Genomic DNA, 72,089 nt, shown 5'->3' on the forward strand with positions numbered 1-72,089 from the left:
CCTCCCAGACCAGGGCTCGAACCCGTGTCCCCTGCATTAGCAGGCAGATTCTCAACCACTGTGCCACCAGGGAAGCCCCTCTCTTCCTTTGACATGTGGCTTCCTTGACCTGCAAGCCAGCAATGGTGCATTGACTCCTTATTGTGTTTTGAATCTCTGGCTTCTCTGATCAACTGAGAAAACGCTTTGCTTTTCAAGGACCCATCTGATTAGGTCAGGCCCACCGGAATACTCTGTCTCAAGGTTGACTGTGTCCTATAACAAGACCTAATCAGGGGAGTCAACTTCATCATATTGATAATTGCTAGGATTATGCAGGGCATTTATCTCTACTTACCACAATATTATAATTTACTTAATAGTCTCCCTGTTTTAAAAAACTGAGTCATATGGCCACAATTTCATAGTTATGTCTGCCAAAGCACTGCTTCCTGGATAAAAAATGAGATACCTTGCCTCTTTGGAGCTTTGTTTGGGAATCCTGCCTTTGGTGAATCAGGTGTGAGAGTGGGGCTATTGCAGTCTTTTGCTGTACAGTTGGTGTATTAGTTTTCTAGGATCGCCGTAACAAAGTATCATGAACTGAGTGGCTTAAAACAGTAGAAGTTTATTGTTTCACAGTTCTGGAGGCTAGAAGCCTGAAGTCAAGGCGTCAGTAGAGCTATAGTCTCTCTGAAATCTGCAGAAGAATTCCTTCTTGCCTCTTCTTGGTCCCTGGTAGTTAGCCGGCAATCCTTGGGTTTCCTTGCTTTGTAGCTGCATAACTGCAGTGTCTGCCTCCCCCATCAGTGCCATTGTTTCTGTGTGTCTGTGTCTCCACGTGGACATCTTCATAGAGGGACACCAGTCACATTGGATTAGGGGCCCACCCTACCCCAGTATAATCTCATTTTAACTTAACTAATTACATCTGTAACAATCCCATTTTAAGATAAGCTCACATTCTGAGCTTTGGGTATTAGGACTTTAGTATATTTTTTGGGGGGTGGATACAATTCAACATTTAACAATTGGTATAGGATGTTAGGTGACTAGCTTAGTGGAAACTGAATGGACACCTAGAGTGGTAGGTCTTGAATCAGGTGCCACAGGTGTAGTTATTTCGGCAAAGATTGGGTAAGCTGGCTAGGCTGTGGGGTAGCATGCTAGCAGGTGGTGCTGGGCCAGGTTTGACTACTAATTCCTGCGGATAGGAATATAGTGATATCAATATCCTGGGGTTAAGGCCATGCCTGAAATTTCCTGTTGTAAAATCCTTTGCCCAAGTTTTGACTAGTGGCCCCGAGGTTCAGTGAGCTGAGCGCTGTAGACAAAGGGCAGATACAGCTAAGGCTTCTCTGAGAAGTGGTCCTGGAAGCAGTGACTATGTATAATGTTGGAAAATGTATTTCCACCTCTCTTTTGCTTCTGCTGTTGACTTAAGTTTGCACAGATCTTTTTAGTTTGGAATGTGATTTCACAGTTTATTATCTTTTGTAATTTTCACATCCACCCTGTGAAGTTGAAATGACTATTTCTTTTTAGGTATAGTGAAATTAAGTAGTATTATATGATAACTGCCAACACAATGGAAAGTAGATATTACTGTTTAATTTTTACAGATGAGAAGCTAAGAAAGGTTAAGGGACTTGTCTCGTGGCACTTGTAAGCTGTAGAACTGGGACCGGGACTCATGTCTGTGTCCTTCCTAGGCTTGTGCATTGTCCCCACACTGTGCTACCAAGCTGACCACTAACTTGGACCTGCCTAGAGAATGTCAGCACCAGCATAGCACAGGGATGCCAGAAGTCCCACTTTCAAAAGTATTCTCTAGACTCAACGCTGTGTGACCTTGGAAGCTTAGGTTAATTTTCCTTGGCTTCATTCATTCAACAATTTTTTCTTACAGTTTCTTTTTTTTTTCCAGCTTTATTGAGATAAAATTGAAATATAACATTTTGTAAGTTTAAGGCGTGCAATGTGATTATTTGACACATGTATATATTGTGAAAATGATTACTACAGAAAGATTGGTTAACACCTCCATCAACTGACATAATTAGCTTTTGTGTGTGTGTGGTGAGAAGATTTAACTTACTGTTTTAGCATCTTTCAAATATACAATACAATATTGTTAACTATAGTCACCATGCTGTGCATTAGATCCCCAGAACTTATCATAGAACTAAAGTTTGTACCTTTGACCAACATCTCCCCACTTCCCCCACCCCCAGCTCCTAACCATTCTACTCTGTTTCTACGAGTTCAGCTTTTTTAGATTCCACAAATAAGTGAGATCATATGGTATTCTTTTCTTTGTATAATTTCTTTGCTTATTTCACTTAGCGTAATGCTCTCAAGTTCCATCTACGTTTTTACAAATGGCAAGATTTCCTTTTTTTTTTCTAATTTATAAATTTGATTATTTATTTATTTTTGGCTGCGTTGGGTCTTCGTTGCTGCACGCGGGCCTTCTCCAGTTGTGGTGAGCGGGGGCTACTCTTCGTTGCGGTGTGCAGGCTTTTCATTGTGGTGGCCTCTCTTGCTGTGGAGCACGGGCTCTAGGTGCGCAGGCCTCAGCAGTCGTGGCACACGGGCTCAGTAGTTGTGGCTCACAGGCTACGGAGCGCAGGCTCAGCAGTTGTGGCACACGGGCTTAGTTGCTCCGCGGCATGTGGGATCTTCCCAGACCAGGGCTTGAATCCGTGTCCCCTGCATTGGCAGGCGGATTCCCAACCACTGCGCCACCAGGGAAGTCCCAAGATTTCCTTTTTTTAATGGCTAAATAATATTCATATATTTACATTTTAATCTATCTAATGTATGTATATATAAAGTGACATTTTATTTATCCATTCGTCCATTGATGATCACTTTGGTTGTTTCCGTATTTGATTATTGTGCATAATGTTGCAGTGAACATGGAAGTGTAGGTATCTCTTCAAGATAGTACTTTCATTTCCTTCAGATACATATCCAGAAGTGGGATTGCTGGATCATATGGTAGTTCTATTTTTAATTTTTCAAGGAAACTCCTACTGTTTTCCATAGTGGTTGTACCAATTTACATTTTCACTAACAGTGCACAAGGGTTCCCTTTTCTCCCCATCCTAACCTACAATTGTTATCTCTTGTCTTTTGATAATAGTTGTTCTAACAGGTGTGAGGTGGTGTCTCGTTGTGGTTTTGATTTGCATTTCCCTGATGATTAGTGATGTTGGGCGCCTTTCCATGAACTTGTTGACAATTTGTATGTCTTCTTTGGAAAAATGTCTATCCAGGTCCTCTGCCCGTATTTTTAATCAGACTATTTGTTTTTCTGCTATTGAGTTGTATGAGTTACTCCCCTTCATCCCTGACATTTTTTCTTTTTGATGTCACGATTTATGTCTTTTTATACCATGTGTCCATTAACAAATTATTTTAGCAATCATCTCACTCTCTCCTGACGTGCAAAGTTTCTGCTGAGAAATCCTCTGATTAGCCTTATGGGGGTTCCCTTGTATGTGAAGAATTTTTTTCTCTTGCTTCTTTTAAAATTCTTTCTTTGTCTTTGATTTTAGACAGTTTCATTATAATGTGTCTTAGAGAAGGTCTTCGGGGTTGAAGTTATTTGAAGATGTGTGAACTTCATGAACTTGGATGTCCAGACCTCTCCCCAGTGTTGGGAAGTTTCAGCCATCATTTCTTTAAATAAGCTTTTGCCCCTTTCTCCCTCTCTTCTACTTCTGGAACTCCAATAATACATGACTTTTTATCTTATAGTTCATATAGGCTTTCTTCAATCTTTTCATTCTGTTTTCTTTGTTCTCCTCTTACTGGATAATGTAAAAAAATCTGTCTTCTACCTCACAGATTCTTTCTTCTACTTGATCCACTCTGACGTTGATGCTGTCTATTACATTTTTCATTTCATTCATTGTATTCTTCAACTCCAGAATTTCTGTGTTGTTGTTGTTTTTGATAATGATTTCTGTCTCCCTGATAAACTTCTCATTTTTAATTGTTTTCCTGATTTCATTGAACTGTGTTTTCTTGTAGTCAGTGAGCTTCCTTAAAATGACTATTTCATATTTTTTATTGGGCAGATCTCAGATCTTCATTTCTTTGAGGTTGGTTACTGGAAAATTATTGTGTTTTTTTGGTGGTGTCATGTTCCCTTAATTTAAAATTTTCCTTGAGGTTTTGCATATATTTGAAGAAGCAGTCACCTCCTCCAGTCTTTACTAACTGACTTTCAGAGAGAAATACCTTCCGTTTCTCTAAATATCATCTGTGTTAGGAATTCTGAGCTTTTCTCCATCTTTTCTGATGGAACTCCTGTTCCACAGTTCTTGTTCCCTCTTGGTGGGGGAATTCTGAAGATTGCACGCCTTCTCTCAATCCTGAAAAGCCACACTTGGCGTTAGCGCGCTCCATTTTGCTTTCCATAGGACCCTACTGATTGCTCACAGTTGTGTGTTTCCTCACAGTTCTGAAGATTTGGGCTGGCTTTCTGCATGTGTGCACTGGCTTTCTGCAAGGGCTTGCTCTTGCTGCCATAGGGGGAGCTGACCACAGGGTGGGGCGAGGCTGTGGAGCATCGGGGGTGTCTGTACCAGTTGGGGGGATCTGTGGGTGAGCCCAGTGGCTCATTGGTGGGCTTCCTGATGGAATGTACAACACAGTTAGTAGGATCCATGTTATTTATTTATTTATTTTTCCCGTACATGGGCCTCTCACTGCCGTGGCCTCTTCCGTTGCGGAGCACAGGCTCCGGATGTGCAGGCCCAGCGGCCATGGCTCACAGGCCCAGCCGCTTCACGGCATGTGGGATCTTCCCGGACCGGGGCATGAACCTGTGTCCCTTGCATCGGCAGGCGGACTCTCAACCACTGCGCCACCAGGGAAGCCCAAGATCCATGTTCTCTTGATGCTGCCCAAGACCCCTAGCTGCTGTTCTCCAAGCCCACTCCCCAGTCATGCAGCACACCTCAGTATTCTGGGTGGGGTGGGAAAGAACTGGGTGTCTTTGGTGGTGTTGCGCATAGCTGGGGAAGCTGGGTGCTCACTCACATGCTCACATTTTCCCTCATCAGAAGAATCACAGGCTGAGGAGGTCTCTCTTGGCACTGAGCTGTGCTCTCTTGGGGAGGGGTGATGGAGGTAAAATGAAACTGATCCTCTTACCCTCTTGATTGCATCCAATCTTGGAATATTTTTTTCCTCCAGCCACGTGGTGGAACTTCTCTACTAGACTTCTGGACTTCCACAAGGGCACCCTCATCTGTAGGTGATGATTTAAGTAGAATTCTTTGAGAGGAAGGTGGTAGAAAACTCTTATTCCACTGTGCTGATTCTGTCACTCTTTTAACATTTACTTCTTGAGCACTTATATGCCAGGCTGTATTCTAGGCCCTGGAATTATAGCAACATAAGATAAAACGCTTGAGGAGTTTGTCTTCTAGAATTGCATCAGTTTCATTATTTGGAAAGTGGGGGTAAAAACAATTATATGCCTAATTAAGCTGTGAAGAAAATCATTCACGTAATGAGTTTATCCCAGTGCCAGGCACATCATAATTTTCAGTAAGTGTCAGCTATTTATCTAGAGATCACACACAGTGGGAGGTGGGTCTAAGTCTTGACTCTTTGGGAACTTCAGTGCACGTGGTGTGGGCACACTGAATGATCTGGGGGAAGGTGGAAGTTTGGATCCTCGGAAAGCACACCTTTTCCAGATCTAGGATTGAAACACAAAGCTGGAATACAGTGTTGTCTTGAGGGCAGTGGCAGGGCCTCCCAAAGAGCAAGGTTTGGGAGACATGCACCAAGTTCATCTACTCATTCAACATATGCTTCTCCACCCCAGTTGCTCAGAGCTGTGGCCAGAGGTGAAGGATTCCACACTGCAAAGGAAGAATCAGTGAGAACCAAAGCGGTGCAACACCAGTCACATTGTGTAGAGTGCATTGCTGGTCTTACATTTTGTTTTGCCTAAGTGGCCCACTGTATTATTAGATGCCTGTCTTAAATTCCTACACCTCAGTATGTGGTATTAACTCCAGTAGAAAACATGCGACCCGCCCAAAGCTAACACAGTTTAAGAAATGTAATATTTTATATGCATCACATCTTAAAAAGCTGTTTTTTGTTGAGGAATGGGGTAACCACTACCGGACATTTTACTTTGCCTTGGGGATACGACTCTGAGAGTTGGAGTTTATACTATAATTTAGCTAATCTGCTCAGATTCAGCATCTGTATTCCTTTAAGTAGCATTTAATATTACAGCAGGAAATCTTTACTGTTTTTCTATGATAAAGAAACATTACTAGACTATACTGTATTATGTGCTCAAACTGGCTTGCCATCTCTAGTGAACTGTAGACAAAGTGGAAACAGTTAGTGAGTGGAGAGGAGATGCTTGCATGACCAACCCACAAGGGTTGCATCGCACAAGGGTTATAGGTCTGCAGCATGCCTGTCGGGCCCACAGAGCAGGGCTCAGGTCTTTCTAGAGCCCCCTGAGAGGGAGAAAGTGACGTCTGTCTGTCAGGTTGGTTGTGATGCTTATATGAGATAGTATGTACAATAAACCTCATCCACTGTGGGCATTCAGCAAAAACAGTTTACTCTCCTTTTTTGTAATCTTCTGCTTTATGAATTCAGTTTTCTTGTGTATCGTTTCAAAGCAGTTATAAATTAACCCACATTAATTTCCTATTCCTAGCTGGAGGATTTGGCACACAGAAGGGATCAGTGGGAGTTTGTGGGGTGAGTTGTTTGTGGCATTTGGTGTAAAGGTGTTTCCTGTCCAGGTCCCTTGTTGGCAGCAATAGGGGAGGGTTTGGAGATTCGGTTCTGCCTCCCAGCTCTTGAGCAGCCCACACAGACAGGTTAGACATAGCTGGTTAGGCTCTTTCCAGGTAAAGCTCATGGGAGAGTTATTCCTGTCTCCATATTTGAGCTATGTAATACATCTGCCCTGCCTTTAAATCTGCCTTTCAAATACCTGGTCACATTCTATGCACCTGGAACAGTACCAGAGTTTGCAAATTCAGGGAAGAACTAGATAGCCCCTACCCTTAGGAAGTCAATGATTAAGTAGCAGAGAGAGTACTATACAGACAGACAGATACACACACAGACACACATTCATGCATACATATACATATGTGCTTGTGTGTGTTGTGAGTATTTTGGGAGGTAGTGTTCTAAAGTAAGGGGAAGCACTCAATGTGAGAGATTCAAAGTTGTGAGTGTGGGGACCATGTTTTATATGTCACAATTAGGATCCATCGTCTGATAAGAACATAGGTCCATAGAAAGTCAAAGGAATAAGGCTTAAAGTTGAAGTAGTCCCAGAATAAGGCTGCCTCCTTAAGAGGTAGTTCTTGTTCTCAATAAATATACAGTCTAGTTAGAGAGACAGTCACGTGCACATCCCTGGATAAAAGGGAGTGCAGCTCGGTGAGATGTGTCATAGAGGCAAGAGGAGGACCCAGAGGGACCCATGGCTCCTCAGAGCCATGGGAGATGAGGAAGGAGAGGGAGAGAGTTTAGTGTCAGTGAGCGTCAAAGGGCTCCGGGAGAAGAGGGAGTGCTAGGTCTGGAAGGATGCTGTAAAAAGGCCTGGCTGCAGTCTTATCTAAGCAGGGAGATCAAAGAGCCTTTACTAGATTTAAGGCAATGAGGCACACATCCTTGGGGAGCCAGGTGCTTCTGTGGCCAAGGACCCTGCAGCTTGTCTGGCTGGCTCTCAGTAACATGGTTGAGAACAGACATGCGGGACTGATTAGAAAACTGCTATGCTCGGGAAAAAAATGTAGACATCAGAGACATGAAAATGGAAACACACAAGCAGTTGCAAATGGAATGTGCCTATCTTTGTGGTTTACGTACCCAAAGACCTTGTGAGCAACCTGTAGATACCGCTGGGGAAAACATGTCTTCGGAGGCCCCTTCTTTCTCCCTTGTACACTGATGGCTCTCCTTGGATGGCACCTGAATGTCTTGGATGGCACCTGAATGTCTATCATAGTTTCTTTTCTGAGGTAGGACCTTCCTCTCACTGATTGTTACCAGGAAGTGAACTGATAACCCACTAAACTTGGGCTTCATCAGACTCTCAGGAGGAAATCTGTGTGTGTGTGTATGTGTGTGTGTGTAAAACAAAGGGATGAAGGACCCACTCTGGAGACCTATTGTTGACATCTGGAAAATTACCTAAGCTTTCTGAATCTTAGATTCTTCCTTAGTAAATGGAAATAATAATACCTATCTTGACGAGTTCTTGAGAGGACTAAATATAGTAACAAATCAAATAGGCTAGTACAATGCGTGGCACATATTAGGTACTCAGTAAATCTCACCTGTTGCTATTGCTATTTTGAGGGGTACACGGTGCTCTAATATGGGTACATTCTGGGTATCCTTAGAGCAGACTTAACAGTCGTTTCGGTGGGGGTGTGGGCACAGGCAGACACATTGCTGTCCATAGTGCTGAACCATCCTTGCCTAGGGCATGGCTGTGGCTCCCAACCCCAGGCCACTGTGGATGCTGCTTAGTCTCTCCCAGGAATTCTGAGCCAAGAACGCTGAATGAAGAGACCCAGATGGTAGAGAAGCAAACTAGCAGTGGCTTTTGGATAAGTCACTGAGAAATTTCTATGGAGAGAAAAAGAGACATTTTAATCCCTTTTAGGCACTTATATGACCAAAAAAAAGAAAAGCCCATCACCCTAAACTGACGTAGCTGAAAATGCTGATACTAGTAAGACATGCATGCTATGTGATGGAAAGCTGTGCACGTGTTAATGTGAACGGTGAGTTTGGGTAGTTAGCAGAATCGAGAGGGGTGGAGATTGTTTAAGGGAGGCATCATTAACAACTGGGTTAAAACAACATTTTAATAGACATTTAAACATTTTGGCTCAGCAAAATATTTGTAATTTTCACAATGTCACAGAACAAATAAAACCAATATTTTATAATGTACCTTGTCAATTTCATGTAATGTTGAATATTTAAGCACGCTTCTGGGTGTAGTACATTTTCTTGGAGAATGGGAAGTTTTGAAGGGCAGGTGTCTCCCTCACATTCCTTCCCTGGGGTACTCTGGTGATGATTCTGGGTGTATTGTTTTCTCTGGGGCCTCTTTTTCCATTTCCCTCCGCTTCTCACAACAGTCAACAGTTAACCTGCCTCCTAATGTCTACCCGCTAGTCAATTTATCCTTTCATCCATCCATCCACTTCCAGATAGTAAGATATGCAACTATTGAACATCTACTGCATGTTACATATGCTGGTGCTTTGTTGTGTATTTTGCACCAAGAAAGTAGCTCAACTAATCTGCTTGTTATCATGGCAAACCCTGACCTTGGACCCAGCCCCTCCAGAATCCACTGGTACTGCGTTTATTCTTTCATTCAACAACACTCACTAAGCACTTATTGTTAGCTAGCTACTGTTCTAGGTAGTGGGGATACAGCAAAAAATAGTGCGATCCAAGGACTGGATTACTGAAATGGGCTTTTGATTGATTCCGTTTTTGCCATCGACCTCCTGCAGTTCACTGTCAGTACAGCCAGAGGTCCTTTTAAACCTATCTTTTGTCATCATTTCTCTGCTCAGAGTCTCCCAATAGCTTCTCATCTCGTTTAGCTGGGGGGTAGTGGTAGAGGTGATGAGAAGAATTTGTATTCTCTCTCTCTGTTTTGAAGGCAGCGCCTATAGGACTCACTGACAGATCAGAAATTGGGTATGAGCTGAAGAGTGAAGTTAAGAACATCTCCATCCTTAGCAAATGGGAAGAGAGAGCTATCCGTTACTGAGCTAGAGAAGAGTGACAGGAGCAGATTTGCAAGTGAAAATTCCAAGTCATGGTTTGGACACGGGAAGTTTGATGTACCTATTTGACGTTTAAATGGAGAATGAGCATGCAGTTGGATATAGAAGTCTGGATGGAGTTCAAGGTGGAGATACATATTTCTGGAGTCATTAGCATGTAAAGGGCATTTAAAGGCATAAGTCTACGTGAGACTCACAGTATAGAGAAAAGTTCACAGGACTGAGTTCTGGAGCACTCATCATTTAGAAGGTGTGAAGGTGAGGAGAGACAGGACGGAGACTGAGTAGGGAAAGGTGAAGAATTTGGAAGGAAACTCAATTTGGAAGTGAGTTGTATCAAGGGAAAATATACTTCAATAAGGAGGGTGGGGTGAGGGCTAAACATTGACTTCTGGAAATCACAGGAGGTCTTGATAAGAGCTGTTTTGGCGGAATAGTGGAGTAAAAAGCCTGACTAAGTTGTGTTCACAAGAGAATAAGAAGAGAGGACATGAGAAAAAGTAATGACAACTCTTAAAATAACTTGAAATATGTCAAGGTATCTCATGATTTTCAAAGGTCTAAACACGAATAAATCTTGAGTAGCTTTGTCGTCGCTGTGTTGTACTAACGTTTCCAAATACTGCATTGGTCTAAAGTGAGGAGGCGTCAAGCTGTGAGTATCTCTGAAAAATAGCTGGGAAAGTGCTGAGTCAGCAAAAGGCCGCACCACCTATAGCTTCTCTAGAAGTTACTCAAGGCTTGTCATACAGAGTCACTTAAAGCAATAACAACAGCACCAGCAATAATAGCAACAGCTTGGGCTTCCCTGGTGGCGCAGTGGTTGAGAGTCCGCCAGCCGATGCAGGGGACACGGGTTCGTGCCCCGGTCCGGGAAGATCCCACATGCCGCAGAGCGGCTGAGCCATGGCCGCTGAGCCTGCGCGTCCGGAGCCTGTGCTCCGCAACGGGAGAGGCCACAACAGTGAGAGGCCCGCGTACCACAAAAAATAATAATGATAATAATAGCAACAACTTGTAATAGTACATTAGAGTTCTTACTCTGTGCTAAGCATAATACTAAGTATGTGTCATGGATTATCTTGTTTAATGCTCACAACCCAGTGAGGTCGGTATTGCTGTTATTTCTCTCTCCCAGACTTAGTGGCTTATAGGCAGAGCTGTAGTCCTTTGGAATATTTAGTAAGACCCTGATTTTTATTACTTTTTAAAATATAGGCATTATTCCAAGACTTTGCCAAAGAGCAATGATGTGAAATGATTTTTTCAGAAGCGATGTAGGGAATAAGTAAAGACGGTATTCCTCAAAGACTACTATGTGGATTCCTACTTCATTTCTTACTCACGTCTTTTGGAAATAAAGGTGCCCTTTTTAATGGATGCTGCCCGGCCATTAATAGACAAAGCGTGCCGTCTTCAGGGGCTTTGTGTGACTGTGAAAGCAGCCTGTCCTTCTTGCTCTGGTCCATCTCCTCTCTGATTCCCCCTCTTTGATGCCTGTGCCTCTTCTCGCCCCATGTAGAGTGAGGGATTTACTTCACTCAGAAGGAAGCAGAGTGCAAAGTGAGGTCACTGGTTCCCGCTAACTCCTAAGACCTTAACTTTCAGAAACATTTCAGAAATGTTTCCTAAACATTTACAAGAAACAAGAGGTATTTTGATAGGCTTATAAACTTTATTTAGTTTTAACAAATACTGAAGTTACTGGTTTACTATACCGATAGGAATTAAATGTTGTGCTATAAAATTAAAGGCCAAAATAGTTCAGATAGCTATGGCTCTAATTAAGATTTCAGTGCATGGTGGAGTGTGGGGAAAGTAACATTGCACAATCTATGGTCTATTTTTTTAAAAACAGTGTAGCTACTCAAGTTCCATTTATTTAAAAGAGCCTTTTATGAAAAACTTAGAGAACATTAGATTCATTAACAGCACTTGTAGGTTTCCATGAACAAATATGAATTGACCATGACCTCCAGAAATTAGGAGTCTGTTTGGAACCTATTAGTGTAGCAGAGTTTTGTACAGTAGCTTTAATCTTTTTCTCCTTGGATAGAATTAAGTACTCAGTTTTCCCTTTTTCTTTTTTACTACCTCTTTCTCCTTAGTTTACTTGCACACACAATTACACAATTTCATATTGTATTCCCAAAGTATAATTTTCTCTTTACTCATATTTCAATATATGTTTTTGTTTGCATGATTTTATCCTGCAATAATAATAATATATTTATATTATATTTATGTATTATAATTATATATAAATATATTATTAATACATTATTTTATATATTAATAATATATTTAGATTATATTATTATTAATGGAAATGCATTTGTAGATATTGTGCATTTTTCCCCAGCTTTACTGAGGTATAACTGACAAAGTGTATATATTTAAAGTGTACAGTGTGGTGATTTGATATACACATACATTGTGAAATGATGATCACATTCCAGCTAATTAACACATCCATTACCTCACTTAGTTACGTTTTTGTTTTTTTGCTGTAAGAACACTTAAGATCTACTCTTTTAGCAGATTTCAAGTATGCAATAACTATAGTCATGCTGTACATTAGATCTCCAGGATTTATTCATCTTATAACTGAAAGTTTGTACCCTTTGACTAACATCTCCCCATTTACCTACCCCCCAGCCTCTGGTAACCACCATTCTACCCTCTGCTTCTATGAGTTCGACTTTCTTAGATTCCATATATAAGTGAGATCAAACAGTGTTTGTCTTTCTGTGTCTGGCTTATTTCAGTATAATGTATTACAGTTTCATCCATGTTGTTGCAAATGGTAGGATTTCCTTCTTTTTATGGCTGAATAATATTCCATTGTATGTGTGCGTAGTGTGTATATATATGTGTGTATTGTGTGTATATATATGTATGTTGTCACACACATCACATTTCACACATACCACATTCTTTATCCATTCATCTGTTTATGGACACTTAGACTGTTTGCGTATCTTGGCTGTTGTGAGTAATGAATGCTACTGTGTGTTAACACTCCTCCAAATGGTCTTCTCAGACTTCACAACCCTTACTAACCCCATAGGAACAAATCGGAAGTTAAGTAAGATATTTAAGGAGGATTTTCTTTACTTTCTTTCACTTTGAAGTTTTTGGAGATTAAAACAATGAAAAGCATCAAGGAAATAAACAAGCTGTGTGTGATTCTGGTTCCCCATTATGTAATCCTTAAGGAATTTTCAGGGGTTGTTAGGTGTTTGTTATGAAAATTATGAAATACATTTTATTTTAGCACCATTATTTTCTACTCCTCATTCTTTTCTCCTCTTCTTTTCCTTTTCCTCTTCTTCCTCCTCCTCTTCATCAGCATCATCATTATTATTTAATTAACTTATTTTAGATACAGCTATGCCACTTTTTAAGATTTATTTAGCAGGCCCCTGACTTCAAAGGGTCTTGGGTGAAAGTCTCTCCAGAGTTGTGAATGTCTTTGCTCTTTCAGCACGTTAGTGTCAGAAGTCTTTTTTGGCCCTTGATATTGATCAAACACATTTTCCACTGCATTTCACAAGCTCCCTCAAGTAAGGCTTACTATTCTGTGTGTGTGTGTGTGTGTGTGTGTCTCCCTGCCCAATTCCCATTAGGAACGTGGATTTGAATCTCTTCTCTGCTACTTATTAGGTATTTGAACTTGGGTAAATCATTTAATCTTTCTGAGCATCTATTTCCTTATCTATAAAATAGGGATAATAATATCTACCTCATATATTGGTGCTGATCAAATGGGATAAATTTGACAGGAGAAAAGCTCATTGTAAACTGTGAAGTTCTATTTAATATTAATATATAAATTAGTTATAGTAATAATTTAATTGGAAAAAATTAGGGGCTAGAGTTGAAGACTAGAGGTTTGTTTTTTTTTTTACCATGACACAGACTATTTTAAGTGGTATGGTATAGGTAGACCACACTTTACATAACCATCTTCTAAATTGGGCAATTAAATTGTTTCATACTATTTGGGCCTATAAAGAACACTACATTTGCCATGCTTATGCACAAATTATTTATCTCCACTTTTGAATATTGCTTTGGAGTTCGGCTCCAGAAGGCCAGTCACTTTCTCGCAGGGCCGCCATTGCTCTGGTCTTCTGTCTTGTCAACACTGCTGCTCTGCTCTTTGGAGAGTTCCCTTTCCCTTGTGTTCTCTCTGGATCCTAGGAGCGACTCCAGAAAGGCCTGGACAAGAGTGGGGTTGCTAAAGGATGGGCTTTGTGGTGGTTTGTTGGATGCCGAGGCTGGACTAACGATGCCCCTTTACGCTGGGGGATATTGGTGCTGGGAAAGAGTAGGCTCTGCCTGGAGACAGGGTGGGCACCACAGAGAACAAGTAGAGCGAGGGCACATCAGGTCAGGCCCTGGGTGCATGTTCCTGCCTAGAGCCCCTGTTGGGTCCCCAAAGCTCTCCCAGCTGGGCTTTATAGGATTACAACTGAATTCACAGCTCAGTCTCCGCCAGAGAGAGCAATTCTGTCTGCAGCAACCCCTCACCCTCACGATGTGGTATCCAAAGTGAGGGGCGTGGGGAAAAGCCTCCAGGCTGCTAGCAGCTCTGCCTTTGAGTGAATGGCTTGTGAAATGTTAGAGAAGACCTGAAACCCTCCTCCCTGGGCGGATATCACCTTCTTCCTTTGGATTTTGTGAAGAACCTGATCCTCTTTGCCTGGATGGAGCCAAATAAACGGGCGTCTCCGAGGAGATTGATGGCTCAGCCATAGAAGTCCCCCAGCGACGTCTGGTTTTGATGTGTTGCTGATGGATATGATCATGCTCAGAAAAGGAGATCACTTGTGCCAGTTTGAGAGAAAGGCCATGTTTTTAATTTAACTTAATTTCCTACACCAAAGAGAATTTTCAATAGGATATTCGACTTTTGCACCTTTAATGAGACCAGATGCTCTGGGGCCTGCAGCCATGAAGAGAAAACACACTTTGTAGTTTACACTTCCACTCTGAGCCTTTTCTAAATTGGGCATGTACAGTTCCCTTAAGGGTGCCCCTCCTCACTGGGCTTTCTTTCTTTTCTTTCTTTCTTTCTTTCTTTTTCTTTCTTTATTTCTTTCTTTATTTTTCTTCCTTTCTTTTCTTTCTTTCTTTTCTTTCTTTCTTTCTTTCTTTCTTTCATTTTCTTTCTTTTCTTTCTTTCTTTCTCTCTTTCTTTCTTTCTTTCTTTCTTTCCTTCTTTTTTCCTTCTTTTTCTTTCTTTCTTTCTCACTTTTCCCCGTCTCCATTTCTCTCTCTCTGTCTTCTTTTTTCTCTTCCCATCCTTCCTTCCTTCCTTCCTCTCTCCCTTCTGCTCCTTCTCCTCCTCCTTAGAGTTATCTTTGATTGAACACTTAACATGGGCTAAGCAATATGCTTAGAGCTTTACAAATATATATGCAATTTCTATTTTACAGATGAAGAAACTGAGACTCAGCAAGGTTAAGTAAGGAGTCTGGAATACATGGTGTAGTAGGATGATAGGCTGAATAACATAGTCATTACAAGCTCGGATACTGAAATTAGATCCTCTGGGTTCAAGTCCAGGCTTGGCTGTTTATTTGCAGTTACTTGGGAAAATTACTTAACCTTTTAACTAAATTTACAAGTTTAAATTGTCTTAAATTTACAAGTTTAATTTTATTTTTAATGATGACAGTTAAACATACAAAAGGGCATATGTATAGTTTATAGGCTAATAAAACAAATACCTGGATACCTTTCAACTAGGTTAAGAAATAGAGCATCATCCATACTTTTGAAGTCTTACATGTGTTCCTCCCCTATGCAACCCGCATCCTCACTTAACCTCCAGAGCTAACCATGATCTTGGATTTTACTTTTGTTTTTCTCTACAGGTACTATATATATACACACACACATGCCCCAATCAATAAACAATATATTGATTAGTGTTGCTTGCTTTTGTACTTCATTAAACTGAGAAATACTGTAATGTATTTTTCTTTGACTTGCTTTTTACACTTTTAACTATATTTATGAGATTTAATCATGTTGTTATAGTTCATTTATTTTCAGTCCTAAGTGGAAAGCTGTTATACGACTTCATCTCTATTTAGTCATTCTCTTCTCAGTGGGTATTTGGGTTGTTGCACCTTTTCGGTATTACAAACAAGTCTGTTATGCACATTATTAGACTTTTTTTTCTGGAGCACATCTGCTGAAGTCTCTTTAGGGAGTAAACCTAAGAATGGGGTGACCAAAGTCATGTATGTTCAACGTTATGCTCAACTGCTTTCTACATTTGTTCTAAAGCCATTTACTGACTCTCAGAGTAGAGATTTTCCATTTCTCTACTTCTTCACCAGCTCTTGGTATTGTCAGATTTTAAATCTTTTTCCAATATGGTGAGTACAAAATATATCTTAATGTTGTTTTAACTAGCAACTTTCATTTCCAATGAAACGGAGCAACTTTACATATATTTATAATTATTTGCATTTTTTCTTAGGTAAAGTGCCTGTTTATGTTTGCTTGTTTATTTGTTTGTGCTTTTTGCCCATTTCTCCTCTTAGTCTCACCTTCCCCATTTATTTAATGGGAGGACTATTCTGGAAGCTCTTTAATAGCCCTTACAGCTCTCTGCTGTGATTCAAAGACTGAGAGTTTGTTGCTGCTAACTCTCTGTTTTCACATGTTGCACTCTCCTCTTTGAAACATGCTTGTATTGTATGTCTTAGGGATTGATACCAGCTCATGGCCCTGTCTCCTAGGTCAAGGACAGTATAGAATAAGTCTTCTGTAGAATAGCCCAGTATAGAATAAGTCTTCTGTATAATAGCCCAATAAGTCTTCTGTATAATGCATTGTGCACTTTAAATATATACAATTTTATTTGTAAAATAAAATTATTTTACCTTATAATAATTATACCTCAATAGAGCTGGGGAAAAAAACCAAGAAGGAAAAATGTGATGTAATGGGAAATCAGAAGGTTCAACGTTTGGCCACTTATTAAGTATCAGCATTCCTCTCATATTATCAGAGGCTCAACTCAGTGTAAAATTGCCAAGTGGCCGGGATGAGAACTTTCGCATCATAGGTGAATAATAGAGAATATTGCCTGATTGGGTGGCAGGTGGTGGTAGTTATAGAAGCCTCTTGAAAGCATGTTGCCTTCCTGGAGTTCCCATCCGACATCAGGTCCATGGTGTGGAGTGTCTTGCCTCTGCCTCTTGTAGGCCTTGGAACAGAGCTCAGGATCAGAGCAGAAAATTGGGCCCAATCTTCAGATGACTGGATTATTGAACTCTCTGTCCCAAGGAGGGATGTAAATGCACTGAAAATGGTGGCAGTACTTGTGAGGGTACCTGGCTTTCCTAAGGAAGTTATAAGAGATGGTTAAAATGACTTGGGAACTAGTAGCCTCTATTTTATTTCCACAGGGCTGAGCAGCATGGAGCTGGAATGGGCAGGGAGTATGTGTCAGTTGGCTGAAGACAGTGAACTAGAATGTTTGAAGAGCATGCACAGGTTTTGTTAACTTCATTGTTTAAAATCCCTGAAGGTTTTGTTGAATCCTGTCAAATCTGGAAATAGAAGGGTTTGGAGGCCTAGGGCATTTCTCAAGCAGCTTGCTTACCTGTCTACTATGCATTTTTCTTAACAAAGTTATATTAGTTTGGGTTCTCCAGAGAAGCAGAACCAATAGGATATGTGTGTGTGTGTGTGTGTGTGTGTGTGTGTGTGTGTGTGTATTTAGATATAAAAAGAGATTTATTATAGGTAATTGGCTTAAGTGATTATGGAGGCTGAGAAGTCCCAAGATTTGCAGTCTGCAAGCTGGAGACCCAGGAGAACTGATGGTTTAAGTTCTGAGTCTGAGTCTGAAAGCAGCGGAAGGCACTGATATTCTAGCTCAAAGCCGGGCAGAGAGAGAGAATTATGTCTTACTCTGCCTTTTTTTTCTGTTCAGGTCTTCAACAGATTGGACGAGACTCAGCCACATTGGGGAGGGCCATATGCTTTACTCAGCCTACCAATTCAACTGTTAATCTTCTCCAGAAATATCCAGAAATACCGTTATAGATATATCTAGAATAATGTTTAACCAAATATCTGGGTGCCCTGTAATGCAATCAAGCTGACATGTAAAATTAAACATCACGAAAACGTTCCAACATTTAAAAGCAGGAAAAAGTGAAAATCCATGGTTCACAGCATAGTCAGATGGTAGTGAAGGTTGTGTGGGTGTTGTGTAAATTGTGACCGAGGCCTTGTTGGCCAATTTTCCCAACCACACAGTGATAGTTTACCCTCTAATTGGTGAGAGGTCTTTGCATAACTTTATATATTAACAATGTCTAATGTTTTAGGAAAATATCCTCACGCATAATCTCTGTGATTTTCCAAGACTTTATATCAATTCTTCCCTTTGCTGGTTCTTAACTGCTACTCGTAAATCCTACCCCACTTCTACCACTGAATGTCATGACCCTTTGCTACACTGCACTGGCAAGTCTGTCCTTTTTGCCTTTCTTCCCTGGCCCCATGGAAAAATCAGGTTGAGTTGTTTTGGGGGATTTATTTGCCCAGAATTGGTTTTTGGTTTTGTCCATATGCTAGATCATTGCTTCTTAACGTACCACCTGGAAAGCTTTTAATACACGGACTCCTGGGCCCTATTCCCAGATGATAGATCAGGCGCAGAGGTCATAGAATTGACATTTCTAGCAAGATACCAGGTAATGCTATTGTTGCTAGTTTGAGGACCTTAATTATGGTGGTGCTCTTCCAGATGGTACTTGCAAAACCAGCAAAATTGTTTGCATTTAGTGTAATGCATGATAGCCGTTTCATCGGTGTCTTTTGGTTTCCAAATACATCATTTTTTATTATTTGAATCATTTTTAATCATTGGTTACTTCTCACTAAGTCGTTGACTCTTTGAAGACCATGTCTTACTCAGATTTTGATCCATCGTAAAGTCAGTTCATACCACGCTCAACAAGTATATGTTGATTGAATTGAAAGAGAAGGAAGAAATGATCAGTTGATGGAAGCCCACAGCACGCAGGGCTCCAGGCTCACCCCTCACACGCTTATACTGCATTTCCTCCAGACCCTGGAAGTTGTGATCTCTCTCACTTCCTGCAGCAACTCACTGGCAGCCCTGAGACCACCCTGCCTCAGGCTGAGAAGTGAGAAATTCTGAAAGCATCGAACACTGTAAATTTTCACAGCAGTTCAGCTGGAAGCTGTTGGGCACAGATGTTTCTGTAATTGTGATATGCTGGGAACATTCTCCGGGCTCCAGGCACGCGGGGCCTCAGCTTCGTTCTTCCACCTGGGTGCCTCAGTAGGCGAGTCTCACTGTATTGAGGCCGTAATGGGAACCAGGTGGCAGCATGTATCTGCCTTAAAAGAGCTGAGCAAGACTCATGTCCCAATCTTAGTCACTCGTTCCTCGGGGAGCTGGCTTTGGTGATGGCAGACCTCTCTGCTCACTGCAAAGTGGGGTGGTTCTCAGCCCCCTGTCCAAGATGGAAGTGGAATCTCACGTTTGCTGTTGGGTGGAGCCCCAGAGGCCTTCCAGCTGCTCTTTGATAGGCTGTAAGAAAAGAATCAGGAAAAGGCTTTGATGGCATGAAGGAATATGACGCTTCCAAATGATCACTTCCATCATTTTAAAATCCACAGAAGGATTTTGAAACTTGTGACATATTCCTTCCAAACTGAATTTGCTTTTAGCATATAGCGTTCCTGCTTTTAATTAGAGATAGCTCTCATTTGCTTCAGGTTCTTCCTGCTTGTGGAAACATGAAGAAGGCTATGAATAACACAGGGGAAACATCTGCCCCTGCTTGAAATGTACCCAGCAAAACTGACAAAGGTTCAATGAACTGGGAGCATTCTTCACGATTGTTTCCAGTTGGGATAACTTTAACCTCCTCATACTGTAGCCAAAGGTGTAAAGAGGACAGGGGATGAAGGATGTAGAACTGGAGACCTAGGAAGAGGAAACAGACATTTCTTGGGAAGACCACATGCAGTAGTTAGCTTCCTGCCCCGGTAACTCAGGCTAAGTGACTATCCTTGTGCTTACAGCTGTCAGTGTTGCTATGTAACAAATGTTCTTCCGTTTCTTTTTACAAGACACTTTCTTAACACAGCTGTTGAAAGATGTGTTTTTATAAACCCTCGTATAACCTTTATGTCTTAATTTATCACATTATCTATACAACTGTTAAAAAAAAAAAGTTTACCCTAAACAGTATTCTCAAATCTTCTAAGAACCAAGAGGAGTATTTACTTCCAGTTCTAACTTTTATGTAGAACATGTTCCATATTAAAATAGAGTTAGATCTTTCTTCTTGGTTCCCATTATTCACCATGTTGTTATTTCTTTAAAAAAGTAACTTGCTCGGCTTTTTAAATCTATAGTCTCCATATAGCTAAAACAAACAAACAAAAAGATTCCAAGCAGGAATATTTGCTGTAACTGTAGCTCAGTGAGGTAATTGGTAAGATAAAATTAAAAGAAGCTTCTGTAAAAAGAAAAAAACAAATTAGAAGCAATAGGAAAGTTCAACAAGTTTGCTGTCAGATCAGCTTACATATATATAACATTATTTTTCATCAGCAATAATCAACTATCAACTAAAAACATAGTAAGAAAAGAAGGTAACCTTCATAATATCAATAAAACCTATAAGAGTACACAAGATTTCTATGGGAAAATGTTAAATTTTATTGGAGTACATGGAAGATGGTTTATTTAAATGGAGAGACATTCCTTGTTCTTATATGGAATGAGTCAATCTTATCAAGCTCTTTCTACCCAAATTAATTTACAAATTCAATACAATTTCACTTAAAATTCCAGTGAGATATCTTGAAGGACTTGATAAAAATATCCTAAAAATATATGGAAGGATTAAGATCCACGAATAGCTAAGTGAATTTTAAAAAAATAAAAAGAGGGAATATTTTTCTGGCCAGCTATTAAGACATGTTACAAAGAGTGATATTTGTATAAGTCTCACGCTCTGCTGGGGTGTGTAGACTGGCGCGGGCATTCTGGAGGGCAACCTGGCAGTATTTGGCTAAATTAAGTATACTCACGCTCTATGATTCAGCACAAAAATGCTCACGTAGGTCCATAGGCAACCTGAATGAGGGTGGACATTGCAGTGCTGTTTGTGGTCGAAGGCATTGGATGCGAGCCAGTGTCCATCCCTTGGGGAGCGGATCCTTAAAATGTGGGGCAGCATCTTATGGGGTGCTGTGCTATAAGTCAGAAGCAATGGACTACATATGATGGGCCTTAAAATATAGTGCATAATTAAAAATCAGGAAATAGAATGAGATTACACAAAGCAATGCATATTTTATAGGGACAGAGAGAAACAAAAAGATGTGGATTGAACACACGAGAATGATTAGGGTTAGGGTTAGCATTAGAAGGGCAGTGAGTCAGAAATAGGCTTTAAAGGGGAAAAACAATGAAAGGAGAGGGTGTACAGAATAATGATGATAATGTGCCCTAAACTGAGAAGCGTGATTAATTTAAAAGTTTCAATCTTAAAAAATGAAGAAGGAAAAAGGAAAAAAGTTTCCATTTAAAGATGCCAACTTCTCTGCTTTTCTGTCTTTCTAGGTGATATCAAGAAAACAGTTTGGAGCAGATCTTATTCTTTTCAGAAAAAACAACACAATAAAAAACAACATTTGAGTGACGACTTTACGTAAATGTAAGGCCAACCTCGTGGCTTCACCAAGTCAGTCTCTCCCAGAACTGGTGGATAAGGCTAGGAGCTCCTTCCCTTAACCAGCCACTTCTGTCCAGGGAACAATAGCTGAGCATGTGAGGGGAAAGCAGAGACCTTGGGGAGTCAGGCTGGGGACATCCTTGGCCAAACCGAATTCTTGAGTACGTTATGTGGGGTTGTTTCTCTGGAAGAAAACGCTACTGTTAGCATAGGGGTCTGGACCAGGAAGAGTGTTACCACCTCTGTGTACCCAAATATATCTATTTCTGATGGAAATCGATGTGGCAAAGACCTGGGGTTTTAGTTTTGGACAAACCTGATTCTCTACTTCTCACTTTACTTGGAGTTTGAATGTTAGACTAGCCCCTTTGGTTTGAATAAACATTGGACTCATAGGCAATTCTAGGCCAAGGTAGAGAAACTGGATACCCTGATAATTTGGATAGAGATGTAAATGGTTAATTTGAATGTTAGGAAGAAAGGTGACAGTGTTTTGGTGAAGTGGGTAATGACAGTTTCACAACCAGGTTCTAGTACTTCAGTAAACAATTTAGGATACCCATTATGTGTGAGGCTTCATCCTAGAAAATGAGATGGATTCACTATGACTCACACATGACTTTCCTTGAGATCATAATGAAATGATTTTTTTTTCATATAGCAAGCAGTCAAGCTCCTTGGGGTTCATTGTGATGTTATTTGCCAAGTAAGGATAAGGAGTGTATTTACCTGTAGTTTATTGACCCTCAAGAGGGGTTAGCATGACCATGCATTGCGCTGTGGATATCCTATAGGCAAATCAAGAACACTTTAGAAATAGTACAGCCATTATACCGCAGCCTCTCATTTAATTGTGGCTATTGTGGAGCTCTGTGCTTGACGTTCTGAGATGCCTAGGAAGGTCATGTGGACGGGCACTGCTTAGGTCCTGTTGTAGCACTGGGTCAGGGTAGTCGTTGGAAGAGCATCTCTGACAGAATTATCTTAACCTTCTGGGAAAGAAAGGCTTCACCTCGCAGAGACCTCTGTGGTTCTTTTTCTCTCTGGTCTGTTTGTTCTCTCCTTGCCTGTCATAACCATGTTTACGTACCACCCAACCCTTCGCATTAAAAATGACAGAGATGATGGGGCCCTAATGAATCACTCTCTAAGCATCTAAGTCACGGTAATCAATTACAGCTCCCTGTCACCAGGACAATGATCTCTGTGAATCGGTGATCTTTACGTAAGCTTGTTAAGAGATCCATTAGGAGGGGGTGTGGACTCTCTCTCCTCTTTGATATATTGTTCCAACAAGAAGCCACATGCCTGTGAGGCCCTTCACTCACAGGACTTGAACCTTTGAGTCATAGATTGGCAGTGTGGGAATTAAGAGGACCTTTGGGATTCAACAAATTCTGCCTAAGAGAAGGTATCAGCCTACGTTTAAGGGTGTTGCTTTCTTGCACATTGTAGGGAAGGCTGCAGTGTTTGGGGCTTTACTTTCTTCATCTTCCTGAAGAATCTACCCTCTTATCTCATCTTGGCCCATATCTAATCAGGGATTAGATAGACTGACAGAGCTGTAGGGTGACTAAGGGAGTTGGCTAGCTATGGTGGTGGTAAATCACCCAGGGCAAAGGAAGCATTAGGATTCTGTTTAAAGAGACCCCAGTGGGGTTGAATATAGGAAGAAAGTTCTCTAGAAATTATATCTGTGAATGGGGGCAGGCAGCTATTTTGGGAAGGGATCAAAGAACTCGGGCCTTTGATGCCCAGAGCTTCCATTAATGAAGTGGTGAGCTCACGGTATATGTGTATGCAGGGCACAGGGTTGGCGTTGGCATCTCCAAGTAGCATTGCCCTGGTGTGCCCCCTTTCTGCTTGATCTGCTGTAGAGTCTGGCATGGGTGCTGCCATCTCTCCTCTACAGACTTTTGGGAGGAAAGTGAATAGGGGATGTCCGTTTGCAGAAGTCTGCATGCAGAGGAATCCCAGAAGAGCGATCACTGGGGCACAAGGGTCCTCCTTGCATTTGCCGTGTTTATAGTTAGCATCTCCTGGTCTTTGTGGCCCTCAGCCTCTACCTTCTACGGCTCTTCATTTGGGCTCTATTCTGTCCCCTGTAACAATCCCCATGGAGGCGGGAGGAACCAAGTGAGCCCCCCTTCCCTCCCTCCCCTCCCCACCTGATGAAGGCCTGCTCCTGAGACCCTCCCAGGTCTGGATCAGGTTCCCAAGACAACCACCAGGCTTCTGTGTCCCCCTCCCTCAGGTCACTCTTGCTCCATCCTCGTTCCTAGTTACTGAGTGACTAAACGGCCAGGCTTGTACACACGGCATCTCATTTAATGTTTGTAACAATCCAGTGAAAGAAAATTAGTATCCCAGTTTTATAGATAAGAACATTTAGGCTCAGAAATTTTAAATAATTTCCCCAAAGTCACACAGCTAATAACTGATACATCTGGGGTTTTGTCTTGAGCCTGTCAAACTCTACTTTTTTTTTTTTTTTTTTTTCTGCTTCTAAGCTATTTGATGCTATGGACTATAGGTAGTTTCCTTCTTGCATTCTTGGGTTGTTCACCAGTTCCCCACCAGGGGCCTCTTTGGCTTCTATGTCCACTCCACACAGAAAGAAACTTAAAACAGGCCAACCGGGCCCTGTTTCCAGTCCATGAAATCAAGGGGCCAATGTTAGTAGATGTTCTTGGCTGGGGATTTTTAAACCAACGGAATCTCACCTTTAGTGATTATGCAAATTTGAATTGTTCTTCAAGATGTTTGGGCATTTTTTTGCAAATTCCAGAATAAAGCTTTCCCTTTTTCTGCCTAATTGAAGATTATCCTGTTGCAATGCAATTATTTATCATTTCCAGCAACTTGTCTCTGTGACAGGGAATTATATTTTCCTTGGAAACTGTAGAACCAAGACAAAATACTGAAATAAATTAGATGCTGCAGGTGAAAAAAAACTGCCACTGTCATCCTCTGTTTCAAATTTTCATTCTAATAAAATTAATTCCATTGTTCTTATAGTTAGTAAATGTATTAATTTACTAACTGGTTTTTAAAAAATTGTTTATGTGTTAGGGTGGCATAGCTTTCATTTTAAAAAGAGAGTTCATCTGTTAAAAATGTTTGAAAACCACTGCATAGACAGTTGCTCTGCTAGCCCTCATTTCTACTTCACGTTCACTAAGCCCATCTTTGCAGACACCCCCTACCTGCTTGGGTGTGCTCCAGCCTTCATAGTTTAGCTTTGAGCCCTGGGTTTGGGGCTTTCTTTGATTCCCTTCTTGCCATTTTGAAACTTGCAGGAGATTTTCAACTTTGCACGTCTCAGCATCTGCCATTTCCTCAGGTCAGGATCTGCTTTTCAGTCCAGCCTTGCAGAAGCAGCGTCGTCCGAGGCTGATGCCTACACGTGGGTCCTGAGCTGGCCCCCCATTTGGAGGTGTAGACGAGTCTAGCTCTCTGCTCATTACTATCAGAGGGGCCGTCTGGGAGTCCCAGAGATGAGAGCCTGAAGTTTACATTGTCCCTGCCCACACGGCAAGTCTGCACATGGGATGAGAAGCAGGATTCTTGGCAATGGGACCTACCACTCACTGCCCAATCATTTTGGGGGCCATTTAAAACCCAAAAGTTTGCACTCTTCCAATTAAGCAGTATTGGAGGAAACACAGAGTTCCTGAGTCCATGCCATGCGATATGCTAGGCGGTTCCTTGTGCATTTTCTCTTGTTTGCTTCTGGCTTGAACTAGGTGGAATAAACAAAACAAAGAACCCATTAGAGAGCACTCGTGAGATTGGGTTGGAGAAGTTTGGTTTTATAGGGGAAGAAGTAAAGGGAAGTATTTGCCATCAGGGCAGGGATTTATTTATTCTGCTGGTGGTTCTCAGATTATACCTAAGGGCTCCGATGCCTTTGGAGAGCACTGAAGGATCCTGTGTTACGTGGGTGGGAGCATTGGCACTTTGAACAGAGCCAGAGGATGATTCCTGAAAATGTTCAGGACACCCTCATTTGCCAAAGGGCAAACAGCATGGGAAGGCATGAGCTCATAAGCTGGCTGGGAAGAAAAGGCATGATATGTACAAAGTCATTAAAGATATTAACAGCATGTAGTCATGCATGACACAAACCTTCAGGGCCCAGGAGGATGAGTGATTCGGACAACCCAGGGGTCTAGGCAGCCACTTGGGACTAGGCTGATCTGGGCCACGTTTGATGGGATGCTTCTTCATGTCCTCTCCTTTTCCATGTCTCATGTGCAGCCTTTGTCTCCACAGTATTTTCTGCTCCTGTACTTACACAGAGAGGAGATCTACCCGTGTTACTTCAAGTAATGGGCGGTGGGCATAGGGGTTAGAGTGAGGGTTTCTTATAAGGGATTGAGGAGCCAAGAGGCAATGGGAGATTATAGCATTTAACCATTCTGTGACTCAGTTTCTTCTAATGGGACTAATAATATTGACCACTTATTGGGTTTTTGTAAAAAAATAAATTAGATAATCCATGTATTGCTTAGCTCAGTGGGTGGCACTTAGTAAATCTTCAATATATGTAATTTTTATGATCACTGATAATTTCTGGCTTCTCAGAACTTTTACGTGCTGTGGGCTCCCGTGCTCCAATTCTATATTCCCTTCAATCACTCTGTCTTGATTTCAGGACTTTCAAACTCCTTTCAATTTCACCTCTTATTGGCCTTGCTGGATTTTCTTGTTTCTAACAATGTTCTTAACAGAGACTCTGACTGTCTTAGCTCCTGTTTTTGGTTGGGCTATGTCATGTGTGCCTGGCCATTTTATTAGCAGGCTTGCATTAAGTCTGTGTCCTCTTCTGGTCCAATCATCAGGGACTACTGGCAGGAAGAAAACATACTTAGAAGGGAGTATGGACATGGCACGTTGGGTGGGTGGGTCTTGGCGTTGTGCTGTTTACCCTGCAGAGCCTAACTCTGTACAGATATCTGTCCCGTTCAGATCTATACACAATCTCATATGCCCAGTGCCGAGAGGACACACAGATGTGGAATATATAGTCCTTGTGAGATCTCTCCACTGGGGCATGGTTTGGGGTGAAGAAAACTAAAGTGCTCAGAAGACTGTAATGTATGTCAGCTTCTGAGAGCAGAGTGAGGGGAGAGGCTGTAGAGGTCAGTGGTGAGAAAAGTGATCCTGGGTGAGGACTTCGGGAGTCGTGCAGGCAAATGGTAGCAAATATGCCAGGTCTGGTGCTAAATGCTTTAGTTAGTCTTTACGGTGTTCCTACAAGTACTATCACTATTTAAATTATACATATTAAGAACAGATGTGAAGACAGTTTAAGTAATCTGCTGTAGGTCATACAGTGCTCGTAAAAGCATTGGAAAAGGAGTGATTCAGACCCAGGCATGGAGGTTCCCACAACAAGAACAAGGGCACAAGGGGAAGAAATAGTTTAAGCTCATTCTGTCAGGAAAGGCCCTTCAGTCTGTTTGGCTGGAGTTCAGCGTGCCTGCTGGGGAGTGTTGGGGAAAGACTGGAAAGGTGTGTTGGGAAAAGACTGTGGCGGGTCCTGAATACTGAGTAGATGGGGGTCGGGAGCAGAGTCTCAGTTGGCCTGGGGCTTGCATGTTGTGGAAGTTCAGCAGATGCTCTTTGAAGTGGAAAGGGACTTAAGTGCCAGGCAGAATGGTTTTTGGGTCATTTTCTTGTCTTCCATCTTGGATACCCAAGCCTTGTTCCTTGGTCCTGCTTTCCTTTTCTCTTTAGTTCCTGCTTCACATGGACACCAGAGTGATCTTCCTAAAATCTAGGCCTCTTCACATCACTTTTTTGCTCTACATCCTCCAATGGCTCCATGGAGCTCTCAGAACAAAGTTCAACTCCTTAGTCCCTCATTCAATAAACTCCCAGTCCGGACTCATCCCACATCCTTGTCCTCTTCCTGATGTTCCTGAAGCTGCTACATTGAACTGCTCACCCTTCTCTAAACAGCCCATCTGTTTTGAAGACTCTGTGTGATTGACAGGCTCTCAGCCCTGTTCTGCCTGGAATGCCATCTCTTACTAGCTAGCATTGTCTGCTAAGCTCCTTAACAGGAGCTCATTTGTTAGCCTCCACGGCAACCCTGCCAAGTAGACTCTTAATTCCATTCTATAGATGAGTAAACAGATTCAGAGAGGTTAAAATCCTTGTCCAGGGTCATAGAACTAGTAGGATCAGAAGCAGGATTTCAATCTGGCAGCTTGTACTCTTCCCACCATCTTATATGGTCTCCCTCCTCTATTTTTTCACTGGGTGGGTTATTTCTTATTCTACCTGGATCAGATCAGATGCCTCTTCTATGGCATTTTCCTTTATTACTCCCTCACCCCAAACCCCCTCTGTCAGATGAGTCACTCCACAGTTCTATAACAGCATTTATCACCTCTTATTAGAGTTATATTTTAGAGCTCTGTGATGGACTGAATGTTTGTGTCCCTCCCAAAATTCATACATTGAAGCCCCAACCCTCAATGTGACTGTATTTGGAGATAGGGCCTTTATGGAGGTAATTAAGCTTAAATGAGATCATAAGAATGGGGCCCTGATCCAATAGGATTAGTGTCCTTATAAGAAGAGACACCAGAGAGCTCACTCTCTTTCTCTCTGCCATGTGAGGATACAATGAGAAGGCAGCCATCTGCAAGCCAGGATGAGAATTGTTATGACTTTGTTAAATTAACTTTTGTTAAGTGGAGCACAGAGTCCTGGATGGTGAGCCACAGTTCAACAGTCATCCACAAGGGAAAGTGAAATGGAGAAATTTATTCCTTATCGGTCCTGGAGGAATTACCCAGCACGTCTCAAGTGGCCATATGGGGAGGTGAAGCAGAATGCAGACAGAGGGTGGGAGGAGGACCACCTTGGGCAAATCCTTTATTAGGGACTGTGGGGTACAGGGCTTTGGGATTCCCAAGCTAGGGCTGGATTGGCTGATTCAAATGGAAAGAGCAAGGTTTGGGTGAGCCCCACGGGGGGTGCAATAAGGCAAACAGGCACTGGAAGGCAGGGGGACTGTAGATCACAAGGGTTGCTGGGGAAGTCCTACTGGGAACTTACATTTGCTTGTGACTCTGGGCTCCTATCTAGGGCATGTGCTTGCATGAGAGGGCTAGTGTCAGTTTAAGGTCCCCGAGGTCTGTTTGGCCAAGCAAAACGGATGCCGAGGCAGCAATTCCATGGAGTAGCTTAGTTCAGTTCTCCACAAGAGCCCTTATAAGAAAGGGCCCCTGTGGGATCTTGATCTGAGCCTTCCAGCCTCCAGAACTGTGGGGAAATTCATTTCTGTTGTTTAAGCCTCCAGTGTATGGTAGGTATTTTGTTATGGTACCTCGAGCAAACTAATAGAAGCTTTCTTTCCTGATTGGGTCTCCCTCCTGGAAAGCAAGCTACTAATTGGCAGGGGTCCTCTCTGTCAGTGTCCCTGTATTCCCAGCATCCGGTCTGGTGCTTATTGAGGGAAAGCGCGGCCCGCTGGAGGCTCTGGGAAGTTGGTGGAATCCTGCTTCACTGCACCTCGTTACCTTGGTCCTCAGGATCCCACAGCTACAAGCGACTAAGAGCCCTCCCTCCTCTCCCGCCCGGTTCACCTGTGCTCCTGAGACTCTGGGGGGCGGGGCAGTCCCTTGTGCGCGGAGCCTCCCCTGGCTGCTGATTTACTAGCTTCTTGCAGAGGGCTTGGCGGCCTGCTGTCTCCTCTGGTCCTCGTAAAGCAGCCCCCTCCCCTTCGCCCCGTGCCAGCGGCCGCCCTGCCGACGGCCTGGGCAGAATTTATGACAAGTATTCATCAGATTAGGAGGGACGGGGACACGGGACTTCTCCCACTGCGTGCAGAATGCGGTTGGACGGCATTGCAGGCCCCTCTGCCTGCCGAGCAAACCCACGCGGTAATGCTTGGCATTTTCCGACCTGAGGAGTCATTTGGAAACGTTTTGATTTGACAAGAAATAACTTTAAAAATGTTCGGGAGCTGAAGAGAAATTTAACTCTTTGGGGCCCCACTGGTGCAACCTCCTGCCAGGCTCTGGGACCTCCCAGGGGTCCGCTCACCGCGGTTTGCTCTTTACCAGGACCCTGCGGCAGCCCCCAGCTTGAGCCCAAACTCCACTTTCTCTTCCAAGAATGGAACATTCTCCCCAAGTCCTGAAAGCCGCTCATCTGCCCTCTTGCTAGTAGAGTGTCTGTGAGGCAGGGGGCCCCACAGCTGCCTCCTGTCACCCCTATCATAGTTTGACCACTTTGCTTCATAGAAAGATCTTCAAAACTTAAAAAACGTTTCACCTAACCTCTTATTTTTTTGCATCCATTGATCTGCCATTTGGGGCAACAACTAAATTAGTAAAAAGATCAGCTTCGTCTTTTAGACAGCAGTTTTTCGCCAAAAAATGCTACTTCTGTAGATAGCAATGGGTCTCATTCACCAAACATTTATCAAGAGGCTGCTCTTCTGGGCACCGTGGAGGAGAGATGAGCACAGGGCTTCCATGTGCGATTGTGCAGCCGTGACCCGCGCAGCTCCAGGGAGCTCCATGCACGCAGTCCACCATCACCTGCACGGCCATAGGGGGCTGTCCCGCATGGACACTGCATGCTTCTTGCCCTTGAGACCCTCACAGGGATCTGCCAAGTCCTCTTTGCCCAGATGACCCTCCTTGGCTTTCTTTCAATGATTCCCTCTTAATCATGGCTTTGAGTTTATCTGCCACCTTGTTCTTCGTCTCCTGAATACGTTCTCATCTGTCAGGGCCCTTCTGCTAGTGCGGGGCCTCCAAGTATAGCCTGATCGTTTCAGAGTGATTTAGGACTATCACCTGCAGTTTGGACTTTGAACTCAGGAAGAGCTATTTGTTTAAGGTTTTGCTTTAGCGAGTGATTTCTAGAGGTCAGTAAGACTTAGAGATCATTTGACATGGATGAAAGAAAGAGATATATCTCTTTTTCCTCCACATCTAGCATTAACACGTGCCATTAAAATCCTAAAAATTAGGATTTTAATTATCTATTCATATATTTGTCTCCCTTATTGGTTTCTTTATAGGAGGGGCTACATTTTATTTTTCTGCATCTTTAGAGACAGCAGAGTGCTGGGCCCAGGCAGCTGCTTGGTAGAGTGGAACAGATGACAGCTGCTGTGTTCAGGCCTCATGCTAGGTGTCCTGACAGAGAAAGCATGGCTTCTGGTCTCACAGAGGCCTCGACATCATCAGTGGCCGACCAAGTGGTGCGTTTTGAGGGGTTGCCTTTGCGGGAGACCGTGCTCCGAGTGGGCTCACCATCTCATGGGATTTGCTGTGCCCCAGTGGAAGGCTTTGGGTTCTCAGCAGCATGAGTGCCCTTTTTGATCTCAACAATGACACACAAGCAGGGGAGGCAAACTTGTAGCTGTTTCTGGCAAGTCTGGATTTTTAGGGATCATTCGAGGCTGTAAGAGGAAAAGACTTTGCAGGACTCAGCTTTTGATTGAGCCCCAGTATTCCTAGGGACACCATTATCAGTTTTTTGAGGTTGTAAAGGTCTGTGGGGGGCAAGATGAAAGTGTGATCGGTCTTTCTTGGAGGCCACAAAGCCTGGTCCAGGTCACCTGCTCAAAGATATTTGTGTGGGCGCCTACGTGAAAAAATTAAAAACACGTGAAAAACTAAAACACATCAAAAATATCAGAATGAAATAATGAGACAGGAAAAGCACAGAGGCTGAGACTTTGCAGAGAAGGGAGGAAGGAGGGAGGGAAGATCAGCCCTTGAGTGAAGGAGGCGTCAGCGCTGCCTGCCGGCCCTCCTTGGGGAAGGCTGACCAGGTCACTGGATCCCGCAAGTGCTGTCATGATTTCTCAGTGTCAGCTACAAGCCGTAATAGCTCTCCCTCCTCCATTCCAGCTAATTCCTCCCTGGTGCTCCAGAGACCAGGAGAGCCAGGCCTGGACTTCAGCTCTCCTGACCCTCAGTCCTGTAGTTTCCCACAGCAACACGCGTGGCCGCAGTTTTCACTCATTCGCTGGTGTCTGTGCCATGATTTTATACAGCTCTAATCAGGTCTTCCTAATCATTGGGCCAAAGAAAGGCCACTAGACTCAACTTCAGTTTAAGACAACAAACTAAAGCAACCTCAGTTTTTGGTCGACCTCCACACCTCCCATCTCTCTGTTTTGTTCTGGAATGCCTGTAACTCATCGCTGTGACATTTTATAAGTTTAGCTTGAGGTTGAATTCATAAAAATATTTGGAATCTACCTTAATTTTATAATTAAAGATTAAGTGGCTCATTCAGCCTTCTCTTTCTCTCCCCACAAATAGTCTAGCTGTAAAACAAATCTCTTCTGTTAAGTGGTATTTATTTAATTGCGATTTGCTGTAGAGCCGTTTAAGAGTGGGTCATTAGGTTAAAATCATTGTGCCTGTCCTCTGAGCGGAGGATGTCCTGCACTGGCTTACGTTTGGGTGTGCTTTCCCTGAAGCTGAGCTAACACAGCCGTGTTTACATTACACACATTCTCTAGTTGCTGACATTTTTTGTTTCTCCAGAAGGAAAAAGATGCAACATAAATAAATGACCTTATTTGATGTAATGCATCGGGTCATGCTGGACCAATGGTTGATACTTTCCACTTGCATTTAACTACATTTTCTTCCCATCCTTTCGAATCTTCCTCATCCCCAAATCAATATTGAAGAAGAAACCAGTAATTTCCGATTGTCTGAATCCTTCATGGCTTGTACCGAGAGTCCCTGAAGCTGAACAGAGTCTCGGGGGCTAATGACCCAGTGGGCTTCTTATGCCCAGACATAAGAAAAGCACTTGAGCCCCTGGTTTTCTCCAAATGAATAAGAGTTTGGAAACCCCCAGAGAACCTTTTCTTCTTCTTCTTTTTTTTTTAAATGTGGAAATAAGGCAGAATTTACATACAATGAAAAAGGATGTACAGGGAGGGCAAAGCTCCCCACAGCCACCCCTGTCCCCCGCCCCGTCCCCCTGGAGCCTTTCCTCTAATAGTTTTTCCAAAGTCCCTCATCTTCTTCCCATTCAGAGCCCTCTTGGCTTTGCATTTTCTAGGCAGATGTGAGAAATGTCACCACATTTCCTAAGAGGAATGGAACAAGATAGATGGGCTCTGCCCCAGCAGGACACCTGGATGGCAGCCTTATCTAGAGCCAAAATGGGACCGCATGTGCCTGCTGTTTATTTATCCTCCTCCTGTTTGGAGACTTTCCCTGATTAATTACTTTCTAGTAATCGAGGCTGCTAACTAATGTCTCATCTGATCAACCTGTAGTGTGGCCCGGGGTCCCAGAGGGTGGGCTGGTCATCCCGCCTGGGGAATGAAGGAGGTCATTGGCCAGGGGCCCCTGGGATGCCAGTTTGGGGCTCGTTTATTTGCTCTAAGTCTTGTTTGCTATTCCTGCTGCAGTGACTGGCGACAGCTCCCCCCCAAGTCCCATCCAATCTAATTGGCCTGCTGAAACAGCAGTGAACCCAAGATTTAAGAAATGTTTTCTTTGAAAACTTCTGGTCGGACAGACACTTTGAGATCATATTTCACCCTGTTTCAATTGCACACCATTCCCTGGGACTTTCAGGAGAAATACTGTAAGTGAGTCTTGCAGGAGAACTGCTGCTCTGTGGTCTGGGAGGGGGGCTGATGAGCTGGAGGCTGGAGTGGAGGCTGTGCTGAGGCAGCCCGGCATCTTCAGAATCTAGAGACCCTGCCAACGTTAACACATCCGAGGAGGTATTCAGTATCAAAGTCTCTAATATTTGGCTCCATAAACACGATACCGGTTGCAAAAACAAAGCTAAGGAGCTCATGCTGATTACTTCAATAAAAGCTGTTTAATTATGAACGTTTGGGAAATGAAGTTACCAACAGGACCAGGAGAGCTTTGGTGTCCGGTGTCCCTGCTCCCAGCATCCCACTGTTACACCACATTGTCCACTCAGCTGAAAAGCCTGACGTTGAGCAGGGCACACCCTCCGCCCTGTGGGATGCTACTTACTTGCCAGTAACACTCCGCCTTTCTGCAGTGGCAAATTTAGGGGATTGATTAGTGAAAGAATTATCAGATGTTATCAGTACCATTTACAGGCCATCCAAGGGTTACTTGGGGTGGTAGTCAAAGCTCCCAGACGACCTGCATTTGTTTCTAGGTAGCAGGGTTCCAGGACTAGGCAAAGTAGAAGAGAATTCTGAGCAGGGAGCCAGTGGGTCATTGTGACAATACATTCTGGAGTCCTTAAATTAGTTTTCTTAATAACTGTTTAGGAAACATGATCGTCTTAACACTTCTGGATAATTCTTCTCTCTCTTTATGTGATTATAGCCGGTTATTTTATGTCAAGTGGAATAGCTAGAAGTATCCATGGAAAAGATTAATGAACAAAAATGAGAGTTGAATCTGTGTATGGAAGGAAAGAAACCTGGGGAGATACACATTGTCAAGGAGTGAACTCTTCCTCAAAAGTGACTTTTCCCATATATTGTTGATTATTTCTCCAAAACAACTTTTTACATTTTAAACATTTTTGGTAGAAATCTTTGACACTTGCTCTTATTCATCCGCAGGCATTGAATACGAATTGACTCCCCCGATCAGCCCTGATGAGTCCATGCTGTGATACACGGCGACACGCAGAAATTGCTGAAAGGCTCCTCCATGCACTGAAACATCATGACAAGCGCTTCGTTTCTTAAGTGCAAAGCTGGGGCAGTTATGACTGCTTCGTGGTGTCGTGATGATAAACAGACACGATACATGTGAAAATAACGGAAAGAATATAACATGCAACACTAGCTATCTATATTTTTTCTGTCTTGTGTATTTTAGTTGTTCCTATGCACATGCTTTGGCTGCTGCCCGTAGCTGCTTGCTTTTTTTTTTTTTTTTTTTTTTTGGCGGTACGCGGACCTCTCACTGCCGTGCCCTCTCCCGTTGCGGAGCACAGGCTCCGGACGCGCAGGCTCAGCGGCCACGGCTCACGGGCCCAGCAGCTCCGCGGCATGTGGGATCTTCCCGGACCGGGGCACGAACCCGCGTCCCCTGCATCGGCAGGCGGACTCTCAACCACTGCGCCACCAGGGAAGCCCAGCTGCTTGTTTATTTTATGCTACACAATTTAGGGGAAGACTTGAGGACTCCAATCAGAGTGATTTATACAGATTTTAGACCGCTACCTATCACTGGAGACATTGCATGAAACAGAGAAAAGAGCATGGAATTTTTATCCAGAGAATCCTGAGTTCAAATCCTAGGTCCACCTTTTATAAGTTATGTGTCCCCCGGCAGTATTGCTTAACATTCCTGAGCTTATATTTCTATTCTGTAAAGTAGGAATAACAATGAGTATAACGAAAGTTTTGTGAGGTCTATATTTTGCAGGTTAGGCACCCAGAAAAATGCCTGGTGCAACTGGGCATTTGATATTTTAAGTCCTTTTTCAGGAGAATTTTCCTCTGTTAGATTAATAGCTGTGCCCTGGATGGTTTGGGATTCCTGACATTCTGAATAACTATCCAGTAATTCATGTTTATGGCCACTCGTGTGTGTGTGTGTGTGTGTGTTGGGTCTTTGTATCATAAGGATGTTCTGTGCTCTTGTAATGACTATGTTCTTGATTTTTATTTCTCCTTAAATAATATAGTAATAATTCTCTTTTTTCAGTGAACGAGACAAAGACAGTAAGTCAGGAGAGATTCTGAGTGTCGGGGCCAAGTTCTTGCTTTAAATTCAGAGTGCCTGAAGAAAGTCTGGAACCTCACAGGTGGCTGGTGAGATACAGTGAAGGGGAGGGGAGTTTGTGGGAGAGGGGGAGGGAGTAGGGAACCGGTTACCCTGTTGTTTTGTTGGCTGTCCTGGAGTTAAACTTCAGGCCCTGGGGCATTCACCTGGAGAAAATGTGCCAAAACTTTTCTTTTTCCCAACTTATTTTCAAAAATTCAAGTGAAAGGGTAACTTTTTATGCATGGTATACAAAGTTAAAATAACACCTTAAATTCCTCTGTGTATGGGTTTGTTTTCTCTCCAAATGGTCAGAGTTACTGAAAGAAACTTAGAAAGAAGGTTATTTAAGGTTCACAAGACCCTCTGGGAAGAGCCCACTTAAACAGACCAGCCTTTGGGACTCTGAGAAAGACCAGTGTAATGTTGTTACCTGACATTAGTGAGAAAGGACCCCCACTGGTTCCCAGGAGCTGCCCGTGTTGTTGTTAACTGCAAACACCAGAGTTCGTAGGGCAAAGAAAGGAGACCAGACTGGGTATCAGGATGCCGAGCTCCTGGGCCTGCTATTTGTGTGACTTGGGATAATTCTCTCAGTCTGGTTCCTCATTTGTTTTGTAAGGCTAATAACACCAATTCCATAGAATCAAAGGTGAAGGAGATATAAACCATCTAGGTAATGAATTGTACAAGAATTTTGCAGAGATTACAATATGCTGTACAAATGCAAGGGCTAATTCATTCTGCATAATTTAGCCACATTTAAATCCTTCCAGACTCCATATGTGGTATAATGTGTTAGAGCAATGATGGTCTTAGAGGTCATCTCCTTGAGTGCTCCGATTTTACATATAGGAAACTGAAGGAGAGAGGCAGAGAGAAAGGGACTTGCCCCCAACATAATATGGTATGTTAGTGCCAGGGCTGAAGCTGGAGCTAGGAGATCTGTTTCCCTTTAGATGCCTCTTTAAAAACAGCATCTCTTCTAGAGAAGGCACATAATCAATAATGGTTAAGTTCAAATGAAACAACTTTGGGTGTTATGAAGCAATGAAATTCAAGGAGAATCAGGTGGGGTGTCAAGAGAAGCAATGGTGAGGCCATGCTGCCTTTCGTGGCTTTGTCTCCAGATTATTATAAGCTCTGTCCCCTTAGGGAATAACGTTTCCTTTTTCCATCTTCTAAACTCACACGTGACTGTAAGGTTTGGGGACTCTCAGCACACAGCTGGTCACCTGGTCGCTTGTAGACAGATGCATGTCTTACCTCTTTGTTTGGGAGAAAGGAGTGTGACTGAGGTCAGGTCAGCACATGAGGAAGGACCGGCTTTCTAGGTGAGGGTCCTAGCCCAGGAGGGCTAGTGTACATATTATGTCTTTTTCCACAATAGCAAGGCCTCTGAAGAGCAAAGGTGGGACAATTTTCTGTTGATTGCCCTTCCTTTCACCCCAGATTTTGTTATTCATAATGGATTGTGGGGTAGGCCAGCCCCAGCCTGAGAGTCCCAGATTCAGACATCCTATGAAATGTAATCAACAGTTACCGGGCAGTCGAGCTTTTACGGGGTAGCCATTAGATATTTTGAATTTTTGATGCTTTAAATTTCACTTTACACTGAAGCTTCTCCCCTTCCTCAACTCACTAATACCTCAGGCAGGGAAGCCTTCCATTGGAGGTGGGAAATGTCTCTCCCCCCTCCAATACCTGTCCCTAGTCAGCTCAGGGCCTTTAGGGCTGCAGAGGGTTTGTGGGAGAGAGTTAGGGAGCAAGAAAGGTGTGGCTTGATGGGGACTATCATGATCAGTTATTGTTGCCCTGTGGGTTTGGTGGTAGCTCCACACTCATACTGGGGATCAACTGCTCTTCCTTTAACACAGTCAATGCCCCTTCAGACTGGCCACTTCCGACTCTAGATATCAATATCTAGCCTTGCTTGGGGTTATCTAGCTGCCCAGCTCCCAGGAGGATTCCTGGGCAGAATTTTTCATAGCGTGATATATTCTGGTATCTTTATACAGGATCCTTATGGAACCCAAGGGAAACTCCAAATCCAGGCTGTTTCCAGTGCAGCCTGTCTCCTCCCTCTGCTTTTAGGGTGGCCCATCACTGCCCCGTCTGGTGGCTTTCTCCAAGCTTGCAGCCAGCACTAGTCGCTGTGCCTTTAGACCCCAGGTCGAGCTCTCCAAACTGTAATCCTGAAGCCTCCCACAGGTAAAAGGGATGCTTTCCCTTTCTTTTCCTTGTGGAATGTGTGTAGGGGTGGCGTAATTTTTGGCATTCTTGCCAAAGAAACCCTTTCTTCTTGGTCTCTTCAACCTCAAAGTTTCTCAGAGTGGATTTTGGACTAATGATTGCAAATGTGATTTCTGAAGCATTTCCTCTGCAAGTCCTGCACTAGTGGGTTAGCATCTCATTTTATAATGTATTATTAGGAAGAATCTCATTTTAACTCCTGTTAACCTTCCACTTGAGGTGCAGGCAAATCACATTGGAGCCTGCCTTGTCTGCCTTGAGGGCAGGTTTGAGGGATTTCAAAAGTGGTCACGGAAAGAAAGAAGCTTTGCAAACTCTAATATCCTGTAGAAATGTTGGGCATTACTCTTAACATTATCCTTTTTAATGTAAATCAGAAAATCCAAATGAGTAGATAAATCATGTTTTGATCCTTTCAAATAAATTTGTTGAATCTTTAGTAATACTGACTGGCATTTTTGGTCATTGAGGTGATTCATTAGCAAACAGTGCTATCCGAGATCAGCCAGGTTCAAACCACGTGTCTCTCTCTTTAAAGGAGAAACTATCTTTATTAATGCCTGACTGTCCTCATGTCAATGGAGTGGTGGCCTTTGGTTACTCAGAGGCACAGACCAAGAATATGTCACTGTAGCCTTTGGTATGAACTCTTGGTACCCCACAAAGAGGAAATATGTTTTTGCTGTTTGCAAAGGAATTCAAGACCTTTATGGTTACCAAGAACTCATAAAACCAATGAGCCATATATTCGGAAATGATCCCTCGGTCCAGTCTTCAACAAGCCAGTGTCTGCTAATCAGTTTGGGGAACACATATGAGCAACTAGGGCTTTCGAGCTGAGAGTGTGGTGCGGGGGGTGAGCGGGATTTCTCCTGAAGGCATCTTGTCTTTCTGTATGCTTTCTCTATGGAAGAACATGAGTGTTTCAACAGGTTTATTTTATGTTTTCATATGCTGAACAACAACTACAGCAAGTAAACAAGCAAACAAAAAATAGGTAGAGCAAAAGCAGAGAATCGAATGTATGTTTCCAATCCCCAATTTTTTTGTTTTGTTTTGTTTTCTTTTTGCGATACGCGGGCCTCTCACTGTTGCGGCCTCTCCTCTTGCGGGGCACAGGCTCCGGATGCGCAGGCTCAGCGGCCCTGGCTCACGGGCCCAGCTGCTCTGTGGCATGTGGGATCTTCCCGGACCGGGGCACGAACCCGTGTCCTCTGCGTCGGCAGGCGGACTCTCAACCACTGCGCCACCAGGGAAGCCCTCCAATCCCCAATTTTTAAAGTTTATTTGAAGTTTTAAGTTGTAACCAAAAGATGCATCATAGCACTATGTACTTTCACTTTTACCTATCCCAGAGGTATAATCTCTCAGGAGGAGTGAAAAACAGAATCAGAAACTTGGGTCTTTCCTGACTTTACTAAATTATAATTTCCAGATATAATACCACATCTTTTATTTCTTTATCTTTGCGTATATTAGCCTAGATGAGCTGATCACGAGTGTGTCTAAGTGTATGTGTGTGTGTTTGTGTGTGTATGGATATTGAGAGAGGGAGCGAGAGCATGGGGTATGGGGTTTAATTCTATTCGAAAGTTGGCACCCAGGATTTATTATGTAGCCCCCAGTGTTGGCTAAGTCTGACATTTAGTCTTTCAACAAGTATTTATTATCTCCCATGTTCCAGGAACTCTGATAGTTTCTGGGGGTACACAGTTAATTAAACCCTGTTCCCTCAAGGTGCTCACATTGGAGTTGGAACTCTTTCACTACAGTATGTGGAGCACAGAGCTTGAAAATTATTCACTGTGATACACCTTTATTCTTTATGTGGTACTCAAACAATGAGACAATCCTTGTTTAAATACGTTTTAGAACTTTAATTTGAAAGTGCTTTTTCCATAAAGGATTCTTGTGTGTAGAGATCATAGTTTTATGAGGAGTGGGGATTTTTCTTAGGCAGATTTTCTTTATAAATTTGTAGTCATTGATGAAGTGGCAAGAGTGGGAGATTTAGTGGGTGGCAGAGAGATCCACATAACATCTTTGGAAGTTGCTAAAATCAACACGAACAAGATGTTCACTATCATAGCTTTCAGAATTTGGACCCATAAAGGTATTGTGGTTTTGTCTAGGACCAAGAGGCACTGATTTTTATTTTACTATAATATTGCAGATTCCACCCCTGGCAACAGAACTTACCATAGCATTCTTTTGGCAAGATAAAACAAAGTGGTTACACTTCATTCTGTAGTAGGGTTGCCCATGGATCTGGAGAAATTAACTCAGTTGATGGGAGTCTAGGGCCATTGGGACTGGGTTGCTCTTCTGATTCCCAGTTAGACATCAATCACCTTCACAGGAAAGAAAAGGGGATTCTTCTTTGCCTATGGCTGCCACATAATGCCAGCTACCAAAGCTAATCGTACGATTATTAGAAGATATGGGGAGGGTGTGAAGACTTAGTTTCTCCAATCACATCTCCCAAAGGAATAGCTCAACATACATGACTTTATCAGTCCAGTTGCTAAGGTTTTGGCAAGCACTGCAGATTAATACCTACCCAAATGGAGCCCAGGTCCGTTGGCAACTTCTGTCAGTGAAGCGAGCAAGTCTGCTTCCAGGGTCTAACTTTGCCTTGATTTTTCCTGAGATGAGAGGCCTTAGTTCTCATACTGCCAGAACTAGTTCACTCTTCAGCAGGATATGGTGCTAGTCAGTGTTTGAGTCTCCTAGGTATCCTGTGTGAACTAGACCTCTTTACGTGGAGGACAGAACGGAAGTCTGCCTAAGAAGCAGGCCTCTGGCTTCTGCTTTTCCAAATGTTACTCAGCATTGTGGACATGCTCTCAGGCATCGTCTTGGGTTGAGAAAATGACATCACCCAACCACAACCAGCTTCTTGCCAAAATCTTTCACAAAATGCACAACAAAGCAGCATTTTAAAGATCAAACATTTCTTGTTGATGGAGCAGTCACTGAAGGTCCGATTTTTCCAGGAGACAAGAGGGTAGTGGTCTAATGGCTGCACTGAATTGAGGTCGGTGGAAAGAACTGATAGATAGTAGAGATCTGCAAAAGGATGCAGTTGGCTGTTGGCACTGAAGAAGGAATAGGGGACAGGTGAGAAGTTGGCGTGGCATGTGTCCCTAGTCAAGGCAGCTCTACGGTCCAAAGCTGGGTGCCCTGGAGAAGAGGTTGAAGGGTGGCTCATGATCATGGAATATGCATTGACTTGGCATGGGCCAGGCCTTCTAGGGCTACAGTGGATAATGGAATAGTGTCGGCCATGCCTCACTATAATGGCTTGATATATATGTATAATAAACTTTCCTCATTTTTCCAAACTAAATCACATGCTGTGCACTAAAGAGTAAATGTCCTTAGCTCAGACCTTTTCAGTATGACTTACTTTGCAGCCATTCTTCTGTAGCTGATTATAAATTTTTATCATCTTCTAAAAAATAACAATCATGTCCACATCCTTCTGAGACCAGGGTGCATCCACGGGTATCCTTCATACTGTTCTCCAGCCTGGGCTTGATCCAAGAGCGCAAGCCACATTGACAGTGGTATTACTTAAGAATTACACTTGGCATGTGGAAGCCCCCTCGTTAATAGGTGTTCCCATTGCCCAGAACCTTAGCACAGGGGTATCCCCTGAAGGCTTTGGGCCCATTCTTTCTGATATGACCTCATAGATCCTGCTGTGAATCCATTGCCTTCTCCTCCTCATCTGTCTCACCGACAGGCCTGTAAATCACACACATTCAGAATGAAGGCTCTCAGGATTTGCTTGTACCAGATGTATGTTTACTCTCGCTCTCGCTCTCTATGTCTGTGTTTGTGTGTGTTTTTAAGTAGCTTTACCATCTGGCTTAGCTGAGGCCACAGGAGAAGGGAAGAACATTATGAGGGAGCAGAGGTAAGGCATTGTCTAGAAGAGCTGTGGCCTCACAGGCAACCCCAGTTTGTCTCCTGGGCATCTGTGCACATACACATGGATGGATGTCATCAGTGTGCACTCTTGGGGCGTCCATCACTAGGTAGCCCAGAAAGAAGGTCTGAAAGTTTCTTGTCACCCTGAGGACACATTTTGCCTTTAACTCTTAAGTCCCAATTAACCTGCCTCATTAGTACAATTGTGTTCACCTGGGGTCCAGTCGTCACTTACTTAGCTCCTCAGCTGAGACTCGGTAGGCAGTGCTGGCTAGGCAGGAAGTCCCTGAAAAAGCATGGTGACCCAGTGTGATGAACCCCGGGCCTGAAGACGTAGCTCTCAGTGCTCACTCTAAAGGCAATGGGAAGGGTGTAGTGTTATCTTAGTATTGGGAGGCCTGGACTTCTCGACTTTTATGTCCACGGTCCTTTGTAATCCACTGGGGAGAATGAGAGGGGACCAGTGGACACTAGGCCACTTTGGATGACACAGGTGTGTGAACTAACTCTTTTCCTCCTTCTTTCCTGACCTACCTGTGATCTTCTTGGGCATATTATGTAGGAAGACTCCAGAGGGTTAGGTGGAAAGTCCACTTTTATAGTTTAATTGCAGTTCTGGAACCTCTCCATTCTGCATTTGCTGTCACAGTTGGCATGATTAAGACCCACTAGAGACTGCCAGTGGCCCAGTGTATAGTTTCTAGTTTTTCTTGAAAGAATCTTTTTGCATATATCATGGGCAAGCTCTTCCAGCATGGTTGCCTCGTTCATTGTTCAAGTGTTCTGTCCCTTTTGAACAGATACTGCCTGAAACACAGGCCAAGCTTCAGGAAGTCAACCTGCAAATTATAGGTCAACTTCTTATTTGAACAAAGTTGTGCTTAGGAAAAGCACCATCCTTGCCCGTCTTCTGCCCAGGTACCCGTGGGGGAGAAATGGGGCCCAGTTCTCATGGGGCCCAGCCCCGCCCTACCCATTCCACCAGAGCTGAGTCTACCGTGTGCACTGGTTGAAAGGGGGGGCAGGAGTGAAGACTGTGGCTGTGTCAGTGTTAACACACACCCACACACACGTGCACGGGGGATGCCTTGTGGACTCACGTTCCAAATAACTGGACCATTCCTCACTCCTGACCCCAGCAGGAGTTTTGGGAAAGTACGTCTTCTCTTCCCTTGGACTAGGACGTTAGGAAGCAGAAAGCGCTGCATCTGCACAGTTGATCCTCTTGGGATCAGAGCAGTGTGTGCTGTGTGGAAAGTACTCATAGCTCTGGACTTGCAGGCGTGGAGGATGGCCTCAGTGACCTCGCTTATTCATCACCTACTGTACACAGAGCAGTGGGTGAAACACTGTGGGGGGCACATCGGTGTGAGGCCCGGGTCTGCCCTCCAATGGACCAGTCTGGAGAGGACACAAGTGAAGCAGTGATGTGGCGACTGACGGGATGGATCAGTGGAGACAGCAGTTGTCAGAGGAGGTTTCAGGCGGAAACTGGGTCTGCGGGTGGTAAAGATAGGAAATAAGGGTGGTGGTTCCCGCCTTCCCGTGTGGACAGGTGATGAAGGGACATGGAGGGGGGCTGGGGTTCTCACCTGAAATCCCCACAGGCACCCAGATTTTCCAGGGAGAGTGTTCAGCTCAAGGCTACCTCCCTGCAGTGGCAGAAGGATAGAGTTTAAAGTAAACGTCCGCTGCTTCAGCTGGGTGCTCTGCCTCTGGGCCTGGAGGATTCTCGGAGATCTAAGACACAGGGGCCACTCTGGGCTGCTCGCCCTGAATGGCCACTTTTTGATCTCCTCAGGGTTTTCTTTGACCATTTAAGTGACAAAAGGGAATTTCTTGGAGGGGGAGTGGGGAGATATTTTTAGAATGAAGGGCATTAAAAAAAAAAAAGACAACTACTGCAAGATTTTGAAATCTGACAGAAGCAGATGACGTTTTCCATCCCCACCATGAAACTTTGCCCAATTTCTTGGACCTTTAAATACCACAGATAAGCTTCAGTTTCTGGCTAGGAGGAAAGGGGCTCATGCAGAGATCTGTGGAGGCTCAAAATGACACCTGTGCAGGGGCTGCCAGTGACTCTGGTATTTCAGGCCCAGATTTCCTTCTTTTCCCCTAATTATCTGGATGCTAACCCTCTATGTGTAGGATTTGGCTTCAGGACGCTGAGTTTTAAATTCCAGCTTCAACCGTTTACTGGCTGTGTGACGTTAGGTAGGTGAGTTCACCTCTCTGAGCCTTATTTGTAAAATCAGGACAATTCCATTCTAAAATCACATAGGTTTGGGGAGGCTTATTTGCTTTATGGGAGAGTATTGCAGGCTGAGTGCAGTGAGAGATGCTGGGCATATAATGTAGGGCTTGCAGCTTAATACGAAGACAGATGATCAAAGCAGTAATTCTAATATGACATGAAAAGTGTGACAACGTGTTAAAAGTGATATAATAGGTGAATGTGTGTGCAGAGGTCAGTGAAGGCTGAGAGAAAAGGGTGGTGGAGGCAGAGGTAATGGGTCAGGAAGTGCTGTGTGACTGGATATTTGACCTGAGACTGGAGGGTGGGAGCCAGGGAAGCATGAGTGGGTGGGGCAAGGGCAGCCTTAAATAGACGATTCTGTCCGAGCGAGGGAGGGCACGGAAATGTGGAGGCGGCCCGCGGCCTGGGAGTCACGACTGGGTGGGACTGAAGCCTGTGGCCTGTGCCGGGGGCGGGCTGGCTGAGCAGAGAGAGCGTGCTGACGAGATCCACACCGTGGAGGCAGGTCTGACACTTTGGATGGAACGAGTGTCTTCTTAGTGGCGTCTCTCACGACTGGCTTTTCTGAAATAGTGCTGTGGCCCTGCCCTCAGCCACTCTCTAGCCCACTTCTCTGCTTTCTTTTCTTCAGAGCAGTTCTCACTGTCTGTAATTCTTTGTCCACTTTAAAATTTAACTTTTAATTTAAATTAAATTCTTAACTGCTCTATCTTCAGTGTTGATACATACAGTCGGCGCAACCTAGACACAATAAATACTTTTTCAAAGGATGAGTAAGCAGCAAATGATTAAATGCATCTGAAGACAGAATTAGCAGCAACCTGCATCACAGAATCTAAGAGATGCCCTAAGAGATGTGGCCGATTTTGTGGGTGAGGAAGGAAGAGGTCACCTGTGCGGCAATGTCCTCCGAGGCTGGGAAACTGAACATGCCTCCCATTATTTGGGAAGGACGGAATGAGTGTCTGTGCCCCTTCTGGTTTCTGCAGAGAAGAGAGGCAGTGGCCGACTCAGAGAAGCTCAGGAATAGCAAGAAGGGATATGTCGCCTCCACGTTTCTGCCCCAGATGCAGAAGCCTTTATGATCTTGGTCATAGGATAGGTGTCTGCTTTGGGCTCCTGGTATGTTCTGAGGTTTGACACCCCCTCGGATACTCTGCCACACTGTAAAATGCATGATGTATTGGGTCAATGTGGCTTCATAAAATGCACCCCAATTAAGCTCATTTCCATGATCATTCACAGTAGCTGCTCCTGTCACTTTTATGTTTCCCTTGAGAAAAGATTTTCTGAAGAACTCATGAGGCCATTTATGATCTCTGACTCCTCCTAAATTGTCAAGTAGTGATGAGATAAGAAGAGGAAGCGTTGGACATCTTTACTGCTCTGAGAAAGTTGGTTGCACATACTCTTGTTGAAAGCACCAGATTCAGACCATACATGCCTTTTATAACAACCGTATTCCTGCAACACCTGTTAACTGAATCCTCATTTTTCTACTGACGTTTTTATTCAAAAATGCCAGACATGCATTTTCTCTGGCCCTAATGACTCTTAAAATCAGATACTAGAGCCTAACGTTGACTCCACTTCAGTCTGGCCAGGTAGCTGATGGCTTATGCATCGGTCCCAGATGCAGGGGCAGGAGAGGTGAGCGAAGGGACTGTGCACCCGGGCCTAGCCACCACGAGAAGCCGTTAGACCTGAGGGGCAAGGCAAGGGAAGGGGCCAAGAGTGCTACTGGACCCTGGTGAGACCCGGGTCCCTGAGAGTCAGGCTGCAGCACAGCAGCTGGGACTAACTAGAAAGCAGCTAAAGCCGGAACTGAGATGGGATGCAGCTGGGCATCCGATGGGGAGTAAGTACACACCCCAGCCTCTCTTTCTTCCTGCCCTTTGCTTTCCTGCTGGTGCCTCCCATTGACCAAAATAAAATGGAAGCTCCAAGGCATAGAGCAGAGGGAAGGGCAGAAGACTCTTGGAAGATGGTGGCAAACAGGCTAATCAACGTAGAACATGAACAGACATAAACGTACCCAGAAGGTTCTTCTTCCCAGAATCTGGCAGTGAGTTCCTTTCCAAAGTGAAGAGTCCCAAATATCTAAATAGATAAATGTCTTCTTTCAAGAAACAGGCATCAAATGCCTTCTGTGGTTAAGCTTTATATTTGGTGCTGGTGATTTTACTTTGAGTTTTCTTCAAGCGAGGTACTTCTCTATAGAGCCACCCTGGATAATTTACAAAAATAACAGTCAGTGAGTCTTCTGGGATTTCTTTTAAAAAAGTCTGGCCCCAGGTTTGAGGACTGCTTTTTAACTTCTTCCTACACCTCAGCTTGGGCCAGATCTGAGCGTTGTTTTGGTGAGTGACCAAAGTCTTGCTACATCCAACCGGGTCTTGAGTACTGGCTGGATTTGCACTCAGTTGGGCCAGTCTTTGGTTATCTGTAGAGACCTCTATTCTCTAACTGGGGAATCATGTGTAATTTCTGTGACACAAAATTGGGTGAGTGGAGAGCTAGGGAAATGTCTGGCTAGAATGTTTCTAAGCCCACCCGTGGCCTGGGTGGAGCTGCTTGACCAGCTCCAAGGAACTGACTGAGAATTTTGAAGATTCCATGTCCCGTATTGTGTGTCTGCTTTGGGTGTTTGTCATTTTAGGTTAAATAATTTTGATGCAGTTACTGGGTATTTCACAGAAACTGCTTAACATTTCTCCATTGCTGTGCATAAGTTTCTGTAGTAATTGGTGAAGGTTTCTTCACATTGGAGAGAGATTAGCCAAGTAGGATAATCAAAAAAAAAGGTTAAGCTGGAAGAGACAAAGGGATTATTTCAACCACTCTCTCTTTTTATAGGTGGAGAAACTGAGGACCCCAGAGGGCTGGAGATGTACTCAGGGTCATACCATGAAGACAGGGACAGAGCCAGGGATACAAGGGGGCGGGTCATGCGCAGCTGAGAAGCAGGCGGGCCATGGCCAAAGGCTCAGCAGCATCGTCTTGGGGGCTCCTGCCCCGCTTCCTGGGACATTCTCACTGGCAGGTGAGGCTTCCCTAACGCAAGCAGCCAAAGGAGTTGCTTGTGCTATTCTCACAGGTTCTTGAGGCTTTCCTTTGCCTGTATCCTCCTCTGTGAATACTCAGAAAGAACAGAAAGCTTCTCTCATATAGTGTAGAAATCGGTGTTGGAAAATGATACAGTTTTTAGACCCTTAAAATGTGCAGAGCTTGGGACACGAAGGCCTGAGATTCATGCCTAGTTAGTCATGCTGCTGCGAGATTTATGAACTCTGCCACCAAACTAGGATTCTTTGCCTGCAACACTGAAATAAGAGCTAATATTTAGTGGGTACTTACCATGCACGGGTCATTGTTTTAAGCAATTTACATTATTAACTAATTTAGTTTTTACAAACATCCCATGAGGTAGATACTCTTTTTATTCCTATTTTTAGATAAGGAGGTGGAGCTCAGAGGTCATGTGACTTGCTCAAGGTCAGAGTCAGTCAGTGGCCACAACAGAATTTAAATCTCAGTATTTTGACCGCTCTGCCCGTATTCTTGACCAGGGAGCTATAGAGCCTTTCTTTTTTAGTATCACCACTGCTACATCCATGAGATGTGGTTTGTTTTCTGAGGACCTTCCATCGCAGAGCCTCAAGTATTTCTGCCTGCTTCAAAAAACAACTGGAATAAGTTTTTGCATTACTTATGGCTGAGTATTCATGATGCCACAGCAGTCTCCACCTAAAAGGCTTCCAAGCCAATATACCGGCTTTCTCTGACCCCCGAACTGGACAGCCTTATGCGGGAACAAACTGTGTGCCTGAACAGCCCAGTTCAAAGTATTCTGGTTCAGTGGCACAAGTAAAGATTACTCAGTGTTCTTAGATTTCCAAAAATCTTTCCATGAGTTTTTAGGAAGAACATTATTTTGTTATTATTAAAGTTTTGAAAAACCACAGATAATAATTATAGCAAAGTTTTTTCTCACACAGCATTAATGTACAATGTTGCAAGACCACAGTGTTATTATTTACATTTTATAGCTGGAGAAACAGAGACCCAGGCTCATATTCTACAATGATATGGACAGCAATGCACTGCGAGCCCCCAGGTCCCTTCTTGACTCTGCCTCCACCTTGATGTGTGACTTTGGACATGTACTTTTCTCTCTCTGGGTCTCTTCTTACCACTTATTATATATGAGGCTAAATATGATTTCTGAGTTCTTTTCCATTTCTGAAATTCTGTGACTTACTAAGATCAAAGCAAGTTGCTTGTTAATTGATGTGTTTTATAGATGACATGGTTCAAAAAAGGAGTTGAGGTGGCTTATAGGATTAAAATGCACTTAAACCAGGATGGTTAAAAATAACAAGAGAATTGAAAATAATAAAAAGCGATGCAAAAGAGATGCTTCAGGCACCAAGACTGAGTGAGTCCCTGAGGGTCAATGTTATGTCTGGAGTCCCATAATCCAAGGATGTTGCTGCTGAAATTAACTCAAGAGACTGTGGCTTACCTGCATACATCCCGGCTTCTTAAGTTTCTCCTGCAGAGCATTCTGCTAGTAAGTGTATGTTATTTTCAAATGAAGCAGACTTGGAAATCTGTCTTTCTGACCCACAGAACTGTAAGTCCAGAGCCTCTTGGCTGTTATGACATGAAGAGGTTTGGCAGCTCAACCAGGAGTGGACCCCAGGTCTCCTGACTTTTTCCCAGTGCTCTGTCCATGGCGGCTGCCACCTCCTCTAGTGACAATGACTGTTCACCATATGGCAATATAGTACAGGCAGGGATTTGTGGTATATACAGTTTTTCCATAAACAGGATCTCTCTGATTCTCTTAATCTCCTGAAGGGTAGGCAGGAAATTATACTATAATTCCCATAGTATAACTGAGAGAACAGGCTTAAAGATGTTGAGTATTTTTCCCAAGTTAATGGAGAACTGTACCCACCTTGTTGACTCTTTGAGTGTCCATTTCTGGCTTTGTGCCATCACTATGGCCGGGCTCCTGGGGACTCCAAGTGTTCTATATTGATGTGCCAACAGTACATGTCTCAGGAGGTAAAGTCAAAGCAGCTTGTCTAAGCCCAGCCCACACATGGCCAAGCGACCATCAGGGAGAACCTTGGGAAGCAGAGGATGGGGGTCCCCAGCATTGAACCCTGGCGCCAGATGCCAGGGCTTAAGTTTGAACTCTGTCATCTCAGACGTTGCTTTTAAGCTCTGTAAGTACATAAAACATTGTGCTACGTATTGCACAGGTCTTGGGACTGACACTAATGATATTGTGGGAAAGCCAGGGTTTGAAGCAGGTTAAACCTCTCTGAGCACAGCAGGAGCTTTTCATCAAATTCAGCTGCAGGAAACCCTTGAACTGGACCACATTGCTACTGAACGTGTCATCAATCAATCAACAAATATTTCTTGAGACAGCAATGTGAGAATTCAATGAGATCACCTAAGTGACAAGTTAGGAAGGTAGCATGGTACAGAGCAAAGACATGGGCTTTAGAGAAATTCAGAAGTAGGTCTGAAGACTGGCCCTGTATTTTATGAGCTATATAAGCCAGACCAAATCACCCGACCTCACTAAGCCTCAGTTTATCCATCTATAAAATGGGGAAAATACCTACCTCATTAGGCTTTTGGAAAAGCACTTATTTCCTATGAATTTCCTCTCCTTTGTCTAACATTTAAAAACTATGAAGTGACAAATCATTGATAGTTGCCAGTTAATTATTCCTAGGTACTTGACATTGTACAAGACAATAGGAGGGGTAGGAAAGAGGGCGACATGGTCCCCTTTCTCCTTAGAGAGACAAGACTATCCAACAAATAAGGCAGGGTGTGGGGAGGGGAGGTGATTGAGGGTTTCTGGGCTTAGCAAGAACTTCATGGACAAGGTGGAGATGGATCTTGTTGGGTGGATGAGAGCATGAAATAATGAGGGAGACAGGGATTCCAGGTGAGAGGGACAGCTGAAGCAAAGGCTGGGATGTTTGCAGGACAGCATAAAGACTACTCTGAACAGAGTAGATAGGAAATAAGGAAAATAATGATAAACAGTGCTCAGTGGGCGAGGCAGCAAGAGAAGTTAACACATTTAGGTCTATTACACTACCTGGCACAGAATGCTGTAAGCTTTTTCAGTAGAAGAGTGATTAGGACTGGAGGCTGGAACTGTCTTCTTTTTTGTATCAAATTTCCATAAAATTTTTAGCAAAGGGCTTGATGTTTAAGGATGCTCAGTAGTTATCTGTGAAGTAATAAACAGGTGTCTATGGAAAGTCAGTCTGGCAAAGATGTGTGTGATGCTGACAACCCTTTCAAATGTAGACCTTCACACCAGACACCAAATGACCGAACTCAGCCAATGGAAGGAACTGAGAGGCCAAGTTGGATTTGCGTTTCCACATTGATTCGGGCTCACTGCAAATGACTCCGTTTATTTCATTTAGATTTTTATCTTGTGCTTTCTAGAACACAAGAAGTGTACATGCTGGTAGAAAAAATACTAACACTACAGAAAGTTCCCACTCATGCTCTCTTCTTCTAGGCTTCTGCCACTTTGAAAGCCTTCTTGTCTTCCTTATGGACCATTTTGTTGGCCTGAAAGTACATAGCATCCACTATCATATACACATATAGTCCTTTTAATAAATTTTATTGAGGTATAATTTCCATAAAATAAAATGTACACCAAATTTAAGTTTGTTTCTTATGAGTTTTAACAAATATATGTACCTCTCTTCTATATGAATGAGCTCATACTGCACATACTATCCTGCAACTTGTTGAGGCATTCAGCAGTGTCATGAACATTTTTTTCATGACACTGACTTCTTTTTAAATTATTGCACAGTCCTCTGGTATGGATACCTTTAATTTATTGAACTATTTCCTTACAGATTGATATTTATATTCCCTTCATATTTCACAATTCAAATGGAGTAATGAGATCGTTTTACACTTGTCTTTGATACATTAACAGGTATTTCTATAGACCGGATTCCTAGAAGTGGAAATTTTGGGGCAAAACCTTTAAAACTGAAAAAAAAAGAGAAATTGGAAGCATCCTTGGAGATATTGAGGGTTCAGTTCCAGACCACTGCACTATAGCAAATATTGCAATAAAGTGAGTCACACAAAGTTTTTGGCTTCCTAGTGCATATAAAAGTTATGTTTAAAATATAGTCTATTAAGTAGACTATAGCATTATGTCTAAAAAAGTACATATATTAATTAAAAAATACTTTATTGCTAAAAAATACTAACCACCATCTTAACCTTCAGTGAATTGCAATCTTTTTGCAATAATAACATGAAAGATCAGTGATCACAAGTCACCATAACAATTATAATAATGAAAAAGTTTGAAATATTGTGAGAATTACCAAAGTGTGACACAGAGACATGAAGCGAGCAAATGCTGTTTGGAAAAATGGCACCTATAGACTTGTTCAAGTCAGGGTTGCTACAAACCTTCAATTTGTAAAAAAATGTAGTATTTGTGAAATGCAGTAAAGCAAAATGCAATAAAACGAGGTGTGCCTGTATTACAATTTAAGCTCCCATAGGGTAAGAAAATGCCCCTTTTCCCAAGTGTTCTCGATTTGAAGATTATCACACGTTACAAATTTCAACAATCGGACAGATGAAAATAATAATATGTTACTGTTTTAATTTGCATTTCCTAAATTGCTGGAGAAGATGAGAAACATTTTATGTTTATGTTTATTTGCATTTCATCTGTGAATTCACTGTTCTTAAATTTTGTCTTTTTTTTACCTGTTTTTCTTTTTCATATTGATTTGTAGGAACTCTTTATATTAGGTCTTTTTTTTCCCCTACTAAGCACTCAAGTTAACATGTTGAAGTGTATTCTAGAGCAATGTTGCTCAAAGTTTAGTGTGCTGAAGCATCACTTGGGGATCTTGCTTAAATAGAGTCTGATTCAGAGGGCCAGTGAATTGGCCTGAGAATGTGCATTCCTAACAAACTCCCAGGGGCTTCCAATGCTGCTGGTCCACATACCATACTTTGAGTAACAAAGTCTTCAGGTTTATGAGGGTTTTTTTGGGTGGGGGTAAGAGTCCATCATACTCAAGGAACAATGTGTGGTAGGTTTTTCTTTTGTTAAATAAAAGCACTAGGAATGATCTAATGAAAATGATCAGTGTGGAAAGAAGGCAACTGTAATTGTGGAAATGATTGGCGTCATAGCCTTTCTAGGGAGGTGATGGGTGCTGATGTGGTGAGAGGTTGGCCTTTAAGGCCCACCTCTACTTACATGTAGGCCAATTGGCTTTCCGATTCTACACTGAGAATTAAAAAAGACAGTAATCCCTGCTCAGATTATTATACAGAGCTGTTTTGAAGTTCAAAGGAGAAATATCGATATGCTTTGTGACCTGTAACAAGCTAGAACGTAGTAGGCATTGCACCTGTCCAGGCACAGCCTCTGGGAGCACATGAGCATCTAGTCTGGACAGTGTCTACAGTGAAGGCAGAGTGCTTGGCAAAGTTTTTTTTGTTTTTTTTTTTTAACATCTTTATTGGAGTATAATTGCTTTACAATGTTGTGTTATTTTCTGCTGTATAACAAAGTGAATCAGCTATATACATACGTATATCCCCATATCTCCTCCCTCTTGCATCTCCCTCCATCCTCCCTATCCCACCCCTCTAGGTGGTCTCAAAGCACCGAGCTGATCTCCCTGTGCTATGCAGCTGCTTCCCACTAGCTATCCATTTTACATTTGGTAGTGTATATATGTCAGTGTTACACTCTCACTTCCTCCCAGCTTACCCTTCCCCCTCCCTGTGTCCTCAAGTCCATTCTCTACGTCTGTGTCTTTATTCCTGTCCTGCCCCTAGGTTCGTCAGAACCGTTTTTCTTTTTTAAGATTCCATATATATGTGTTAGTCTTTCTGACTTACTTCACTCTGTATGACAGACTCTAGGTCCATCCACCTCACTACAAATAACTCAATTTCATTTCTTTCTATGCCTGAGTAATATTCTATTGTATACATATGCCATAACTTCTTTACCCATTCATCTGTCGATGGACACTTAGGTTGCTTCCATGTCCTGGCTATTGTAACTAGTACTGCAGTGAACATTGTGGTACGTGACTCTTTGAATTATGGTTTTCTCAGAGTATATGCCCAGTAGTGGGATTGCTGGGTCGTATGGTAGTTCTACTTTTAGTTTTTTAAGGAACCTCCATACTGTTCTCCATAGTGGCTGTATCAATTTACATTCCCACCAGCAGTGCAAGAGGGTTCCCTTTTCTCCACACCCTCTCCAGCATTTATTATTTGTAGATATTTTGATAATGGCCATTCTGAACAGTGTGAGGTGATACCTCGTTGTACTTTTGATTTGCATTTCTCTAATGATTAGTGATGTTGAGCATCCTTTCATGTGTTTCTTGGCAATCTGTATTCCTTCTTTGGAGAAATGTCTTTTTAGGTCTTCTGCCCATTTTTGGGTTGGGTTGTTTGTTTTTTTGATATTGAGCTGCATGAGCTGCTTGTATATTTTGGAGATTAATCCTCTGTCAGTTGCTTCGTTTGCAAATATTTTCTCCCATTCTGAGGGCTGTCTTTTTTTATGGTTTCCGTTGCTGTGCAAAAGCTTTTAAGTTTCATTAGGTCCCATTTGTTTATTTTTGTTTCCCTTTCTCTAGGAGGTTGGTCAAAAAAGATCTTGCTGTGATTTATGTCATAGCATGTTCTGCCTATGTTTTCCTCTAAGAGTTTGATAGTGTCTGGCCTTATATTTAGGTCTTTAATCCATTTTGAGTTTATTTTTGTGTATGGTGTTAGGGAGTGTTCTAATTTCATTCTTTTACATGTAGCTGTCCAGTTTTCCCAGCACCACTTATTGAAGAGGCTGTCTTTTCTCCATTGTATACTCTTGCCTCCTTTATCAAAGATAAGGTGACCATATGTGCATGGGATTATCTCTGGGCTTTCTATCCTATTCCATTGATCTATATTTCTGTTTTGGGGCCAGTACCACACTGTCTTGATTACTGTAGCTTTGTAGTATAGTCTTAAGTCAGAGAGGCTGACTCCTCCAGCTCCGTTTTTCTTTCTCAAGATTGCTTTGGCTACTTGGGGTCTTTTGTGTTTCCATACAAATTGTGAAACTTTTTTGTTCTAGGTCTGTGAAAAATGCCATTGGTAGTTTGATAGGGATTGCACTGAATATGTAGATTGCTTTGGGTAGTATAGTCATTTCCACAATGTTGATTCTTCCAATTCAAGAACATGGTATATCTCTCCATCTGTTTGTATCATCTTTAATTTCTTTCATCAGTGTCTTATAGCTTTCTGCATACAGGTCTTTTGTCTCCTTAGGTATGTTTATTCCTAGGTATTTTATTCTTTTTGTTGCAGTGGTAAATGGGAGTGTTTCCTTGATTTCTCTTTCAGATTTTTCATCATTAGTGTATAGGAATGCAAGAGATTTCTGTGCATTAATTTTGTATCCTTCTACTCTACCAAATTCATTGATTATCTCTAGTAGTTTTCTGGTAGCATCTTTAGGATTCTCTATGTGTAGTATCATGTCTTCTGCAAACAGTGACAGCTTTACTTCTTTTCCAATTTGGATTCCTTTTATTTCTTTTTCTTCTCTGATTGCTGTGGCTAAAACTTACAAAACTATGTTGAATAATAATGGTGAGAGTGGGCAACCCTGTCTTGTTCCTGGTCTTAGAGGAAATGGTTTCAGTTTTTCACCACTGAGAATGATGTTGGCTGTGGGTTTGTCATATATGGCCTTTATTATGTTGAGGAAAGTTCCCTCTATGCCTACTCTCTGGAGAGTTTTTATCATAAATGGGTGTTGAATTTTGTTGAAAGCTTTTTCTGCATCTATTGAGAGGATCATATGGTTTTAATCCTTCAATTTGTTAATATGCTGTATCACATTGATTTGCGTATATTGAAGAAACCTTGCATTCCTGGGATAAACCCCACTTGATCATGGTGTATGATCCTTTTAATGTGCTGTTGGATTCTGTTTGCTAGTATTTTGTTGAGGATTTTTGCATCTATGTTCATCAGTGATATTGGCCGGTAGTTTTCTTTCTTTGTGACATCTTTGTCTGGTTTTGGTATCAGGGTGATGGTGGCCTTGTGGAATGAGTTTGGGAGCGTCCCTCCCTCTGCTATATTTTGGAAGAGTTTGAGAAGGATAGGTGTTAGCTTTTCTCTAAATGTTTGATCCTGTGAAGCCATCAGGTACTGGGCTTTTGTTTGTTGGAAGATTTTTAATCACAGTTTCAATTTCAGTGCTTGTGACTGGTCTGTTTATATTTTCCATTTCTTCCTGGTTCAGCCTCAGAAGGTTGTGCTTTGGAAGAATTTGTCCATTTCTTCCAGGTTGTCCGTTTTTTTGGCATATAGCTGCTTGTAGTATTCTCTCATGAGATTTGTATTTCTGCGGTGTCAGTTGTTACTTCTCCTTTTTCATTTCTAATACTGATGATTTGAGTATTCTCCCTTTTGTTTTTGATGAGTCTGGCTAGTGGTTTGTCAATTTTGTTATATTCTCAAAGAACGAGCTTTTAGTTTTTTTTTTTGTTTCCTTCATTTCTTTTTCCTTTATTCTGATCTGATCTTTATGATTTCTTTCCTTCTGCTAACTTTGGGTTTTTTTTTTTATTCTTCTTTCTCTAATTGCTTTAGGTGTAAGGTAAGGTTGTTTATTTGGGATTTTTCTTTTTTCTTGAGGTAGGATTATATTGCTATAAACTTCCCTGTTAGAAATGCTTTTGCTGCGTACCATAGGTTTTGAGTTGTCATGTTTTCATTGTCTTTTATTTCTAGGTATTTTTTGATTTCCTCAGTGATCTCTTGGTTAGTTAGTAGCGTATTGTTTAGCCTCTGTGTGTTTGTAGTTTTCTACAGTTGTTTTCCTGTAATTGATATCTAGTCTCTTAGCATTGTGGTCAGAAAAGATATATGTTACAATTTCAATTTTCTTAAATTTACCAAAGCTTGATTTGTGACCCAAGATATGGTCTATCCTGGAGAATGTTCTATGAACACTTGAGAAGAAAATGTATTCTGTTGTTTTTGGATGGAATGTCCTATAAATTTCAATTAAGTCCATCTTGTTTAATATGTCATTTAAAGCTTGTGTTTCCTTATTTATTTTCATTTTGGATGATCTGTCCATTGGTGAAAGTGGGGTGTTAAAGTCCCCTACTATTATTGTGTTACTTTCAATTTCCCCTTTTATGGCTGTTAGCATTTGCCTTATGTATTGAGTTGCTCCTGTGTTGGGTGCATAAATGTTTACAATTGTTATATCTTCTTCTTGGATTGATCCCTTGATCGTTATGTAGTGTCCCTCTTTGTCTCTTTAATAGTCTTTATTTTGAAGTCTATTTTGTCTGATATGAGAATTGCTACTCCAGCTTTCTTTTGATTTCCATTTGCGTGGAGTATCTTTTTCCATCCCCTCACTTTCAATCTGTATGTGTCCCTAGGTCTGAAGTGGGTCTCTTGTAGACAACATATGTACAGGTCTTGTTTTTGTATCCATTCAGCCAGTCTATGTTTTTTGGTTGGAGCATTTAATTCATTTACATTCAAGGTAATTATCAATATGTATGTTCCTATTCCCATTTTCTTAATTGTTTTGGGTTCATTATTGTAGGTCTTTTCCTTCTCTTGTGTTTCCTGCCTAGAGAAGTTCCTTTAGCATTTGTTGTAAAGCTGGTTTGTTGGTGCTGAATTCTCTTATCTTTTGCTTATCTGTAAAGGTTTTAGTTTCTCCATGGAATCTGAATGAGATCCTTGCTGTGGAGAGTAATCTTGGTTGTAGGTTATTCCCTTTCATCCCTTTAAATATGTCCTGCCACTCCCTTCTGGCTTGCAGAGTTTCTGCTGAAAGATAGCTGTTAACCTTATGGGGATTCCCTTTTATGTTTGTTGCTTTTCCCTTGCTGCTTTTAATTTTTTTTCATTGTATTTAATTTTTGATAGTTTGATTAGTATGTATCTTGGAGTTTTCTCTTTGGGTTTATCCTGTACGGTACTCTCTGTGCTTACCGGACTTGATTGACTACTTCCTTTCCCATGCTAGGGAATTTTTCGACGATAATCTCTTCAAATATTGTCTCAGACCCTTTCTTTTTCTCTTCTTCTTCTGGGACCCCTATAATTAGAATGCTGGTGCATTTAATGTTGTCCCTGATGTCTCTGAGACTGTCCTCAATTCTTTTCATTCTTTTTTCTTTATTCTGCTCCCCGGCAGTTATTTCCACCATTTTATCTTCCAGCTCACTTATCTGTTCGTCTGCCTCAGTTATTCTGCTATTGATTCCTTCTAGAGTATTTTTAATTTCAATTATTGTGTTGTTCATCACTTTTTGTTTGCTCTTTACTTCTTCTAGATCCTTGTTAAATGTTTCTTGTGTTTTCTCCATTCCGTTTCTGAGATTTTGGATCATCTTTACTATCATTACTCTGAATTGTTTTCAGGTAGGTTGCCTATTTCGTCTTCATTTATTTGGCCTTGTAGGTGTTTACCTTGCTCCTTCATCTGTAACATTTTTTTGTCATTTCAATTTTTATTTATTTATCTTTGATGCATGGTGCTGTATTCCTGTCTCATAGGTTGTTTGGCCTGAGATGTCCAGCACTGGAATTTGCAGGCAGTTGGATAGGGCCGGGTCTTGGTGCTGAGATGAGGACCTCCGGGATGCCTCACTCTGATTACCTGGGGTCTGAGGTTCTCTGTTAGTCCAGTGGTTTGGACTTGGATCTCCCACCATAGGAGCTTAGGCCGGATTCTGGCCTGGGAACCAAATCCTGAAAGCTTCGTGGCATGGTTAAAAAAAAAAAAAAGAGAATGAAAGGAAAAAAGAAAGAAAAAAGGAGCAGTACAATATCAAAGAATAAAAAACAGAATAAAATCCGAAAGATAAAAAATGTATTATGAAAAATAAAACTATAATTGAAACAACTGCAGCAAGGTAAAATAAAACCACAACAGAAAAAAGAAAAAAAACAGGAGGGGACGGGCAACAAGCCAAAAGAAGAGAACAATAACAAAGTATAAAGAATAAAATTAGAAAAAAAAAGATTTATTAGGAAAAGTACAAATATAAAAGAATTAACAACGAATCAAGAAGGTAAAACAGAATCCCAATCTAAAAGAGGAAGAAAGAAAAAAAAAAAAAAGCCTTGGCTATGTGGGCGGAGTTTAGGCACAGGTGGAACTTAGGCAGGGGTGGGCTTTAGGGTGGGGTGGAGCCTAGGCGGTGGGGGGGTGTGACGTTTGAGCGTGGGGTGGGGCCTAGGCTTCGAACCCATGTAGCCGGAAAAGGCCCTGGGGGCGGTGGGCCTAGGCGGGACGTTCAAGCGTGGGGCAGGGCCTGTGCTTAGGCCCTGCTCAGAAGCGGGGAGGCAGCACGTGGAGAGGAGGCCTTCTGGAGCATGGAGTTCCAGAGTTGGGAGGTAGGGCCCTGCCTGAGGGCGTGTGGATGGGGTTGAGGCCCGGCAAGTTGGAGGGGGTCTCCGAGTGTAGAGGTGGGGCCCTGGGTAGGGGTGTGGGGGTGGGGCTTGGCCTCTGTGCGGCAGGAGGAAGGCTCTGAGGGCAGAGGATTAGACAGGGGAGCCCAACAGGCTTCTCGGTGCCTAAGTGGACAGGGAAAGGCTGGCCACGTTCTCTTCCGTTCCTGCGCGCCCCTCCCCCACCATCTCCCCCAGGGCCTCCCCTGTCCCCGCTGGATCCCTAACCGTGGGTGGGTCCCACTGGATGTAGGAACTCCTCCCCTCCCCCAGCCCCCTCAGGGGTGCTGGTTCCCTAGGTCCGGCCTTTACTTTTGCTCCCCCTTCCCTCCCAGTCCCTCAGGACCCTCATGGCTGGAGGGGGCCTTGGTGGGCAGAGGATTAGACCCGGGATGTCAGCAGGTTGCTGGGGGCCCAAGTGGGCAGGGGAAACCTGGCTATGCTCCCTTTTGATTCTCTGCCCTCCCAGTGGTTCCCCAATTTCCAACCCTTCAGGTGTGGGATCCCTTCACCTCCCCCAGCTGTCCCTGGGGGGCGCCAGTCCCGTCTCACCTCCACTTCTCCTCCCCCTTCACTCCCCCTACGCCCCACATCCTACCCCGTCGCTGGATGTTCCTCCCATCCCCTTCGGTGTCCGTGGTCCCCCACGGGTGCCAGGTAGGTGCCCTAGTTGTGCAGAGCGGCGAATTCCGTGGCCTCCTAGTACTCCTAACTTGACTCTGCCCCCCTCGGCAAACTTTTGTATCGCTCCCCAAATTCTTACTTAGACAAACTCTCTGCCTTCGAGTTTGGATCATCGTAAGTGTATCTGAATCACTTTGGACTCCAAGTTTTCAGTAGGGAACCATTTTAGGATTCCCTGAATGTTTGTCTGTGGCAAGTGTCAGGTTTTGAATTTGGCTATAGGCCATCATAGTCCAGTTATCTGGGTCACACACGTGTGTGCGCGCACACACGCACACACACACCCTGAGCCAAAATATAATTCCCAAGTTACCATGATAATTAGAATACAATATATGTATAATATAACACAAATACAGTACAATAAAGTGTGGGTTATTAGAGTATGGGTTGTTCCAGTTGGCTGTCTATGGCAGACAGTGGCTAGCTTTTTATCAGAAGTGCTTTCTCTTCTTCTGAAGACACAGCTAGACAGTACTCTGACTGCCTTCTTTGCAGTTAGGTGATTAGTGTATCATGAGTGGGAATCACCTGTGTCATTCTGGGTTGAGGTTTTTAAGAAGTGGATTTAGCTTTTCCACACTCTGATGCTCTGTCTGCTGGCTGAACACAGGGGATTCCATGGTCCTAGCAGAGAGCTGAGCATATGACAGAGAGATCATGGGTCCCTGAACCTCATGTGGAAGGCCTGCCACCAGTCTGTACCATCTGTTTTGGACTTTATGTGAGCAAGTTATTTATTTCTGGTGTTTGACACATAATACGTTATGGGGCTTGTTCATAGTAGTAGTTAGAGTTACCTGTACTAATGCACGCTAATTCACATAGATCATTGAGATACTTTTCAGTCGATACCTAGCATAAACATTAGTGATTACATAGGACAAATAAGCAGAAGAGAAGAGGTAAGTGCCACAAGGTGATGATTATGGTTGGAGAGTCTTTGCGAGGTGGAGCATTTGACATATGGGGAAACTTCCGATTGTCCTTAATTTCAAAACTTCATGAACTTTTCATTAATAATTGTCATGAAGCTTAGAAATGAGACAGTGAGAAACAGTTAAATGCTCCATGTGACGATCCCCCGCCCCAGCTCCCTTTAATTCCTTTCTTGCTGCTCAGGCCTGGAACAAGATGGCTATTCTTTGGAGAGTGAAAACTGAGTGAAAGTCCTGTAATGTTTCTGTTTGATGTTTTTGGCAGTGATGATGAAAATTCTAGACTGAAACGATATTGTATGAAGTCTGGACCAATTGCCTTGCTAAAGTCGAATGGATTTCCTCTCTTTTTGCTGTCTGGATCAATTCTTGGAGGAGTTAGTCAGAGAATTTGGTCTCTCAGTTGAAGCAACATATTGTACTGATAACAGGCGAGAGCACAGTCTGATTGGGCTCCCCAGGTCTTTCCAACTCACTGCTCTTGTGAGCGTTAGAAGGGCTTTTGCAAAATAAATAGAGCTCGCTGAGGTCTGCTAAGAAGGGTTCCAGATTCTGTTGACCAAAAGTGGAATGTTTCATACTCCACAGTGAAATTTAAAAAAAAGAAAAGAAAAAGAATCGTGGAATTCTGAGTTCCACCTGTTAAATTATTTGTCCTTCTAATAGAAGCGGGAATGAAAGGCGTATGTTCAACATCATTTTGGACCCATTTTCTGTGGCGGGAAACCAAGGTAAACACATTTTTCCTGATGTAATTGTTGATGTTAGTTCAGCTCATATGATGCAGGCAGAGCTGTGTGAACCATTTTATTTGGACCCATCCACGGCTGGAGTTGGACATGCTGGTGGGAAGCCTGGAGTCTGGAGAACCCACAGTCTGGGCGCCCCGGATTGTTTAGGGAGCACCCAGGCCCAGGAATTGCTGCTATGAAGGTGCCGTTTGGGTTCCTGGCCTCAGGCCTCATTTCTTTGCATGTGTGTTTGGGGACATTCAGCTCCTCACTTGGGTTAGACCTGTTTTCTTATTAGGATTATTTCAAAGAATTATCATTCCCCTTTTCTAGTTTTACTTAGATACATATACGTGGTTCTATTATAAATAATAGAGTTTTTTCTTGTCATTCTCCCTTTTTCTCTTTGGCTTTCTCTTCTTTTCTCTTCTCTGCCCCTCACCCTTTGCCCCCCACCAATCTATGTTAACAACCTGGCGTGTTTTCTTTCCCTTTTTCCTGCATGCTTGCGTACTTATATACAAACACATACATATTTTCATTTTTTGGTGTCATTTTTAACCCTCCTTTCTTTCTACTTCTGTTTTAACAGTAGTTCCCAGGGTAGCCTCCTCAAACACAGGTAGTCTATGATATGGTTTATTTCTTCATTTGTTTTTCCCACAATCGTGTTTTTCTTTGTTTTCTTTTTTTTGTTTTTGTTTTTGTTTTTTGGGTAATGCTATGCGAAGTCCTGTGCTGGGCATTGCAGATAGAAACGTGAACTGGATACAGACCCTGACCTCAGGGAGTTAGTGCTATTAGAGGAGAACAGAGAGGGACATCTAGAATAGCCTGGAGGGAGCAGACCCTGTGAAGACCCCTGAGCTCACTGCGTGTCTGGAAGAGCATGTTCTATATCCCACTTTGGGATGATTCAAACCCCACATGTCTGCCCCCAGCTCGGGGTGGGAAGGAGCTCTGGCACGGGGGCAGGGGGAGTGGGGACAGAAATAGTGGGGCTCTCCTGCAGTGGGTGGGGCAATGGAGGAGGTCCTGCCCAAGGGATCTTGGACAGCTGTGAAGGTGAAAGAGGTTGGTTGGATGCGCATCGGCTGTTGCATGTGAGTTGTTTACAAGTCTGTATTTGTAACTGAGGCACCGGTAATAAGGATGATGCCTTAGCTTGTGTGGTTACTTACCATGTGGGACCCGGCCTTCCAACCAGCCTGTAAATGCACAGAGAGCACAACAGTGTCTCACGTTTCTTATGCTTTACCTGTGCACAGGACACAAGGCTGGTCACGGAGGCATTAATTTATTTTTATTTTACTTTATTTGTTTTTATAACAAGATAGAAAATGAATTACCACAAAATGTTTATTGATGCAATTCAAAATATAATCAGAAGAACTGAGTACTGTGATTTTGGTTTTGGCTTTGGGTAATATAGGTCTACTGAGAAGAATGGAATTCTTTTAGGGGGATAACGTCAAAATTAGTGTTCCCTGTCTTGGAAATGATTGCAAATGCTCTTCTGCAAAATGTATTCGGCTAAGAGGTGGTGAGCCAGATTTGGTCTGTACTCAAATGTCACCTCCTCAGAGAGGCTGTCCCAGGACATCCTCTCAAAAGGTGTGTCCCCTACTCTGCCCTCTCAATCCCCCTTATCCACTAATTTTCTCTGTAGCATTTCTCACAATCTGAAACACTATACATTTTACTCATATATGAGCTGTCTTCCCCTTCCACGTGTAAACTTTCTGTGGACAGGGTTTTTGTCTCTCTTGTCACTGCTGGCTTCCCAGCACCTGGAACATGTCTGGCACGCGGTAGGCGCTCAGTGAACATCTGGTAGACGGTCTGGGCGGGCCTGAGGAACTGGGGGTGGGGTGGAGGTGGGATCCTAGGTTTTGTCGAGGGCGCTGGTGGGAGGACCGCCACCCGGCACCTGTCTGCTGAACCACCCAGGGCCGTGGGCTGGGACCTGGAAACTGCCTGGGGGCAGGCAGGACAGGCTTTGGAGCAGCTCACACCCGGCTCCAAACTCAGGCCTCGGAGGCATTAATGTAAATGCAGTGCTGCTGACCAGAGGAGTAAAAATAAAATTGTGAATGAACATTTACACATGAAACTACATCTCCAGTGAGCTTTTAAATGTATTTTAACATCCTAGCTTCTAATAACAAAAATGCCTACATTTGTGCAGTATTTGTAGTTCACAAAACATTGTCCAATACTTCACTGGATCTTCAGAATCTTCAGAATGAACTTGGAGGCAGACATCTTTGTTAGTAACCCGGTTTTACATTAGTGCAGACACACCTGAAGTTTAAGCTTTTAATTCTTCGAGATAGCAAAGCTGCCCCTGGAAGGACTGAGGACTCAAGCTTGTTCTGCCCACTGTGACTTGCTAACTTACACAGAGGTGGCCCAGAGAGTGAGGCATCTCTCATGGCCCTGATTCGGTACAGAGCCCCTTAAGCTTGTAGGACTCAGCCTGTGATCTCAGGGGAGCTAGGCTTCACTGCAGTTTGAGGGGACCCGGAAGGGACGGATGGCCCTGACACCGCATACCAGTCTGGGGTCACAGTGCCAGAAATCCCACTATTAGCAAAGCTGTCTGTTGGGTTAGACGTGGCTCGCCTCAGCCTTCTGTTTAAACCAGAGATGCCTGTAGGAGAGGAAGATACGAGGTTGAAGCCATCAATGAATATCACTGCAGTGTCGGCTGGGTTATCAGTTACTTGGGTTATCCATTACTTGGGAAAGGCCCCAACCCGAAAGTGATGTAAATTTGTTGTGTTTGCTTGCTTGTTTTAGGAAGACTTTGGAGCCTACTGTGTGATTCAGGAGAGTAGATCAGTGGGCCACACTGTGGGGAGAAGGTGCTGGGGAGAGCACAGAGGAGCTTCTCCCTCTTAGATCCTTGTGCTCCTGGCCAGGAGGTGTGAATTCCATCTGGTCCTGGGCAGCTGTTCCTCGGGGCATCCCTCAGACATCACCTCCACATTTCTGAGGCTGCCCTGGGAGGAAGCAAAGCAGGGGACTTCCTTCCTGTTAACCCTCCTGAGAAGGGTGAGGAGGGCATCAGGCAGGCGAGAGCGTCCAGCCTGGGCATGTTCTGGAGAGAAGGAAGCTGGGTGGCATGGTGCGTGGTTACTTTGTGGGAAGCAGTCATGGGCTTTTGATTTTGGAAATAGGGCAGCCTTCCGTGCTGCAATGACGGACCCTCGGCGTGGCAAGTTCAGCCCAGAGCCAGCGCGGTGGGTATGTCTGTGGTGTCCGCGGGGCAGGGCAGCGACCCTCAGCCCGCTGTGAGTCCTACAGATACTCGCAGGCTGCTTTTCCATTATTGCATGAAAGACAGTCATTAGTGCTGAAGTTCAAAGCCATGGTTCCCGTGTGTCCTTAACATGATACAGGTGGGCCTTCATTGGAAACACCTTCTGCTTCTCCAGCTCAGTTCTCATAAAAACAAACAATGGTGCCCTTTGCCCAAGTCGGAAGAGGAGGCTGTGAAATCCCCGTGAGCTTCCCCTGCGCGGCACGGCTTCAATCAGATCCTTCTGCAGGGGTGAGGACCCGCACACCCATCCCGAGCACAGCCTGGGCAGCGGGGCAGAGCCTCACGGGCATGGCACTCGCACAGGCCCCCTGCCGTGGCCGTGCTGATGTGGGGTGAGGGATCAGGGCCTCAGCGCAGGTCAAAGTGCAGCTACAACTGGGAGGTCTGCTCATCTTTGCTGAGGAAACACTCTTCACGATCCGGGCTTCGAATGATTCCCTCCTTCCCTTTCATATTAGGACTGCAGTTCAGATGTGAGGGTTCAGCGTAGAGCCTTGGAGACAGTGGAAGGAACTGAAGTGTGGAGCCTGACTGCCTGCATGTGGAAGCTCCAGCCACGTGGCTTTATGCCCGTCACTAAGCTGCTCTGCATCTTCACCTCTTCAACGGTGAAGTGCAGGTCACACCAGTGCTTACCTTATAGGGCTCTTTTGAGGGTTAAGTGAATCGATACATATAAAGGACTTAGAGTAAGGTCTGGCACTGATTAAACACTCAGCATTGGCTGTTATTACTATTAATAAAGATGTTCAAGATCTTTTTACTAGGTTTTAGGTTTTTTTTAAGAGAAGTTTTAGGTTCACAGGAAAATTGAGCGGGAGGTACAGAGATTTCTCACATACCTGTGACTCCACCCATGCACAGCCTCCTCCAATCAACGTCCCACAACACAGTGGTGCTTTTGTTAATGACCGATGAAGCTGCACTGACACACCATTGTCACCCAAAGTCTATACTTTACATTAGGGTTCACTCTTGGCATTGTATATTCTGTGGATTTGGACAAATGTGTAATGACAGCTATCCACGCTTATAGTACCATACAGAGTAGTTTCACTGCCCTAAAAATCCTCTGTGCTTCGCCTACTCATCTCTCCTTTCCCCTCAGCATTAGTTTTTTTTTGTTTGTTTGTTTTTTGCCGCCCTGCACAGCATACAAGGACCTCTTAGTTCCCTGAGCAGGGATCAAACCTGCGCCCCCTGCAGTGGAAGTGCGGAGTCTCAACCACTGGACCTCCGGGGAAGCCCCTCTCCTTTCCCCTAACCCCTGGCAACTACCCGTCCTTTTACTGTATCCATGTTACTTGCCTTTTCCAGGATGTCATATAGTTAGAATCAAACAGTGTATAGCCTTTTCATATTGGCTTTTCACATGTAGTAAACGCATTTAACTTTCCTCCATGTCCTTCCATGGCTTGATAGCTCATTTCTTTTTATTGCTAAATTATATTCCATTGTCTGTATGTACCACAGTTTATCCATTCACTTACTGGCAGACATCTTGGTTTCTTCCATGTTTTGACAATTATGCATAAAGATGCTATAAACATCTGTGTGCTTGTTTTTGTGTAGAGAAGCTTATATTTTTATTACATTAAACATATACTGGAATTTACATATATGGAATTTACCTCTGCCATCCCAGGATTGATATAGATCAGGATTTATATTCAAATTTCAACTCCTGACTCTTCCACAAATGTCTGATGTAGGTATCTGTGCCCAGGCTGGCAGCAATGCCATCTCTAGGGTACCCAGCTGTTGGCCTGTCCTTCACTCAGGGACAGGCCACAGGCCACACCTTACATCACATCTCACTACTCTGCATTTGTGCCCTTAATGCCCAAATCTAAAAGCTCAGGCATAGATTGTCCCTAAATCTTTACTGATGCTTTTCATACTTTTCGCCATAGCCTTGAGTTTCAGAAAAAAAAAAACAAACCAAAACACCAGTATATCATTAAATGATTGCAATATAATGTTGTAGAGGGGTTACACAGAGTTTCTAAAGCATAAAGGCAATGTGCAATTGAAAGGGTGGTAAGATAGCTAAAGATAGAGAGTAGGCAGTACTGATAGAAGTAAATTTAGGAAAAAGGCAAAGTTACTGAGGGAGTAAGTAAAATTGCCAGATATTTATGACAGAATTGGCACTTTACTCTTGATTTCACACAGGTTTAAAGAACGTGAAGTGATGATTGCAAACATTCATTTTGACAAATTTGTTTCAGATGATTCATTTGGAGAGGGAAGCTACATTTAAAAAAAGTGTGCAAACAATGCTAAGCAAGAAGAGTAGGAATAAATGTTTAAAAAATTTAGAAAATAAAAGGAAAAAAGTAGGACAACCTTATCACCTCAAACCAAATATATTACATGTAAAATATATAATACTGTGTTCAAAAGTTGAAATTTGGGGAAATTGCCTATATGATGTACAAAAACTTCCGAGAAGGGAAAAACTAGTGATAAGGATTATTTTCTACCAATTTTCCTTTTGAACTACTTATTTTCAATGAAATTATTAGTAATTTTCAGTGGAACTGCTGAGTAACCACTCAAGGGAGTAACAGTGATGTTACACCTCCTACGCCTCAGTCAGTCTTTGGGAAAATAGCTGTGATTCCTTCTGTTCACATGAGATGTGAGGCCAGCCTGACTCAGTGAACTCCTACCAGCTTTCTCCTTCACTTACTTTGACCTGAGGCTTTCTGAACTCTAATGCGTCTATCTAACAATTAGGAATGAAGGATTTGCACCGTGAATTCCGCGGGACTCTTCTAATTCTTACCATTTCTGAGTTCAAATACAACTGTGCACCATAGATCCCAAAATACTTCCCCAAGACATAACCTTGTTTGACTGTGTTCCCTTCCCTCCTTTGGATCAGTCAAGGATCATTTTAATCATGAAACCACTAATGCCCAAGCCACCAAAAGTGACAGTCAGGATTCTGGACAGGACACAGAGAGGCTTCTGATTGTGAGCCAGAGAGGTGGCCCTGTAATTAAGGTACTAAAAATAACAAAAACTCTATCCCTACAATAATCCTATATCCTCTGATAACTCCCATGCCAAACCATAAAGACTGAGTTGTGCCATGCTCTTTCATGCCCAGCCTTCAGGTTTCCATTTTCTGATTGTTTTAGTTTCCAAGGGTCTTTACTACAGCCAATTTTTTCTTAGTAATAACAATTTACCATTGTGGGTGTATGTGTCTTCCTATCTCTAGATCTCTTTTTTCTAGGCAATGTTGAATTGTTTGTTCAAATATAATATCATTTCCCTCTCAGTGGTATGATTTAGGGCAATATGCTTGCCATCCATGGGTTGACCCACTTTATCCCTCTCTTAAAAGATGCCAAGCATATTGGGTACATGACTAACGATCACTTTTAATTTTTTTTCCTTCTTTTTATGGCAGTGGTCTTCACCTATCATTTTATGTTGCGTGCTTGTGTCTGAGGAAGGGAGAAAGGGGCATTTGGGTCTGATGGGAGATATGATCAGTGTGGTGCTCATTTTTGCAGAGAAGGCATTGCATTTGCTTCCCTTGTATCACATATTGAGTTGTTATTTGCCAATGATGTCCATTTATTTTACAAGTATCTTGTACAGTGAGTAGAGATCATTATCCATCTTGAACAGATGAGAAAAGAGAGGCTTAGAGGGTTAAATGAACACATCAAGGTCTTGCCTATATATCAGTTGTAGGCGTGATTCACTCACTGAATAATTTGTCCTGAAGCACCCCCTTCCCAAGAAGTACTTCCTAATGTGATATATCCTGAAGGGCAGCCCGGAGGCTGAAGTAACTCGATAGCAGATGGCAGTCTTCCAAGGAGTTGCTGGTTTCCCTGGGTCTCACGTTCCTTACTTGTGTGAATATTAAGGCAAATTGAGTGGATATTGCAACACTGGGTTATCACTCGCTTGGTAACTTGCATGGGAAAATGTCTCCCCTGCACAGATTAATTAAGAACCAATCCTTTGGAATCCTGTGCCTTAGAGTGAATTATGGGTGGTTTCTATGAAGCTGAAGGGACAGAGACTGTTATTCATGGTTGTTAACTGGAAATGTAGAGGAGTGTAAGGGGGCGGAAAAGCTGCATTTGTAAAAGCGCAGGTTGTTTTTAATTAACGCCAGTTCAATGATGTCTGTAGGCAGTGTAGCCTGGAATTCTCCAAATTACTCCCATGTTGTGCTAGATTGAGGACTGTCTGCTGGGGGCAGTTGGGGTAATAGGAACCTCATCAGTCAGCTGAGGGGGTGTGGACAGCAGAGTGAGGTAACAATGTAAACTGATCCCAGGCTGGTTGCAGGGCCCACCTGGCAATAACCAGGGAGTAAGAATTTACTGTTTGCAACTCAGCTAACCGGTCCTCATGGCTCGGACAAACGAATGCTTCTGGGCTCATATGGCCGGGCGGTGTGGGAGCCTAGAGCCAACAGCACCAATCATCAATCACTTCTCTTCCAGAGACCAGGAACCCACAAGGCACGGGGACATCATACCAGCTGTCTAAGCGCTGGGGCCGAGATCCTGCAGCTGCTGCTCTTGCCTCTAGGAGGATATCTCAGTTGTGCAGTGATAGTTTTACATGGATTTAAAGTAGAAAAGCGTAGTCGATGTCGATGTCAAGCAGAGGAGACTCACTTTGCATTTATCACTGAAAAGTAGAAGGTCAAAGAAAGAGGAATCGTTAGATAACCATTATACACACAGTAAAGCTCAGTGATTTGAATCCATAGAGTGGGATCGGTCTGATTATAAAATGTCTAACAAGAAGTGCATCTTGATTCACTTAAGGTGCATTCAGGGTTGGATAGGTATAAGAAAAGTATATATTAAAAAGTAAACTAACTGAGTGTAAAAAGTCCTTCTCATTGCTTTAAAACGTTTATTTTTAAGTAGATAAAACATATGTCCTGCTAGCTAACTTATACTATTAATTTACTTTACAGGTAGCTAATTTAAAGATAAACTCTAGGCTGGCTTCTGCCCAAATTATCAGAAATTCCTGTTAGGGGAATCTGGATCGAGTACAATATGGTATATGAAGAAAGGAGGGTTTCATTTGAGTGGGTCCAGACATAGGGCTCTGGAATCAAGATAAGCATATGAGATTCAAATCAAATGCTTCCTGATAGCTCAGTGTCAGCCTGTGGGGGGTGCAGAAATGAAGAAAACAAAGACCAAGCTTTCATAGAGAATACGTGTAACTGTGTAATACAAGGCATCTGTGGTTAGCATAGAAGCAATGGGAGATTAGGGTGATTTGGCCAGCCTTGGATGCTAAACTGAGGGGGTAATGGGGAGCCATGGAAAGTTTTTGAGCAGGGGACTAACACGACCAGAGCTATCTTTTAAGAGTAGCCATACAAGTAGTAATTTGAAGAGATAGTTAGGGAACTGCTGCATCGTTTGAATGAAACGTATGGTTCAGGAATTATAAACTATGACAGTTGGCTGGATGTGAAGAAGAAAAACAAAGTCTCGAGAGGGCCTCTGAGACTTCCAGCCTGGGAGACTTGGAATAATCATAATAAGGTCAGTCTGGTGTGGGGGAACTACTTTGAAGACTGAGTTTTGGACGTGGTTTTGGACATTGATTGTGAGTCCTTGTGGATTGTGCAGTTGGAGATGTTGAGTTGGTATATGGTCTTGAGCTTCATGAAGCTGGATTTAAATTACAAATTTGAGTCAACCGTATAGAGGTAAGATCTGAGCGTGAGGACTGGTAGAGAGTAGATAAAGGCAAATGATTTAAGCTGAACCTTGGGTGATGAATCCTATGGTTTAGAAATTGGCCCAGGGAGGTCAGTGTGTTCTCTGTACCTCCATTTCCAGGGAGTATAGCTCTTGCTGAAGTAGCTGAGAGTAAAGATGGGACAACTGAGTTTTCTTGTAAAGAATTACACCATTCCAGTGTGCAGCCAATAACTAGGTTTTTGCTGTGTTGACAGATTATCTTTAAGTTATAATAAAAATGATCCTATTGGTCATTCCCAGTCTTGTCTTGTCTTTGGCTCTGTCATAAACATACTTTGGCCTCTTGATTCACTGTTAGAAATTTCCGGTGTAGTTTGGGGCTGAGAGTTAGGGGGTCAGGCTTTGGGACTTGAAGCCCAAACAAACCTTCCACTGCTTCCTACAGTAAACTTAATTTAATTTAGGGGTCAGAGGATATCCAGTGACAGTATCAAGAGCAACCTAGCCTTTTATTTCTATGTGGATCCAAAAGAAAAGCACATTTGAACAGCAAGCAGTTCATTTCAGACTGGCCACATTCTGCTGTGGTTGGAGAACATTAATGTATCAACCTCAGAATCAATTTCTGAAATAATAAAAATTCCTGAAATAAAACGAAATGAAAATTTCTGAAATAAAAAGAAAGGATAAGCATGTTTAACTTTGCAAAAGTAGTCACAGAATATGAGATGCAGTACAGCAAAACCAAGAGCCCAGGTCAGGTATTAAAGCATCAACAAAATGAGAAAGTCTTATTGACAACCAATCCGATTCAACTGATGTTTATGAGGTGCCTATTAGGGGAAAGAATAAAGCATGAGCAGGATGTGGGTGGGCATTCTAAACGGTCAGATGTGCTTCCTGTTCTCAGGGAGAGTGGACACAAGTGGGGGAGCTTATTTATAACAACGATAACAACAATTGCAATGACAACAATAAAATGACTAAAATGCAAGTGAAGTCACTGATGCCATGAGACAAAGAAGCACTGGGTGTGGGTGGGTGGTGCACTTAAATCTGGCTAGAAGATCAGGAAAGTCTTCGCAGAAGGTGGGGCATTTGAACTGCACCTTCGAGGATAATGATTGTGAGCATGATGGTGGGTCGTGGTGGTGGTGATGAGGCCGAAGAGAGCAACTGCTAATCAACTGGATGGTAATCGTTTACCCAGCTCTATATTATTTACTGGACGGATTCTGTGTTAATGTTTCAAAAGGTAAAGTGGAAGAAGGGGATTTCAGAAGACAAAAGAGAACGAGGAGAAACATGTGGTGTGTTGGTGTGTGTGAAATAGACGTTTGATGTGTTCCAGGTCCAACATGGAGGGTGTAAGATGAAATAAGATTGGAAGAGGAATAGTGACCAGATCAGCAAAAAGCTCCTAATACTGTGAATTACATGAGTCATCCCTAGCTTCCTCTGGATACTTGTGTGGGAAGCTGACCCCAGTAGGCTAAGCAGGATGGTCTTGTGGTGTGTGCATCTGTCCTCCAAAACCCTGGAAGATGCTCTCTGGAATCGCATGGTCTGCAGCAGAACTTTCATCTGAGGTTTCTGAAGGAAAGACCTTGAACCCAGGCTTTTGATGGCTACAGGAAAGATGGATTTGGCGAGGGCCCAGCGTTCATCATTAACAGAGGATGGCCAGTGCATCACGGACAAGGGAAAAGCTGGGTAATGCTTCTCAGAAGATGTGGTATTCTTTCCCACTTTATTCCATGCCCTCCTCTATTTTTAAATAGGAATTTTACATATGCCTGAAATAACCTCCAAGCACTTCAATGTTTTGCTAACAAATAAAATTTTTTATTGTTTTTAAAACTGATTCTATAGCCTATAACACAGTGAAAATAAAATAGCCCATTCATGCTGAAGGTGTCTTTATGGGAAAAAATTCAGGGAATTCTGAGAGTTCTGAAAGAGACAGAAAAACAGAGAAATAATGGCCCCTGGAAAGACATTATATTTTTTTAAATGAGTTGAAATATCTTAGAGATATCAGTTGTGGTCTTTTTTTCTGTAAAGTATGTGGTCATTTGGGGAATGAGGAGGGAATGGATGTGTGTGGCGGGAAAGTTTAATCAGCTTGATAAAGTTCATTACTTCATTCCAGTCGGGCTGAGTCCAGTTGAGATTAAGAAGGAACAGAAAGGTTTTTCTGTAGAACAATTAGTGGGTTATGAGGAATACTCAGTTCTGCTTTTTAGTTTTGGTAAATTTCAAGCAAAATAATGAAATAATAATGACAAAATAAACACAGCAAAACCTTAAAAGACCCATATCTGTGTTTTCCCTAGATTTTAGAAGCAGTGAACTCAGGTGGTTGGGACTCGCTTCTCTGGATGGGCAATGATGCAA

Source organism: Delphinapterus leucas, chromosome 13 (genome assembly GCF_059928025.1).
Source record: "Delphinapterus leucas isolate spDelLeu-1000000601 "Yukka" chromosome 13, BTC_Dleu_Yukka2, whole genome shotgun sequence".
Taxonomy (NCBI): domain Eukaryota; kingdom Metazoa; phylum Chordata; class Mammalia; order Artiodactyla; family Monodontidae; genus Delphinapterus; species Delphinapterus leucas.